A 59,366-nucleotide genomic window follows, 5' to 3' on the forward strand; every position below is an offset into this window, starting at 1 on the left:
TATTTTCACTTTTTTACTCCAAATCAGTTAAATAAAGATAAACTTCAATTTCCAAAATTAAGAAACAAAAACTATTTTTTTTCTTCAGATTTGACGATAAAAAATTTAATGGGTTAGGGCAGGGTGGGAGAGTAAAAAGCAAGAAAATACTCATATGTGTGTCTCCTTGTATTCCTTTTGGCTTTTGCTTTGGGCATTTCTTTTGAGGTGACAGTCACTATCTTCCTATTAATTCTCATTCTTCTTAGTGCTAAAGCCAAAAAGCTATGATATGGCCCTCCTACTTTCATTTATCCTAATTAGGAGCTACATTGAAAAGGGAAAATAAAGCTAAAATTATTATTACTATCACCCTCCATATCTTTTATTTATATTAGTAGTAGTTGGCAAAATTGTATAGATTCTTTTTTTTTACTACATTAATAAATGAGGATAAATTAATCGATAAACCTATATAATTTTTGAGAGAGATGAATTTAGAATTTTAAATATAAGTGATCAGAGCACGACTATGTTCACGACTTTTGCTATATATATAAATTTTAATTTATTTGTATACGTATGTCCATGATGCAAAGACAATGAAAAAGTTGAACATTCGAAGATATGTGTCAACGTGCAAGATAAAACCTAGTCCTTAATTTGGTGATTATAGTTTTTTTTTTCAGCTAAAGAGCTCATCACTAATTTAGTTTTAATGCAAATTAATTAAAAATAATCTCCCACCTTTGCAAAAGGGAAAAAGGGCACACGACAAAGGCTCTACTACTTTTTAAGAGAACCACAAAAGAGCGACCGCTCTCTTAAGTAATTATTTACGAACACTAAAAAATAATTATTTAATTAAATAGATTGAAATATTTTTATAAAAAGTTAATCTAGAAATGGACTCACGAGTCACATCTATCTTGCGTGTTGGGAGGGGTCTTTCAATTTAATATATATGTTAATCATAGTTAAAATGATTGTTTTTGAAGAGAGAAAAAAAAAACACTTTATTTTGATAAGAATTATTTGATATCAATTAATATCATTAACAAATAAGTAGGACAAATATTACTCATCCAACTATGTATTTGAGGAAATAGAGAAAGGAAATATTTCAGGGGAGCCAAACAATTTTTTGTCATTAAATAAAAAATAAATACAAAAAAATCAAAGAAAATTAATACTTACTATATGCATGACAAAATAATTGTAATTTTGTGAGGAATGAGGTTCAGATGAATTCCTTGCACCCCTAGATCCAACCATGGTCCAACAATATACTCTAAGAGGTCGTTTGGTTGAGAACAAGTTATCCAGAGATAAGATATTCCACTATATATGTATATGAGATAACTTGTTCTAAGGTAAAAATTGGTGGGATAAATAATCCAACAATTACAAAATACTTCCAACTAAACGCAGAATAAAACAATCCTACATTTTATCCTGATATTATTATACTTTATACCTCCTAAGAGAATATACTAGAGTTTCACATATAGAATTTTAAAAATGTAGGATATGATTTTTTCAAGTAACTTGACAAAAAATGTTAAGTTGTTCGGACTCTATAAAAAGTATTATCAAAATACACTATTTTTGAACGATCCAACATGCACCTAATAACATTTTCAAAGAGTCGGAGCAACGTAACAAAAAGTGGTAGCTTAGTGAACACTATTTCACAATAGAATAGTTGATCTGAAATTCAACTCTTTTACTACTAGCTTTATTAAAGGAGAGGGAGAAAAAGGTTGTTTCAAAAACAATGATAACATCCACTTTGTTTGCAACAACTTTGATTGGCAGATGGAATGCTACAGCATAACACTGATTACAAATATATTAATTGAAACATCTTAGCCATTATATACAAGTTTTGATCTAAGAAAAATTGTACCTTAGTATTCTTGTTGTTAATGGGGCTACACAAGAGTAATGAAGATCTCAAAACACAATTACCAGGAGGCACTGAACTTCATAACTCTGCTCATGAAGATCTAATTAAGGAAGTTGCTCTTCTGGAGCTGGAAATTATGTATTTGGAGAAGTATCTTCTATCAATGTATCGAAATACATTTGCTAAGCGCTTACAATCACTGGATGACACAACAATAACAAAAGAAATGAAGAAGCACAACAACATCATCACCGAGGAAAATAAAATAACTAATACGAGTCCTTGTATGCCACCAGTAGAAGGATTGGGAGATCCAAGTCTAGTTGACACTTCAATTCTGAGATGCCATTCATCACTCTCTCACACTGCTGTTGCTGCTTCTTTCAAGCCTTCACCTCTAGTTGGAGTTCTTGCTGATGCTCTAGATTCATACCATTCTTTGCCTTTATCCATGCTCGAGGTAAGTAATGCACTCTGTTTTTGACAATCCCCTCTCTTCATAAGCTAGCTTTTGGGGTAGAGTTAGACCCAGGTGACGTATCTATTTGTGATGCAACTAACAATGCCAAATTGGATGATGTGATTGCAACCAGCATGCTCAGGTATCAACTTCAAATTGGACAGCGCCGGATCATTCTGTTAATGGCACTTCAAATCACTTTCATCATGCCCCAAATCAGCTGTCTGAAGAAATGATTAAGTGTATTTCAGCCATATATTTTCAGATTGCTGATCCCCCTTTGTTCAGCTATGATTACCCATTCTCTCCAATCTCATTATCATCATCATCAGTTCAGCAAGGTCAGAATGATATGGGGATTTTACAATGTGAAGAAAGTTCATCTAATTCAACACTGAATAACCCTTTTCACATAAAAGAGCCAAGAGAATTTAATGGATCTTTTTTCACAATGACTGAAGTACAAGGGCTCTGTCGAGATAAACAGAGCTTAGATGGTGTGGATCGCATGTTACAACATTTTAGGTAAGCTACTAAGTACTACCCAAATTGTAGTCTGCATTTTCCTCTTCTCAAATAAAGAATTGGTACTAAAAACATGTTATGTCTGTAAAGTGATCTTGAAGATTAAGCTATTTTTTTTTTACATATACTGTGATATTTTCGGTACATCTACACGTCTAATGCTAATGATAATTGCTTGTAGAAACTGGATCTCCGTAATTTGAACATATGTAACGTATGGTGTTTCAGTAAGCCTGCTGAGTTTTGTAAGTGATGAAAGGTATTCAACTTGTCAATACAGGTATCTTGTCTCGAAGTTGAAGGAAGTTGATCCTAGAAAAATGAGGCATGACGAGAAGCTAGCTTTCTGGATTAATGTCCACAATGCACTAGTGATGCATGTAATAACATATCTGTAGCTATAAGTTCTATGAAGATCTTTTACTGCATATCAAAGTTACTAACGAGCATTTATATATTTCAGGCGTTCTTGGTTTATGGGATTCCACGAAGTACTCTCAAGAGAGTATCTCAACTTCTCAAGGTCATAACAGCCCGATATCTGTGAAAAAGTTGTGTTACTGAGGTGGTTATAACTTGGAAAATTATATGTTTCAGGCTGCTTATAACATTGGAGGGAATACAGTAAGTGTGGAGATGATTCAGAGTTCTATACTAGGATGTCGATTGCCCCGTCCTGGTCAGGTAAATCACATTCTTGTTTTTGTACTTGGATTTAGTCCCCTGATTTCCTCTGTTTCATGCATAATAGATTGTTCATTTGTTAGCTGACTCGTGAATCGTATCTTCAATAAGGAGTTTTAACTGTTCTAGTCACTGTGTATGTTCTCAATGATGCTTATTGAACTTAATTTTGCATGTAGTGGATTCAATCATTGTTCTTCCCAAAACAAAAATTTAAGGCTGGAGATGCAAGAAAAGGATATGCAATAGAGCATCCAGACCCTCGTCTACGCTTTGCTCTATGCTCAGGAAGCCATTCTGATGCCCTGGTACGCGCAGATTGGTTGAGCTAGCTATATTTTTATCTATCTTTCAGTGATTTGAACATAAGCATTGATATCATTTAGAATCTTGTTACATATAAGAGAAGAAATTATCTTTCTACATTGATACTTGTCTCGTTTTGTTTGGCTTCTCATTCAATGAAATATGTCCAGCTACGGTTGTACACGCCTAAGAGAGTATTCCAGGAGCTTGAAGTGGCTAAAGAAGAGTACCTTCAAACAAACACAAGTGTACGCAAGGAACAAAAACTAGTTCTCCCCAAGAATGTGGAATCTTATGTGAAGGAGGTTGATTTGTGCCCTTCTGGCTTGAAGGAAATGATAGAGCTCGCGTTGCCTGAACATTTTACAAGAAAATTTCAGGGGAAGTTATGGAAGAAAATTGAGTGGACTCCTCACAACTTCACTTTCCGTTACCTAATTTCACATGAATTGCTTGAGTCTGTCGTATCCTTCTGATCAAACTCAGTACTGTCGATGGATTTGAATGAAAGACGAATGAATTTAGAAGAAAAAGTTGATCAAAAGTATATAGTTCAAGACACAATTTCAGCTACCTAAGCTGAAACAGGTTTGAGAGCTGACGCGCAACAAGGTACAGTTTAGCAGATGTTTTTGAGCTGCTAATCTGAGAAGTGAAAAATAGCTTTAGCTAAGCCACAGCAGTATCCACAAGTGTGACATATACTTTGTGTCAACTTTCAATATACATTAAAACTGCATGTACCTGTACTGGATGTATAAATACACGCTTATCCAACACGTATCTGTACATAGTCAATCGAGTTCATGTAATATAATGTGTGATTCAACTGTCTATTTCTCATTGTAATGAATGAGTTTTGTGATATGCCAGATTAAAAACTGAAATGTTTCTGTTTGTTTTTTTTCCTTTCTGCACTTTGTCTTAGCACATGAAAAGAGCAAACACAGGTATATGATCAACTAGAGCTGCAATGGGATTTCTAGTTAGGTGTGATAATTTTAATTTTACTTTTTAGTTGGCTATGAAGACTAAGTTGAATATAGCATGGCATTAGTATATTTTTAGTTGTCATGACTTTGATGTTACAGTTTTGAAATATATTTTCTCCTCTTTACTAATTATAGTGTTAAAATCATGATGATCCGATTTTTGAGTAATTCTTATTCAACAAAATAATTAGGTCGAATATAATATGAAGTCGTATTGTTCTGTCATGATATACATATAACTATATGTTATATATAATCTATGAATATTCTCCAATTGGAAGCTATGAATTATTTTACTTTAATCTAGTCAGGAAGTGACAAATAATTTTGAGAATCATGTTTTACTACGCTAAGTTTACTAAGAATAGCAATAAATGTAACATTAGCCAGCGGTGTGTTTGATGTAATTCAAATAAGATAAAGATTCAGGGTCATAGTAATATATATAACAATCCGGTTGAGTTATCAAATCATACATTTCAATTTTCCTGTCGTTATTAGTTTATTGAGCGTTTTGCGAACAACCCTAATACTACTCAACTATTACTAAGTCTAAAACTAAATTTGTGATTTAATCGAAATGCCTGTTATTTAAATTCATTTTATTTCATATAAGAATATGTCTTTTGTCTCAAAGTAGTTTTATTTTTTGATGGTCTAGAGTTTATTTGACTTATTTTTTGAAGCTAAATTAAATTAGATTAGATTTATTTAGTATTTTTTAAATTAAAATTAAGATATTTAAAAATTACACAAAAAGTATATAAGATGCAATATTTTTCATATCAATATCGTAAAAAATATATATATTTTAAAAATAATAGTCAAAATTTATATAGTTTAATTTAACTTTTTTTTTAAAATATCACAAGTAATTTAGGATAGAAGAAGTGAATTGCACAAATTACGAACAAATTTACAAGTAATTTCCTTTTTAATAAAATAAAAATAGATTTAATTAAATGTAGACAAGTCAAATTGTCTTAATCAAGAGAAAGAGAGAGCAATACGAAGCTTCTTTCAACTTTCAAAGACGTGTGCTAATTTTGTTTGATTTTTAATTTTCTTGGCCACCAAGGCCTTACAAATTTGCTTGGTCGTTAAGTCTTAATTTTAAAATTCACTTTCTTCTCATCAGCTATCGTAGTTTAATGAAAAGGAGTCAGAATTTCAAATTTATAAATTTAAAATTTATCATCCAATTTATAGCTCATTTGAATTACTAATTTACAATTAAACATTTCCTTGTATTTAATAAAATTTTAATCAAATATAAAAATTATTAAATTTATCCGGACTCATACCTAATATTATAGTTCTGCTTATGATAGTATATACTCCCAATGTCTCAATATATGTGACACTTTTCGTTTTTTGAGAATCAAACAGTTTAAGTTTGACCGAGAATTTGAACATGAATTTTTAAAAAAAAAATTGAAATGAAATTTATATATTTGTAAACTATGTAAAAAGTACTATAAGTCACAATAATTTATAATTCAAAATGTTTAAAAGATCTATAAAAAACTTACTGTCAAAGATAAACTTGTCTGAATCGAAATTTGAAAAGTATCACATAAAATAAGACAGAGAAAGTATATACTATCTATATAAGTACTAATATTATTAGATATAAACACCACATAGAATTGTGTGCTAGTGAGTGTAAGATAAGGCCTTCAATATGGAGATACCATACAATTTTAAACTAGCAATATTTTCATTTGCAATTATCTTTGTATTAAGATGGGCATGGAGAATCTTGAATTATGTGTGGTTGAAACCAAAATATTTGGAGAAACAACTAAGACAACAAGGTTTCAAAGGGAATTCTTATAAGTTATTGTTTGGGGATATGAAAGAGATGAGCAAGATGGGTGAAGAAGCTTTGTCCAAGCCTGTTAATTTCTCCCATGACATGATTTGGCCAAGAGTCAACCCATTCATACACAAAATCATCACAAACTATAGTATGATTTCACAATTCTAATTCTTCTTTTTTTCTTTAAAGTAACTAGCTCTGCTTAGTATACACCTGGTGCAAATAAGTTTTTTTCTTATTCAGTATATAGAAAAGTTAAATTATGAGTTTAGTTTATATATACGGTTAGTATTAAAAAATTTTAAGCCATCAAATCACTTTATAACCTGTCTTAGTTTTAAGATTATAAACTTTACATTTTAGAAATGCTTACTATTAAAAAAAAAATCATAACTTGATGGTATAACATTATTTATATTTTAATGACATAGATGACTTTAAACTATCGAATTATCTGATATTAATATCATTAAATACTTTTTATCTGTAATCAAATTTGAACTCTTGATATTGGTGTCGCATATCCACATCCTGTGTTGTGTTTTTATCCACTAGATCAAAATCATTTACTTTGTAGGAACAAACTTACTCAATTATTTAATTTAAAATTATTATAAAAAATTATAATCAAATTTTGAACCTGCCTAAGCTAAGCATGGTGGTGGATTTAGGTATCTCATAAAAATGTGAAAATAATTGGAAAAATTGCATAACTAGACACACTTCACTATCTATATACTATTATTATCTATATATTTGAAATATTACGTACTTTACTACTAATTAAGAGTCTCTTACATATATTTAAAAAAAATACACTTACATACATGAATTTTTGCTACCAAATACAAACAAAAATAGAAAGAGATGTGAGCGAGCTTCGTATGTATCTCAGATACATGTATCTGGTGTGATCCCGGATACATGAAGAGTGGAGAGTGAGATGGGAGAAAGGCGAGCGAGATTTGTTATGTATCCATATATATGCGAATCCACATGGATACAATGTATCTAGAACAAAATTACACCTAATTTTGACTCCATGTATTTGAGATACATGTATCTGGACTTATTTGAAGACACCGGAATCTAATAAGATGTACATAACATGAAAATTTAAATTGTATCTAAGTAATTAGCTTCTAAACTAACACGGTATGATTTATGTATGTTCCCAAAATAATTTCACTTTGAATTTGTAGGTAAGAATAGTTTTGTGTGGTTTGGGCCAAGACCAGCAGTGGTCATCATGGATCCTGAAGTTATAAAGGAGGTGATGATGAAGAATTATGTATTTCAGAAGCCAAGTGGCAATCCACTCACTAAATTATTAGCAACTGGAGTTGCAGACTATGAGGCTGATAAATGGGCTGTACATAGAAGGCTTCTCAATCCTGCTTTTCACCTTGACAAGTTAAAGGTTTTACTACTATTCCCTCCGTTTTAAAAAGAATGATCCAGTTTAACTTAACACGAAATTTTAAAAAATATAGAAAATTTTTTAATCTTGTGGTCTTAAATTAAAGTTATGTCAAATGTACAAAATTGCCTTTTAATCTTGTGATTTTAAACATGTCACGTAGAAAACTGAAATTAAAATGTTACCAAAAAAAGAAAAAGGTCATTCTTTTTTAAATAGACTAAAAAAGAAAGGGGATCATTCTTTTTAAAAAGACAGAATATTAAACTTACTTTTTTTTTTAATTTTATAAAATTGCCATTTCCAAGGTTTGTCACCTGATGTCAGGGGTCTAGCTAGACCCACGTCTTTCCTATTCATTCAGGCAAAATACAAAGAGGGGGGAAAAGACATGACCTCAAGACTATTAAACTTGCTCAAATTCTATTTATTTTTTTAATAATATTCACTTTGTTTTAATTTACTTGACATTGTCTAACTTGACATATAATTTTAAAAAAAGATTTTTAAAGTTTGTAATTTAAAACAATTATTGATCATTTGTGTGACTATAAATCATGGAAAAATTATACAAAATATCCATTGAGAAAAAAATATTTGCACTATTTATACAAAATACTCTCTGTAAAAAAATATATTTGCACTATTATACAAAATGCAAAATACAATATCGATATATTACATGTACACAATATAACTATTTGTACATCATACATACATGTCTATACGCTATTTATATAATATCAATACACGTTTATACAATACTGATACATTACATATACACTACATAACTACTTATAAAATATTGATACATTACATATTCACTACATAACTATTTGTATATCATATAAACTTGTATTTAACACCATTTATACAATGTTGATAATATGAAAAGATTTTGAATTTTTTTTTTTTTTTTTTTAAAAAAAAACGCAGCAAAAAAAAAAACAAAAAAAAAATATATAAAAAAAATAATTAATGCTGAAAAAAAATAAAGAAGCAAAAATGGACTAATGACCTTGGGCCGAGCTTTGTAACCCCGGGACCCTTTTGACCTATTTTTTCTATAAAGAGAAAATGGACTACTTTTTTTGTAATCTTTTTAATTCTTTATATAACTTAAATTTCTCCATAAATCATTTCATTTAGGGTAAAGAGAAATCCTTGTTAAGTTGTTTATAATTATAAAAATATGACATTCTTTTTAGGATAGAATAAAAAAAATTGTCACATAAATTTAGACAAGATAGTACTATTTATTACTCCGTCATCTGTTTTAATTTGTTTGTTATTGTTTGACTAACACAAAGACAAAGGCAAAATACTGTAAGCTATAGAACATAATAATTTTGACTCAAATTATATGTATATATATATATATATATTTAGGGCTCAATTATTAGCATTTGAAGTTGTTTTTAAATTTCGAACCCATAACATTTAAATATTGAATTCACTTCTAACTCAACATGAAATTTTAGAGAAAAAAAATAAAGATTTTTAGTTACTGAAATCTTAAACATGTCATAACATTTATATGACTATAAACTTTTGAAATTTATGGCGTTAAATCTGCCATAATATTTGTGAGTCCACAAAAAAATTCAATAAAAGACATAAAAATGTGTTTTTTTTTTTTGTTGAGACTGACTAATTAAAAAAGAATATCAAAGAAAATGGGAGAATATTGAATTTCACCCTATAGACACTAATATTGTAAAAATAAAATAATCTACACTATCAATATGTATATACTTTAACATGTTGTAGCATATTATGCATGTTTGCCTTATTTGTAAGGTTACTAATCCAGTTTTAATCATGAACAATAATTTTTTAGACAATTTGATAGTGTAAAAATTTTCATATGGTCAACTTATAAAAGTTACATTCTTACTATTTAGAGTTTAGAGGTTTCTCACACACACTATCAAGTCGTTAAAATACTGATGACGTATACAAACTTAAACTCTATTATTATGTGTGGCAAACTTAAGTTTGGATTTTTATTATAAAATATGCAGCATATGCTACCTGCATTTAAATTGACTGCAAGTGAGATGTTGAGGAAATGGGAGAAAATAGTGTCTAGAGAAGGATCAGAGATAGATGTGTTGTCATATCTTCAAACTTTGACAAGTGATGCAATTTCAAGAACTGCTTTTGGTAGTAGCTATGAAGAAGGAATAAAGATTTTTGAACTTCAAAAAGAACAAATTCGACTAATTTTACAAGTGTCACGCACAGTATATATTCCAGGATGGAGGTAACATTATTTATTTCTTTATGTATTTTATACTCCATCCGTCCCATTTTATGTGAGGTAGTTTGATTTAGCATGAAATTTAAGAAAGAAATGAAGACTTTTAAAACTTGTAGTCTAAAATGAATGATATAAATTTGTGTGGCTATAAATCATTTCATTAAGGCTAAAATAGATATTTTAAAGTTAAATTGTTATTTAATATAAAAATATGTCATTCTTTTTTAAACTGACTAAAAAAGAAAGTAAGTCATATAAATTGGGACAGATGATTAATAAATATGCATGTTAGATAATCTTCTATAGTCTTTTGATTTTCCAAAGTGATTTATGAATCTTGAAAGTAATTTGAGATTCATTCTCAACATCATAATTAACAAATATATACATGAACTTATTTATTAACTTTATTTGATGATGTTTTAAGTTTAAAGTTTTGGTCTCTATTAATAGGGTATGTTTGTTTGGAAAATCTTTAATAACTTTTAATTGAAAATATTTCAAGTCTAAAGATACATGATCAAAAGGTGAAACATAAATTCAAGAACAGAAGAGTTATTGAATAATACATTGTGTAAATGCGATCATAACAATCCCAATGCATTAGAATTTATTATAACTCTGAAATTAAGTGTGCTTGGGTCAAAGTAGAATTAGAATATATAATAGCTCTCCCGAAAAGTCCTTGTTGCATCCCAACTTTGTACTAACTAAATTTCATGGAATTTTAGGTTTTTGCCAACTAAAAGGAACAAAAGAATGAAGCAAATCTTCAATGAAGTAAGAACACTGATATTAGAAATTATCAATAAAAGAATGAGGATGATTGAAGCTGGAGAATCACATGATGATTTATTGGGTATATTATTGTCATCCAATTTAAAAGAAATTCAACAACATGGGAATACGAAATTTGGTATGAGCATTGATGAGGTGATTGAAGAGTGTAAATTGTTCTATTTTGCTGGACAAGAGACTACTTCAACTTTACTTGTATGGACAATGATTTTACTAAGCCAACATCCTAATTGGCAAGATAGAGCTAGAGAAGAAGTTTTACAAGTGTTTGGGAGTAATGAAGTTGACTATGACAAATTGAATCAACTAAAAGTAGTAAGTATTGCCTACATGCTCAACTATTTTGAACTTTTTGTTATGCTAGTGTTTAGATTAGTTTGCACATATTTTACTGGAATTTTTTTATCTCCTGCTGATATCTGAACTCTGATCTCTCATAATTTTCACTTACTTCACTGATCGATGATTAAACCATACCTTTGGGTTAATTTTATAAATCGTCTATCAACTTTCATTTTATTTCACTAAAGTAAGTAAAGTACTCTTTGTAACGAAAGAGTAGCTCAACTTTACTCAAGTACCACAAAAGTCACTAAACTAATTTTTATAACAAAAATATCACTCAACTTCGCCTAAGTATCATAGAAAGCTAATAGAAAACAAAGAAGAGATGTTGTCATAGTATTTTTCCTATGATACTTCAGATTGAGTGACTTTTTTGTTATAAAAAATTCATTAATCACTTTCCGTAATACTTAAGAAAAGTGAGTGACTTATTTATTACAACAAATATACTTGGTGCAATAAAATAAAAATTGAGTGATTGTTCGTGAAACATACCTTTAATGCTTCAATTAATCAAATTCTGAATTTATTCTTTATAGGTGACTATGATCTTAAACGAGGTCTTAAGATTATATCCAGCAGGATACATGATGACTAGAATGGTACAAACAAAAACAAACTTAGGAAATTTGTGTTTACCAGGTGGTGTGCAACTTTTGTTACCAACAATATTGTTGCAACATGACACTGAAATATGGGGAGATGATGCAATGGAATTCAATCCAGAGAGGTTTAGTGATGGAATATTGAAGGCAACAAAAGGACAACTTGTGTTCTTTCCATTTGGTTGGGGTCCTAGAATATGCATTGGGCAAAATTTTGCTATGTTAGAGGCAAAAATGGCAATGGCTATGATACTTAAACACTATGCATTTGAACTCTCTTCATCTTATTCTCATGCTCCTCATCCATTAATGCTTCAACCTCAATATGGTGCTCCTTTAATTTTGCACAAGTTATAGACATGGTTATCATGTTTTATCTTTTGAGTTATGTTATATTTAGATAAATAAATGTTGTTTTTTCAATTATGGTAATTCATGTAACTAGGAGTTTAAGGATTGGCATAGTAGGTATTTATAACTGAGCTATATTATTTTGTAAGAGTGGAGTACTTTTTAATATATAAACATATCGGTGTACTAATGTTAATGATTTTCTTCTCCATTAATTTTGCGCCCTAGAATTGATTATCCTTTGAATTGGATTATTTTTAATAAAAGAAGAGAAAAGGGTCAAAATTATCTCTCAATTTTCGTTTAATAACAAGCTTGAACCTTCATCTATCCGGTCATCCACCCATACCCCTCAATTGGTTGAAAAATCCCAAATCAACCTCCAAATATTAGTCCTCGCCTCCCTCCATTACAATTAGGGGAGGATCTAGGGGGTGGAAGAGGGTTCACTCGAACCTTCTTGATAAAAGATTACACTGTACATATATATTAAATTTTTTGTCTTTATGTATATACTAGATAATGTTGTCCGTGCTATGCACTGGCCCAATAATATAAATGGTATGTTTTGGGGCTAATAACCGAGTTTTTGAAGCGATTGTTTGTGTGGATAAAGGAATAAGTTTTTTTATCACAAACTTGTACTTTCTTTGACGCTATTTAAGGCATAATAAGGCTACCCACATACAACATTTTTGAAATATTTTATGTTGTCAATTATCATGATTTATAGTATTTTTACGATAGATTCACTTCAAGAATCAGTGGGAGTTTTTATATTTTTTTCAAAACATATTTTATATTGTCAATTATCATGATTTATAGTATTTTTACGCAATTTTTAAATATAAAAAATAAATAAAAAATAAGACAAATAAATTAAAATGGACCCAATATATGTTATTTTTGTTGTCTCAATTTATGTGACACAAATGAAATTTGGAGAGTCATCCAAATTTTCATATTTTTTTTTAAAAATGTTTTAAGTTATTAATTATTGTGATTTATAATATTTTTATGTAACTTTCAAATAACGTACATTACTGGTCACTTTGTCCTAATTTATGTGATATGGATAAAATTATAAAATTAACCCTTTTAAAATGTCTTTCAAATATTTTAAGTTGTTAATTATTATTATTCATAATACTTTTTTGGTAATTTTTAAAATGATATGTGCTATTTTTTTTGTCCCAATATATGTGAGCCTGATAGAATTCTGAGAGTCAACGTATTTTATTATATAGCTTTTAAATATTTTAAATTGGTAATTATTGTAATTTTTAATGCTTTTTAAGTCATTTGTAAATGATATTTGTTGCTTCCTTGATTGGGACTTTCCATTTGTGACACATATATATAGATATTTGGTGCCCGTGCCAGCACGGGCCCAATAAATATTTTTTTTGGTTTTAATTTATGTGATATAAATGGAATTTGAAGATCAGTCGATTTTTTATATGTTTTCTTAAAAATATATTTGAAGTTGTTAAATTGTTGTGATTTATAGTATTTTTGCGTTAGTTTTGAATAATATAGGTTACTCATGTTTCAATTCACGTGAATAATTATAAATATTTTCAGTTGTTAATTTATTGTGAATTGTATAAATTTTGACGTTATTTTCAAATAGTCCATGTTACTTATTCTATTCCAATTAGTCAACCAAATTTCTTATATGATTTAAAAATATTTTTAATTGCTAATTATTGTGATTTATAGCATCTTTTATGTAACTTTTAATAATATATAATTTGTTCAAATTCATATGACAATGATAAGATTTCAAGAGTCAACGCAATAAAAATTTAATTTTTTTAAAAAGTTGTACCTCTAATATATTTTGTAGCTAAAATATACTCTGTCCGTCCACTTGTATTTGTCATGTTGCATTTTTTGAAAGTCCATTTGACTAATTTTCAAAGTTAAATCAGATTGTATTAATTTGATATTTTTAAAAAAATATTAAATATGCAAAATCTATACAAAAAGTACTATAAATTGTAATTTTTTGCCTATGAATATGATGAAAAAAACACAGTGTAAAATATTACTTAAAATTCTTATAGTTTGACTCTAAAAAGGAAATCATAACAATTAAAAGTGCATAGAGAGAGTAATAAATAGGTAATTAAATTTCAAGAAGTTTAAAATAAAAGGTTGAAAAAAAGAATTAGATAGACAACATATATTGAAAATTGAAAACATATAAATAATAAATGGGCTCAAATGAGGTCAAACTTTTTGGCTAATAAAGTAGTAGGTAATTAATGGTGTTAAATTGTCCAATAATATAACTTTTAAAGGTACAACCATAAAAGAAGAATGTACAACACTATCAAACACATATCATCCAACACTTGTCATGTGCTAAGTAGTAGTTATTCCCACTTATTATATACTAGTTCTACCTTCCCACTGGCAAGGGCTGTATCAGTAATCAGAACTACAAGATGCACCAGGTCTAACGAACCCGCCGTTAGCTACGGAATTCATCAAGGTCTACTCCCATTTATACTTTTCTTATAATCTGTAAAAGCATTTCAAAATCAAATAGAACATTTATATCTTATCAAATCAGAACATTTCAAAGTTTAACAATCACCTGTCAAAATATTATTTCTCAAATAAGTGTAAAACCTTTTCAATATCAATAATCATATCTTGTAAGAATGAGATCATCTCAAATAATCTTTTCAGTATCATGTCCAGTAAAAGACTTGTCCCACATGCAAGTTCAAAACAGTCTGTAACACATTTACTTTATAAACCATGTAAAAATCATGAAATTTGTGAAATACAAATTGTGGTAAGATTACTACTCACAGTACTTGTGTTGAGTTACCAAGCTTGCCACTCGATTACTCCGTACGAATTTCTTTGGTCAATCTATAATCACATTCATAACAATTTCGTGTTAACTCCTTCATTTAGGTAATTCATACTAAATTTTAAAAAACCCAGCCCTAGAGGTTTCATGGCTGATTCGAAATCTGCCCAATCACTTAATTAGTGCTTTAATCACACACATTAGTCTCTTCTTAGTCAATTCTCGCTGTAAAAAGATCAACCTAACCTTACTGCCCAATTACTCTTATTGCATATAAGCCCAATACCAAAGTTTACAGTTCAAATCATTGACTATATTCACTTGGTTCATAAGAATGAAATAAATTTCCTCTTTTTCTTCTAAACCCATGTTTCTCAACTTCCCAATTCCCAATCTTATAGTCATAGAAGATACAAATTCAACCTTTAGACTAAGTTAAGAAACTTACCTTCTTCTCGTTCTTCTTCTTCTTCCACCTCTCTTTAGTTTGAGAACTAAGACTTTCAATTTAAATTTATTTTTCTCCTTCGTTCGTTCGCTCACTCTAGAACAATAAGAGTCCCTTTTTTTTCTTTTGATCGCTGAAGTTGTAGCGTTGCTGCTGCTTCTGTTAGGGCTTTCAGCCCTTTTTTTAAAAAAAAAATTGATCCCCTTTTTTTTAAAATGAGAGGTAAATGACAAATATGCCCTTATTTTAATATAGGGTATTACACAAACATAACCAACAACATGTCTACTCTTCAATTGAATATCAACCTTTTTTCTTCTTCTTCTACATTATTCTTAGCAAGTAATGCAAGTCACAGTGACCCAAGAATTGTTCTTTTCAAGATTACTTGCTCCGCCACCCAGATAATTTTAACAATGTCATTTATCATGTGATGTAATCTTCTAAAAAATAAATAAAATCGATCTTGCAAATTGGTATTTTCTAAATCAGTAAATCTTCAAGTTCAGATGTAATGGTGAAGGAGTTGGAGGAAGGTGAAAAGAATGGGTGTACATACGTTGTGGTTCTATATTTATGAATTGAAGAGGGAAATAACTTATTTTTGGGCATTGACATGGAGAAGAAATTTCAAGCTTCATAGCTAGATCTAGTTGACTTTGCAATTCTATATTTATGAGTGAGGAAAATAACTTTGAACCTTGAATCTAATAGCGAAATTTTTTAGAGAAGACTAGAAATTCAAAATGTTCAAGATTTGAAATGGAAGTTACCATTGAAGTTTTGAAATGAAAGACAATGGTTCCCAAGCTTCAAGCTTTTTAAATGGCAGAAGAAAGGAAGAAGATGGAAGATTTGTGGGAGAAAAAAAGCTTAGAAATGCAAACATGTACTTTCTTTGACGCTATTTAAGGCATAATAAGACTACCCACATATAACATTTTTGAAATATTTTATGTTGTCAATTATCATGATTTATAGTATTTTTACGATAGATTCACTTCAAGAATCAGTGGAATTTTTTGTATTTTTTTCAAAATATATTTTATATTGTCAATTATCATGATTTATAGTATTTTTACGCAATTTTTAAATATAAAAAATAAGACAAATAAATTAAAATGGACCCAATATATGTTATTTTTGTTGTCTCAATTTATATGACAAATGAAATTTGGAGAGTCATCCAAATTTTCATATTTTTTAAAAGAATGTTTTAAATTATTAATTATTGTGATTTATAATATTTTTATGTAACTTTCAAATAACGTACATTACTAGTCACTTTGTCCTAATTTATGTGATATGGATAAAATTACAAAATTAACCCTTTTAAAATGTCTTTCAGATATTTTAAGTTGTTAATTATTATTATTTATAATACTTTTTTGGTAATTTTAAAATGATATGTGTTATTTTTTCTGTCCCAATATATGTGAGCCTGATAGAATTCTGAGAGTCAACGTATTTTATTATATAGCTTTTAAATATTTTAAATTGGTAATTATTGTAATTTTTAATGCTTTTTAAGTCATTTGTAAATGATATCTGTTGCTTCCTTGATTGGGACTTTCCATTTGTGACACATATATATAGATATTTGGTGCCCGTGCCAGCACGGGCCCAATAAATTATTTTTTTTTTGTTTTAATTTATGTGATATAAATGGAATTTGAAGATCAATCGATTTTTTATATGTTTTCTTAAAAATATATTTGAAGTTATTAAATTGTTGTGATTTATAGTATTTTTGCGTTAGTTTTGAATAATATAGGTTACTCATGTTTCAATTCACGTGAATAATCATAAATATTTTCAGTTGTTAATTTATTGTGAATTGTAGAAATTTTGACGTTATTTTCAAATAGTACATGTTACTTATTCTATTCCAATTAGTCAACCAAATTTCTTATATGATTTTAAAATATTTTTAATTGCTAATTATTGTGATTTATAGCATCTTTTATGTAACTTTTAATAATATATAATTTGTTCAAATTCATATGACAATGATAAGATTTCAAGAGTCAACACAATAAAATTTTAAATTTTTTAAAAAGTTGTACCTATAATATATTTTGTAGCTAAAATATACTCTGTCCGTCCACTTGTATTTGTCATGTTGCGTTTTGAAAGTCCATTTGACTAATTTTCAAAGTTAAATCAGATTGTATTAATTCGATATTTAAAAAAAATATATTTAAATATGCAAAATCTATACAAAAAGTACTATAAATTGTAATTTTTTGCCTATGAATATGATGAAAAAACACATTGTAAAACATTAGTTAAAATTCTTATAGTTTGACTCTAAAAAGGAAATCATAACAATTAAAAGTGCATAGAGAGAGTAATAAGTAGGTAATTAAATTTCAAGAAGTTTAAAATAAAAGATTGAAAAAAAGAATTAGATAGACAACATATATTGAAAATTGAAAACATATAAATAATAAATGGGCCCAAATGAGGTCAAACTTTTTGGCTAATAAAGTAGTAGGTAATTAATGGTGTTAAATTGTTCAATAATATAAATTTTAAAGGTACAGCCATAAAAGAAGAATGCACAACACTATCAAATACATATCATCCAACACTTGTCATGTGCTAAGTAATAGTTATTCCCACTTAGTATATATACGAATAGTAATATAAATTCTGAACCCTTGAACAAGAAATAAAGTGTAGTGCAATGGTAAGTGCCTTTCAAATTGACCACTTTGTTCAGGGTTTGAGCGTCATTGTGATCATTTTGTTTTTAGCTTCTTTTTTTTTTCATTTAATTTCGGGAACAATCACTAGCCTAGCTCAATCTTTCACTATTAATTACTCCCTCCGTCCACCTTTAATTGTCGAGCAACTTTCACATATAACAAACACAAAAATTATATTTGTATGTTATAGTTATAGTTTGCATAATTGTATTCCATAACAAATTTTATGTTTGCTACAATTCGCTAGATACATCCAATTTTATACAAATTGTTCAGTTTTGTATAAATTCATTTATACATTGTAATTTGTATAATTAGATCTGTATTTGTATAATTATAAGTGTATAGGACAAAAATATATGTATTTGTATTTGTATATACACTTTTCTCTCGCTTTATACAAACACAAACGCATTTTATATATTTGTATACCGAATGAGTAATTGTATACCAAAAATGACTAATTGTATACCGAACCAGATGGCAAAAAAATGGGATGTTTGCTGCGAATTACAAATAAAATAAACTATGACTATAACATTTAATTTGAATTAATAGTTTGCTATTTCATACAATTTTCCCTTAATTGTTATGTTGCGTTTTTCGAAACTCAATTTGACTAATTCTCAAAGTTAAATTAGATTACATTAATTCGATATTTTAAAGAAAAAAATTAGATATTCAAAAAATATACGAAAAGTATTATACATTATAATTTTTTGCATATCAACATGAAAAATATATCATAAAATGTTAGTCAATATTTTTATAGTTTGAATATAAAAAAAGAAATCATGACAAATAAAAGTGAATGGAGGGAATATTTATCTATATATATTTTAAAAAAAGTATTGAAATGATAGATTTAATCCCAAAAATATCAAACACCCTAAGTAAAATTCCTGAATTTGCCACTAATTACAATTTTCCTCAAGCTCAAAAAATAGAGTTTGGACAGAAGCTAATATATTCATCAGTAACACTTTTAAAAGGATCAAAACTACTCTAACTATATATTTAGGGGACTACTCTTTACCTACCCCTAACATATTGGACCGTTTTGTTATTTTCTTTTTATCACCAAACTTTTCCCGAACTGATCGAATATTTTGGAACAGAAGGTGTTCGACAAAATGCCTGAACGGAACTGCAATTTGGCTTATCAATGGCGATGCTTTCATCTCATACAAGACGCACTGTTCTCTCAATCCCATTAACAAAACACCCATTATCCACAATTTCTGCTTCTACTTCTTCTCCACCACAATCGGAAGATGAAACTTTAGTCTCAGCCGCCACAACAATCCTCAAACACCATCGCTCAAAATCACGATGGTCCGAGATTCTTTCTCTAGCTCCTCCAACTTCCGGCTTCACTCCTTCCCAAGTCTCTAAAATCATTCTTCAACTCCGCAACACACCTCACCTCGCTCTCCGTTTCTTCAATTTCACAGTCCACCGCTCCATATGCTGCCACTCTGTTTCTTCATATGCCACCATCATTCACATCCTCTCCCGTTCTCGCCTCAAATCCCAAGCCCTAGAGTTAATCAAATGCGCTATTCGTAAATTTCCTGACACCCATAAACCTGATTTGTTAAACCCACCTCGGATTTTCGAAATCTTGGTTAAAACTTACAGAAGTTGTGATTCAGCTCCTTTTGTGTTTGATTTGTTGATAAAAGCTTATTTGGATTCTAAGAAAATTGATGTTTCTGTTCAACTGGTCAGAATTTTGGCTTCCAAGAATATTTTTCCACATATTGTTATATGTAATTCTTTGATTGAGTTGATTGCGAAAAGTCGAGGTCCTTTTGCTGCTTATGATATGTATGTGGAAATCTTTAGGTGTGAAAAGGGGGAAGGGAGTGGTAGGGAGGTAAAGGGTGTGATGGCAAATGCTTATACTTTTAACGTTCTTATGGTTGCTTTACATAGAGAAGGAGTAGTGGAGAAGGTTGAGGAGGTTTGGAAGGAAATGATAGCAAAGAATTATTCTCCGAATGTGTATAGTTATAGCATTTTAATGGCTGCGTATTGTGAAGATGGAAAGATGGAGAATGCCATGAAAGTTTGGAAGGAGATGGGTGACAAGGATGTGAAGCATGATATTGTAGCTTATAATACCATAATTGAGGGGTTTTGCAAAGTCGGAAAGGTTGAGAGAGCTGAGGAGGTTTTCCGGGAGATGGTCTTCAATGGGGTAGAATGTACTTGTGTTACTCTTGAACATCTCATAAATGGACATTGTATGAGCGGGAATATTGATGCAGCTCTAGTTTTGTATAAGGATATGTGTCGAAAGGGCTTCAAGCCAGAGAGTTCAACAATAGATGTAGTGGCTAAGGTGCTCTGTGACAAAAGTGGAGTTTTTGATGCCTTGGAATTCGCGAGAGCTGTAATAAAGAAACACGATATTGTACCAAGGAAGACAACGTATGAACTTCTGATACAGAGCTTGTGTAAGGAGGGGTGGATGGAAGAAGCTCTGAAACTTCAGGTAGAGATGGTGGTGAAAGGATATGCACCAAATTTTGAAATATATAGTGCTTTCATTGATGGGTACATCAAGCAAGGGGATGAAGAAAAGGCTGAAACTTTGAGGAATGAAATGCTTAGGAATAAGATACCATGTAAAGACAGCTAGAAGTTTGTATGCCATGCAGAGTTTTGACCAAATTTTAAATCGTGACTTCTGGCTATGAGGTTAAGAAAAGACAAGGCGACTTTGCCAAAGTGCAAGTCTGTCAGTAAATAAAGGCAAGGTACTCTCTGGAGGGCGTCTTCATGATTTGGAGGAAATGAACACTACATTTTTGCTGAAACACTTCAATACCATACTGTATGGGATCTTATGATGATTTTTGCTACCCTTCTGAGGATGGTACTTCTCTTAAGGACATAGATAAAAAGTTTATGAATATGAGCACTGCCTAACTTCTTGAGGAGGTCCCCCTACAGGTCAAGCTCTTCAGACAATTCATCTTAGACTCTTTCCTGCAGTATTCCAGCATAATTGTTCTTTTATCACTTTCGTCGAATTTCAGATTAAAGTTACAACCTACAATGTGCTTTAGGTTTCACCACTTCAATTAAACTGAGGCTTTATTACCTGTTGTCCTCTTCCCAATTTGTGGAAAAGCTTAGAAAGTAACCTGCTTTTCTCAGGACCGGTTAGATACTTGGATACCATCATCTAAGTTGGATAGCCTAATATGTGTAATCTGACATCTATACTTATTTCATGGAAGTATCAATGCTACAAATCAGTTACATGAGCTGTCCTAATGTGAAAAATGAGTTTGAAAAACTTCACCTTTGATGATTAAGGGTAGAGAAGTATATCTAAGTACACCACTATTCTCTGAAGGAGGAACTAGAAGTTCGTTTTGTCTTTTATGGGGATGACCAGTACCATGAGAAGATTGACACTCTTAAGTGCAAAGCTTCACGAGCAAAACTTAAGTAAGCTTCAAAATTATCTCATGATTTTTTAGGGTGATTTTTGCTTTTGAAAATGTCAAGTTCAGTATGTCTCAATAACAAATTGTTTTACTGCTCCTTACAATAAGTTCCCCTCCAATACCTTTTGTGCTATTTATTCACAATGTAGATAGTTTTTTGAAAATTTTCAGCTGTTTCCTGAAGCTATACTATGGATATTGGAGAACATTTGATGCTGCTCGACTGAAAAGTAACCGAGAACATGATGAATCCATGGAGAATGCATGATAAGAAGGCCAATTCAGCATATATCTATGAGTAGGTCGAGGGTGATGACCAAAGTACCAAATCAAACGGCTGAATGTTATCAAGAAGCTTCCTGGCAGCTAAAATGAGATTGCGTGAAATGCAACACATCACTCATACGATAAGTCTCATAGTACGAAACTCTTAACTAATTCATACATTATGTAATCTTTCTGTCATCTCAATCTACTCATGAACATTGGCTTTACATAAATAAATTGCTTTATCAGTGATGCTTACTTTGATATATATTACCATTGCTACTGCTTAGTGTAATTAGTGAACGAGCATGTTAAGAACTAAACTAGAGATTACCTTTTCTATACGACATACATATCTATAGCTGAGTTTCCCAGTGTTGATTGTTAGGGGAGTTGTTTAGAAGTGCATTGGGTTTCAGAAGAAAAAACATAACCACAGACGAATTAGTGGCTATGTTTGTACTGGTATCAGTATAGATAGAACAACATTAAATAGCAACTTCTTAATTTCTCCTCCCTCATTCATGGGATCATCTATGCATTCAATAACATGAGAACAAGGTTCACTGGCAGAGATGAATAAGCCATCAAATTATTGATAGAAGTGAGATACTGAAAGAAACTTTCCACAACAAATTTTATCTCACATAATTAGGGTGACAAATTTCAGAATCATAGGGGCATACGAGAATGAAATATAGAGACAGAAATGAATTGGAGCAAGGGGTCAACAGATGCATAGACAACACTGGCTCCTTCCTTCCAAACATTCCTTCCTCTAGAGAGACTGCACAAGGCAAAGACAGATGAATGGCAGTATTAGAAACGTGTATATAAAGAAAGACAAACCTAGTCACCTACTAAATAGAACCACAAAATCCAGTGTCATGGTCAGGCAATAGAGACAATACTAGCTTCTCTTTGCATTTTCTAATAAAGAGCATAAGATTACTTTCACATTCTAGTAGATAACAAGCTCATAAAACCTATGGTCTATGCCTCAATCCTAAGTCCTAACATAATATTACCGTATGGAAAACTTCCAAGAATGAAGGACATTAATAACACTAGAAGGAAGCGCCCAAGCATGGGTCAACGGCAAAGCCGCCAAGGTAGTACAATAGAAGATGTGTAGTAGGCGCACATTGTGAGTTCAAATCTAGTCCTAGAATCGAATCTAGTATTTCAGTACAAAATGGTACAGTTGTTGGCTTTTATTCATCGAGTTTTAAGGCTAGACACATCTAATTTCAACAACACCATACCTATTGTAATCCAATAAGTGAAGTTTGAGGAGGGTAGGATCTACTCAGACCTTACTCAAAAGAAAAGTTTTTGAAGCAGGAGCCAAAAAATATGATAACAAAGAGCAAGATACAAAACAAATGAAGCAACAAATAAGTACTACACACTGAAGAATGGGAGAATATGCGACTACTAAATAATATTCCCTCTGTTCCAATTTATGTGGCACTTTTCGAATTTCAAGATTCAAACAAGTCTATCTTTGACTGTAAATTTTTTATATATATTTTAATTATTTTGAATTGCCAATTATTGTGACTTATAGTACTTTTTACGTAGTTTACAAATATATAAATTTTATTTCAAAAAAATTGAAGATTTCATGCGTAAATTTCCGGTCAAACATAAACTGTTTGACTCTCAAAAATGAAAAGTGCCACATAAATTGGGATAGAGGGAGTACTACTAGTACTGGGAAGAAAAAGTAGGAGGGGCTCACCCCCTACTCTCCCACATAAAGTGGGACAATACTCGGTTTCCTACTATCACTCAACCCTAATCCTCCAATACTATACCTGCCTATCTAGGGTCAGATCCTCGGTAAGTTAAAGTTGTGCCACTTGTCTAATCACCTCCCCCCCCCCCCCCCCCCCCAAACCCCAATTCATTTTTAGCCTACCTCTACCTCTCTGAATTCCGGCCAAAACCAATCTCTCACACCTCCTTATTGGCGCCTCCACACACCTCCTTTTCACATGACAGAACTATCTCAACCTTGCTTCCGTCATCTTGTCCTCCACGAGGGCCACTCTCACCTTACCTCGTATAACTTTGTTCCTAATGATATCTCTCCTAGTAATGCTCACACATCTATTTGAGCACCCTCATTTTCGCTACTTTTATCTTCTGAACGTGTGCATTCTTGACTAGCCAAGACTTTGCCCATAGAAGTACAACCAATGTTGGTCTAATCTGACCACCACTTTGTAGAACTTACTTTAAGCCTCGACAACACATACTTATCACATAGTACCCCAAAAGGGAGCTTCCATTTCACCTACCCCGCTCCAGTCCAATCCGATGTGCCCCATACAACAAGCACAAATCCTATGTCCCTTACCATATTACAGCTAAACACATAAACATAAGCAATTATAAAGATTATCAAGTTGACCCAATATGAAATTCCAAGTCTCTGTAGAACTGCGAAGAGTGAACTGAACAAGTTTGTAATCGTTCTATTGCAAGATCAAGGCACACTCGCAAATGTATCTAATTTCCGAATTCAGACATGATTATTTTAAAAGCACATCGTAGAATTGCAATGGAAATTAATTTATTAGCTTTCAGACTATTGATTTGCTTAAACGAGAAAAAAATTACCCGATTAGGAATCTAGAGCTCGAGCACAGGTTCTTCTTTTTTATCAGAAAAATAGTGAAGGATATAAGGGGTGATCCGAATTACGGCAACCCAAACTCCAAAGAGGGCCACATGAGTCCCCAGCTTCTTCAGAGCATCTGCTTTTTCAGGTTTACCCAACTTTGGAGGCATCGTTTCGTCGTTGCGGATTTCTCTTCTCACTGCTTAAACCCTAGCCTTGATTACTTCACCATTAATCAAACTTGTTTTTCAAATATATGGACTACTAGGCCGGGTTTGGCAAAAATACGGCCCGTTTAGTTTACAGTATCTTCCAGAATGTCGAAAATGATATTCAGTTAGGGGTGTCAAAATGAGCCCAAATATAAGTAATCTGCCCAGAATTTTATGGTCTGGACTCGAGATAATTTAATTAGGTTTAATCTCAACCCATTCAAGCCTTAACCATTTTAAAAGAACTTTCAATTGGGCCCAATTTAATATGCAATTGCAACCCCTTTTAAGACTCTTTATTTCCATTGATGTAATGTATGATCCTATATTCAATGTATGAATTACTATCTATTTTATATCGTCCTTGAACCTATGTTTTTAAATATCGTCCAGTGCACTGGATTCTCTTTGGTAAGATGAATTGCTAGCTTCCGATCAAGGAATTGGCTGCTCCAGCATCTAATTACTAGTAGATAGATGCAGATTTGCTATAATACATGCACATTTCTTGTCATGTTGTTATGAAAAATGTGCTACTTTGTTATAATTTCATATCCTTTTTGCCATCTTCTTCTTTCCCTTTTTTCATACTTCCCTTTTTAGGAGTGCCTGTAAGGTTATCAAATTGTTTTAAGATATCAAGAAAACATTTGACATTGTCACTAAATATGCTAAGAATAAAACAAGGAAAAGAAGTAGATTAACCATTTTACTTTACGTGATATCCTGAAGAGAGATTACCTGTTGTCGAGGGAAGTGATTTATCTGTATGAAGTCACCGTTGAATTGATGCAACGATGTATTTTTCTATACAAATATCTTATCGCCCAAGCAAAGTCTTTTGGGAATGCTGCTAAATTGCTCACCCAACATGAATCAACTAGCCAGTAGTCTTTTAGACGCCGTGTAAAACTTGAACTGGATTTATGAGGGCATGGAAGGGATCGGATTGGTACACAAGTCGATATTCTTGCATCCATCTTATTCTTTCATGATTTTTAGGGTGATTTTCGCTTTTGAAAATGTCAAATTCAGTACGTCTCAATAACAAATTGTTTTGCTGGTCCTTACAATAAATTCCCCTACAATAACTTTTGTGCTAATTATTCACAATGGAGATGGTTTTTTGAAAATTTTCAGCTGTTTCCTGAAGCTATACTATGGATATTGGAGAACATTTGATGTTGCTCGACAGAAAAGTAACCAAGAATGTGATGAACCCATGTAGTCCATGATAACAAGGCCAATCCAGCATATATCCATGAGTAGGTCTAGGGTGATGGCCCAAGTACCAAATCAACCGCCTGAATATTATCAAGAAGCTTCCTGGCAGCCAAAATGAGATCGCGTGAAATGCAACTCATCACTCATACGATGAGTCTCATGGTACGTAACTCTTAACTAATTCAGACATTATGTAATTATTCTGTCATCACCCTCGACCTACTCATGAACATTGGCTTTACATAAATAAATTGCTTTATCAGTGATACTTACTCTGATGTATATTACCATTGCTACTGTTAAATGTAATTAGTGAACGAGCATGTTAAGAACTAAACTAGAGATTACCTTTTCTATGCGACATACATATCTATAGCTGAGTTTCCCAGTGTTGATTGTTAGGGGAGTTGTTTAGAAGTGCATTGGGTTTCAGAAGAAAAAACATAACCACAGACAAATTAGTGGCTATGTTTGTTCTGGCATCAGTATAGATAGAACAACATTAAATAGCAGCTTCTTAATTTCTCCTCCCTCATTTATGGGATCATCTATGCATTCAGTAACATGAGAACAAGGTTTACTGGCAGAGATGTGAAAGCCATCAAATTCACACATAACTTAGGTGTCTACAGAACTGAAAAGCTTGTAGACTTTCCACAACAAATTTTATCTCACATAATTAGGGTGACAAATTTCAGAACCATAGGGGCAAACGAAAATGAAATATAGAGACAGAAATGAATTAGAGCAAGGGGTCAACAGATGCATAGACAACACTGGGCTCCTTCCTTCCAAACATTCCTTCCTCTACAGAAACTGCACAAGGCAAAGACAGATGAATCGCAATATTAGAAACATGTGTATAAAGGAAGACAAATCTTAAGTTGTATTAACATAAAAAAGGCCAAGATTTAACACTTATTACTTACCTTAGATTTTACCATCACATTCGTGCTTCATCACAAATATACAAATAATTTGCAAGGAGAATGTTTGTTCATCCTAGCCACTCAAACTCAAAAGCACTCTTACCTATCAACTACTTCTCACTAGGCTAAAGTTCGCAAATTTTTGAACACTCTAGAGCCGAAGAGAATTCAAAATGCCTTGCAGCCACTTACACTCTGTTTGGATCATTGTTATCCATTGTTTCATAATGTGTTGTATTGTATTGTACTGTATTGTATTGTATGGTAGATACAATGTTTGGTTAGATTGTATTGTTTGTTGTTGTTTAATAACATTTTTATTGTTTGGTTTGATTGTATCATACTGTTGTAATTTATAAATTTACTAAAATGTCCTTAATTATTCCAGGTTAGGAGGTTTGATTCGGATTAAATAATATAGGTAAAGGGTAAAATAGTATTATGAAATATTAATTAAGTATATAATTAGAAAAGAAATTAAGTAACAATGAGAACACACCAAATCGGTTGTTCCATAAAATGGAGGTTTTCATTGTTACGTAACAATGAAATTTAACAATACAATACAATACATTTTAAGTAACAATCAAAATAAACATTGAATGTATGGTAACAATAAAATACAATACAATGGGTAACAATGATCCAAACAGAGTGTTAAGGGGATGCCAACACATAAGATACTATAACAAGAAAACCAGGATAAGCTAGACCTTTATTGACACAATACTACAACACTAGTAACAACAATAGCTATGGTCTATGCCTCAATCCCAAGTCCTAACACAATATTGCAGTATGGAATTTTTCTAAGAATGAAGGACATTGATTACACTAGAAGGAAGTGCCCAAGCTTGGGTCAATGGCAAAGCCGCCAAGGTAGTACAACAAGAAGATGTGTAGTAGGCGCACATCGTGAGTTTGAATCTATCCGTGGAATCAAATCTAGTAGTTCAGTACAAAATGGTACAATTGTTGGCTTTTATTCATCGAGTTTCAAGGCTAGACACATCTCATTTCAAAAACACCATACCTCTATTGTAATCCCATAAGTGAAGTCTGAGAGGGTAGGATCTACGTAGACCTTACTCAAAAGAAAAGTTTTTGAAGCAGGGGCCAAAAAATATGATAGCAAATAGCAAGATACAAAACAAATGAAACAACAGATAAATACTACACACTAAAAAATGAGAAATATATATCTACTAAATAATACTACTAGAACTGAGAAGAGAAAAGTAGGAGGGGCTCACCCCTTACTCTCTCGCATAAAGTGGGACAATACTTGGTTTTCTACTATCACTCAACCCTAATCTTCCATCACCGTACCTACCTATCTAGGGTCTTGGTAAATCGAACTTGTGTCACTTGTCTAATCACCTCCACCCCCCCCCCCCCCCCCCCGGGGTTCATTTTTAGCCTACCTCTACCTCTCCAAACTCCTGCCAAAATCAATCTCTCACACCTCCTCATTGGCGCCTTTACACACCTCCTTTTTCACATGACAAAACCATATCGGCCTTGCTTCCATCATCTTGTCCTCCACGAGGGCCACTCTCATCTTACCTTGTATAACTTTGTTAATAATGATCTCTCCTAGTATGCGCACACATCTATTTGAGCACCCTCAATTTCGCTACTTTTATCTTATGAAGGTGTGCATTCTTGACTGGCCAAGACTTTGCCTCATACAAGTACAACTAATGTTGGTCTAATCTGACCACCACTCTGTAGAGCTTACTTTAAGCCTCGAAAACACATACTTATCACTTAGTACCCCAAAAGTGAGCTCCCATTTCACCTACCCCGCTCCAGTCCAATCCGATGTGCCCCATACAACAAGCACAAATCCTATGTCCCATACCATATTATAGCTAAACACAAAAACATAATCAATTAAAAATATTATCAAGTTGACCCAATAAGAAATTCCAAGTCTCTGTATAATTGCAGAGAGCGAATTGAACAAGTTTGTAATCGTTCTATTCCAAGATCAAGGTACACTAGCAAATTTATCTAATTTTCCAATTCAGACATGATTATTTTAAAAGCACATCATGGAATTGCAATGGAAATTAATTTATTAGCTTTCATATTATTAATTTGCTTAAACGGAAAAATAATTACCCGATTAGGAATCTAGAGCTCGAGCACGGGTTCTTCTTTCTGATCAGAAAAATAGTGAAGGATATAAGGGGTGATCCGAATTAAGGCAACCCAAACTCCAAAGAGGGCCACATGAGTCCCTAGCTTCTTCAGAGCATCTGCTTTTTCAGGTTTACCCAACTTTGGAGGCATCTTTTCGTCTTTGCGGATTTCTCTTCTCACAACTTAAACCCTAACTTAGCCTTGATTACTTCACCATCAATCAAACTTCTTGTTCAAATATATGGACTACTAGACCGGGTTTGGCATAAATCCTGCCCATTTAGTTTACAGTATCTTCCAAAATGCTGAAAATGATATTCAGTTAGGGGTGTCAAAATGAGCCCAAATATAGGTAATCCGTCCCGAATTTTATGGGCTGGGCTCAAGATAATTTGAATTGGGTTAAATCTCAACTCATTGAAGCCTTAACCCATTTTAAAAGAACCTTCAATTGAGCCCCATTTAATATGCAATTTCAACTGGTTTTAAGACTCTTTATTTCCATTGATGTAATGTCTGAATTATAATCTATTTATATCTTCTAAGATTTATCTATCCATTTATAACTTTCTTTAAAAAAAATCTTAAGTTGAAATTCAAATTGTGGTTATAAAAGTTAAATAACAATATGTTTAAGTTATTGAGATTAAGCAGGTCAAATTGTACTGGTCATAACCCAACATGATTTTTAGCCCATTTGAACCCAACTCATTTGAGCCCAAAGTAAACTTGGGCGGGTCATGACCCAACCCAATTTCTATTTCAACTCATTTCAATATCTCGAATTTCAACTTAACCTACCCATTCGACACCCTTACATTCAGTAGTATAAGATAACTTCAAACAAAATGGTATATTTCTTCTTCTTTTTATTCTTAATTATTGTGTAACACTATTTTTTAAAATTTTATAGCAATCAAAATATAATATTTTGATTAAATGGGTATTAAATTTTAAATATAAAAAAAGAGCTTACATCAAACTGGTCTTATAAATATGGACAAATATTTACTATTATGTCAAGACTCTGGTCCGTTGTGAGTGACAGCCACACTAACCTTCTGGTGGGAGTAGTATCAACTATCAACCCAAACCTAACACACCAAACCATTTTAAAATCAAGTCATGATATACAATACTAAGAAAAGAGTCTTAAAACAATTAAAAGTTTGAGTTCCCATAAACTCAACCCGTCAATTAAATCAATTGCGGAATAAACTCCCTAGAACCTAAAAGCCATAGTAATAAAAAATCTAATAGTCTAGGATAGGGGATGCAACCCAAAAAATAAAGAATAAAAACATAAGTCTAGAAGGTCTGAGTCCGAACAATGGACTAAGAAGGAAAGAGGAATCCATAACAACCCGGGGGAAGTGACTCACCCTTGGAATCAGATAGTAGAGGTTTCACAGTGGAGGTCTAGAAACAATCATCATAATATGTCTTGTACTTAACAAAGAAAAAACAAGTGCAGTATTAGTAAACAATAATCGAGTACTGGTACGATCATTGGCAAGTTCCAATTATATAAAATATGAAAAAGCAACCCCAACTTAGTAAAATAGATAACATACGATTGAATCACAATCATAACATAGCTCGGAATCTCAGTCCTCACCCTGTGTTGATATGCATAACAAACATGAACAACCACAAGCCAACATGGTTCTCTCACGGAAACCACACAAAAACTGTTAGTTTATCAGTATGGTACTCGAGCCAACCATTTATGGATATCTCTGTACCACGGTGGTATCCGAACCAACCGTTAGTATATATCATGCGTGATATCCGATCCGACTATAGGGATATCATGTACCATGGTACTCGAGTCAACCATCAAACACACATAACAATCACAACCACAATGAATAACAATCACACTTGTACACCCAAGTAAACACATTCATTGCATGTGATTGCCAACATTTAACGTTTCGATTCATACTCTTTCCCCCCTAATCATATATCATACATATAATACTAATTAAGTTGTTGACAAGCATATATAACATAAACGAGAAAACAAACAATCATCACCTACCTCGAATCAAGCCTTGGAAGCTCTTTTGAGCTTGAACCTAAGACTTGTGATGAATTCTAGTTTGTTCTTGGTCTAAAACAATACAAAATACACAATCAATAAATAAGGGCCTAAAAATACCCGAATTATAATAAAATCCTAACACTCATGTCATTTCCATGATAAACCCTACCCAAAGGTCTTTCCACCATTAATTCAAGTCAAACTTTGCCCTAAGGTCACCCAATAAGGATCTTAAGGCCTCAGAATCACAATACCAAAGTAGGGAAAGTAATTAACTTACCTTTATCGATGAAATTGATGGAAATAGGTTGAAATTCGCTCCAAGGCCCAAAACGAGTTTGGGTACCTTTAGCGATGGCTTCTTCGCAAATGCAAATGTCAACAAGGGTTGATCCTTGGCAAAAGCGACCCAAGGCTCACTGAAGTGAGTCTTGCCAAAGCGAGTCATCTCTCGCAAAAGCGGAGCGCACCAGAACCTAGACATCAGAAAATCAATCAACACTCTAAACCCCGAAAGGACCCTCGAGATTTGTTCGAAACCTCATACACACAAACCAAATAAGAAAATCAATTATACTTGATGTTCCGGACTCAATGGAACCGTCAAAACACAAATCTGAGGTCTCCTTGACCCAACCTCCGCAAAAACACAAGAAACTAGCTCACGCCTAAAAAGACAAACAAACTCGGGACCTCTCAAAAATCAACCAAGACCTCAGCTAGGCCTAATATCATCCCCAAATCCAACGGAACTCTCGTAATTCCGATATGAGCATCCAAACCCCAAATGTTGACCAAAGTCAACCCAAAGGCTAAAATTCTGCAATTTCAACACTTGGGACCTCAAATCCTCAAAAAGACTCAGAATCTGAAATCGACAACTCTCACTAATAAGATTTCACATTTCGAGACTGATGAAATCAACTGAATTCTATTCCGACACTTGAAACTCCAAAAGACACCAAAAATCACTTTCGTAACAACTTAGCCTTTCGAACTAAAAAATATGCATGTTTAATGACGTGGCACTAACATAATGATGGCTTGGAGGCAAGCGTAAAACACCTCCCATCATGTGAATGGCTATATAGGATTTAGGTTGTGTTAAAGATATGTTTATTACACTTTAAAATAATTTAGAGAGTAATAGAACATATGTATAATCAAGGTGTGTTTCTGAAATTTTGCATATATTGAGGTGGTACTTGTGCCTTTTTCTAAAAAAAATAATTTTAAAAGGACAAAGGCCTAAAAAACCTTCGACCAATTAGGCAACCAATTCTGTCCAGAAACTCATTTAAAACCCAAAAATACCAATCAATCAGCCCATGAATAACCCAAAAATGTCCCTCACACCTTCAAACTCTAATTTGAAACTCTCTAATCTAGTAGCGCCGCTCCATTCTATCTCTTCTTTTTACTCATTTGAGTAAGCTCCAAACACTCTCTTTTGAGAGATTTGGTGGCCTCCGTTTTGGTTCAAGCTTTGTCCCCAAAGTTTCTTAAGGGATCAAGCTTCACAGAGATAGTACAAATTCGAATTCAAAGCTCTTTTTTACCATCCAAAACATAGCACAAAGTTAGACAAAAATAATTCTTAAAAGAAATCCTTTCAGTTAAATGCAAGTATATGTACATGAAGTTATTCAAAGTAGCTTATGAAATACTAGTACAATTTTCTCAACTTAAAATAAAGAAAAGAGAAGAAAAAAACAGAGTAATGTGTTACATTAGTTGTTCATGGGCTAACACAATCGACAATCATAGAGACAGATGCCTCGGAATAATTGAGCAACTTATTGAGTGACAATCCACCATATATTTGAAACAAAGAGAAGGGTTCACTGTTTGCTTTTCTTGTGAAAATAGGATGTGCATCTACAACTTGATTTTGACCTTTCTTTTTTTGCAACTTAGCAATCTCATTTGTCCACATATCTACTAGCCCAGACATTCTTCTTGTGAAAAAAAAGAGCTTGTTTTGATAGATGATTGGAAATTTGTTTGTGCTTTGAAGTATCACTATAAGTCTCTCTTTATATATAAGGGTGTAGAAGCAATGCAAGAAAAAAAGAAGATAGAATAGAAAATGTGATTCTCGTTGGCGGCCCACATATTTCCATTTTGCTGATGGATTCACAAGCAAATGTTTCGCTAAGATACAAAGGAGAGTTGAGGTTGGTTGGGTCCAAAAAACTGTGGGAAATTGGGAAACCATGTGCTCTGTTTTATCCTTTTTTGGCCCACAGTTGTATAGTGCTTTCTGATGTGCTTGTTTATTACTCTCTTTCCTTCGTCCACTTTTATGTGTTATGTTTCATTTTTTGAAAGTTAATTTAATTAATTTTTAAAATTAAATTATATTACATTAATTTGATATTTTAAATAAAAAAATTTAAATATTTAAAAACTATACAAAAAGTACTATAAATTGCAATTCTTATGCATATCAATATAATGAAAAAATACATCATGAAATGTTGGTCAAAATTCTTATAGTTTGACTCTAAAAAAGAAAACAATGACAATTAAAATTGGACGGAGGGTGTAATGGATAAATCATAAATGACACCCGTATATAGTGTTTTGAAAATATGGAGCCCTTCAAATTACTACAAAATTATTGTAGATATTCGAATTATAATTTGTTTCAATTAAACACATAATGAAGTATTTATATTAATTTTTTTAGAAAGATATGTTCTTAACTATTCATTATGTAGATAAACTAACCATTTAAAATATTTTATCTCTTTTAGTTATGCATATCATATACTCAATTATAATATGTATGAGGTTTTATGGCTTATTGAGACAAATTCAGATAATTAAGTAAATGATATATCTTAAATGGTTATTTATATAATGAGTATTGTGAACAAGCACAACTTTTTTTATATTGAATTGATAATATCTAATAGAACATTTTAAGAGTACAAATGTTTGGATATTATTTTAAATTCAAATTTGTAAATATTTTATTTAAATAAATTATAATTAATTGTTATAGATTTAAGATCAAAAGTTAATACTCCCTCTGTTTCAAAAATAATGGTCTGGTTTTCTTTTTAGTTTGTTTCATAAAGAATGACCTCTTTCCTTTTTTTGGGAACACTTTAACTTTAACTTTTTACGTGACATGTGTAAGGCTCCAAGATTAAAGGGCATTTTGGTACATTTGACATAACTTTAATTTAGAATTATAAGATTAAAAAGTTTTCTTTCCTTAAACTCCGTTTCAAGTCAAATTATGTCATTCTTTTTTAAACAGAGGGAGTAATTTATTTTGTAAATATTTCATTATGTATTCAGTTAATTGTAGCTTTTAATCTTATAATATAGTACACTAGTGTACTTGGTCGCGCTTCACGCGCTTATGAAAAGAACTAAAATAAAGTTGTCTATTAATATTATGTCATCAAAAAAAAGTTGCCTATTAATATTATTAAGCACTTTAATAAAAGGGGATTGATTTTTCCTAATCACACAAATTTCATAGAAGAAAAGCTATGAAAAATATTTAAATCAAATATGAAACATATAGAAGAAATCAATTTATGTGAACTTGCAAAACGTATTAAAAATAAATTTAGTGGGAAAAAAAGACGGTAATGTTAAAATTAGTGGAATGTAAACTTGAGATATAATCATTTTTTCCTTTTTTTTTGTTGAGATCCTTTTCTAAATATTAATATTTAGAATGATTTCTCTACATTTATGTAAATTTGCTATGATCACTATTTTTCCTTTTTACAAGATCCGCTTCTTATGATTTCTTAACACTTCGGCTTCATAAGATTCACATTTTTTCATATTTTTAAATAAAATTAGATTTAAAAGACTAAAAGAGGGAACTAAGAAAAATAGAATAAAAAAGAAAAAGATCCAATATATATATATATATATATATATATATCTTGCATTCCTTCACTATTTAAATAATAGGCCTATATAATATAACAAAATATGATAATATTATGCAAAATAAGCATTACAATTGTTTTTTAAGTTGCATACAAACTGTATAGTTGGTGTCAGAGCTTAGGAACTTTCATGGTATATATATAATTGATGTGAAGAATTTCGGCATAGATATATTCTCTCTTTTATGGATGAAGAAGATGTTAAAAGTACTCGGTTAGAAGAGGTAGATATATCTCAAAACCTTGATTTGTTAAACAAATGGACTATTTCGAAAGTGAATATAAAAACTATTTATGATTATGGTTGGTTTGATAAAATCTCAAATAAACAGTTGATTAAAACAACAGAGCAATCTTAAGCGTTAAACTCGTCTGAACAAACTATTCGTTTATTAAATAAGCGAGATATTAATTTATATAGATCTCAATATAAGTTTTTGCATATTGACATGGTTCAAATTGCTTTTAAACTTTTAACTTTTAAAGGGTTACCTGAGACTTTTTTAGCGGCTTTACGAGATGCGATAAATTTAAATTTTCGACAATCTTTGATGGGTTCGATAGAATCTACAGTGGCCTATGGTCCAGTCTATTTTAATGTTCAACCTAATTTGCAGTTATCTTTGACTGATTCTAATATTTTAGATGGTTTAACTTTGAATGTTAAAACGCATGGTTATAACTATGCAACTGGTTCTGAATTAATCTGCTTGTCTTATAGAATCTATTTTAAATTACTTGCTACTTTGAATCCTAGATGTAAGTTATATGATACATCTGATCAAACTATTTTGGTAGAAACTAATTTTGTCAGATCTAAGGTCACTACTAGAAGACCTATAAAATGAGAAGAAATTAATTTTCCTACAACTTGGACTCTAGATTCTGCTATACCCCCTGAACAACTGACAGATGCTATCACCAATTCTGAATATTCTCATATTAGTTAAAATTTCGATGGAAAAATTTGTTTACATTTTGATGAAAAAAGTGTTCCTTATAGTAGACATTCTTTTGCTTCTGATAGAAGACTGACTATTGAACATATTTCTGCGACAGAACCTTGTTATAATCCAGCCAAAAATCGCGTTGCTTCATTACATACTTTATCAACAATTATATCTGCAGAAAAACAAAAAAATAAAATTGATCCTCAGTTAAACATTGTTCAAACGAATGATAAATCATCTGATGTTTTTGATAAGGATATTCCTTCTGTATTCGAAATGGATTTTAATCTTAATAATACTTAATGATGAGTGAACATCAAATTGATTTTAGTCCAGATTTACTGACAAGAAAATATATTCAAAACGAATTTTAAATGAAAAATGGAATCGGTTTAAAACTTGGTTTTTTGACACTTATAGTAAAGAAGATTTAAATAATATTTCTCAAGAGTTCTATGAAACTTGTGCATTACATAATCATATTATGTTCTTTGTGCCTTGATTTATAACCACTTATTTGCCTTTATTCATCAACGTTCTTGAACGATCTTACAAAGATGAATCAGGTAATATTATTCAATCAATTTATCCTCCTCAAACTCCGTTTATTTTACCAAATAATACTGGTATTTCTTTTACTGCTTTTCATAAATTTATTGATAATGAAGTCGTCGCAATAAGTATAAATGAAATTAATCGTCTTATTTCTGAAAATAATTATTTGGGTCTATATGTTAAAGTTATTGGTGAACATATTTGTTCTCTAGACAAAAAAATAGATAGCTTGTTTAATCTGATTGTTCAAATTGATAATAAGCTAAAATCTGTGAAACAAGTTTCGGATCAGGCTTCTTCGTCAAAACAGCCTGATGTTTATATTCAAAAGAGAAGTTAGTTATTCGGCATAAATACAAATTTTTAGTCAGACATAGTCACAGCTTCCAGATCGGAGATATTAAAAGATTTAAAAATAAAATAAGAGAACTAAATTACCTTTTAACAATGGCCAACAGGGCCGATGAGAAATATCAACAACTTTATTTACATCCGGCGAACCTCCGGCAAAATCGAGAGCTTTACAAATTAAGAGAAACAACTTTAAAAAAAACTTTTATGAAGAGAGAGTGTTTTTTGACGCCCTCCTTCAAACTACAAAAGACCTTATTTATAGAAGAAAAAGGGATCTATCTACAGTGATCTACAGTGACCATGGGTCCCTTATCAATGGGTCCTGGTTTAACATTGTATCTACTGTTAATCAATAATGGTCATCTTGTCTTTTTTTTTCAACTTCCTAAGTAAACCTTCTGCTTTAGACAACATATCTTCTGTCATGGGTTTCGCCGATTCACATGGCTGGGCCTCTTGAGCATCATCTGCGATATCATCACTTGTTTCACTTCTCATTGAAGTGTCTGATTTTTCATAGTGAGTGATATTGAGGAGTAGATTCCTCCTAATTTCATCCAAATACTCTTTTATCATTTCTTCTTTATTTCCATCTTGAATGAAAATTCTTCTGGCAATATGTTTGACGGAGTTGTCAGCAATTATTCCTTTGTGAGGTATAGTACCATAATCTTGGATTCTTTGAGAAATTGAGTCCAATAATTCTTGGTCATATAATGATTTAGTCATGAGATCATTCTTCATTAATTTATCCAGAAATTATTATAATAAATCCGATATAAACATGAAATTTGTTCTTCAGTAAAACCTACTTCCGAGGTTCATTTATGGATCCATGGAATCGAGAATTCTATGAAGAAATAAATTTGTTCAATTTGTTCTATATAACAAACATGATCTGAGTGGTATAAATCATTAAGGTCTGGTGAAACCTTAACCCAGTTTTTGTATAACTTTAAAAAGGGATCAGGTAAAATCTTTACCGTTGGTCCGTGGTATGACCACCAGTTTAAGAATCAGTTAGGAATTGGATCAACAAATATCTTTGCACACACCTTGATAAACCAAGTATGTTTATGTTTTTCATTGTTATAATAAAGGATTTTGCTGAAAGCGTTAATATAATTCCAATAAGTGAAATTAGTAGGGATTTTATTGAGGCTGATCTGCCTTTCTTTCATCGAGGATATACCCCAATCTTCAATTGATATAATCTGTTTTATGATCATTTTAGAGAAGTTATAAACGTTTTCACTGGTGTTATAACCTGAGAAGTGCTGAAATTCAACACTACTTGTATTCGTTAAAATGGTCTCGTAATACAAACGGGTTTTGTATGACTCTCTTGGGAAGCATAATCCATTAAGTAAATATCGCTGGAATATCTTCCAGGGTTCTTCTTTTCTCTGTATCTCAGAGTTTTCAATAAGAAATATCGTTTCTTTCTTTACTACCCTTTCATAAGATCTAATATTATCAACCTCTGCTTTCGCCACCGATGCAAAAGTATCACTTTGCTTTTGAGATAAATATGCTCTCAGTTGGGCATATAATTGATTATTTTCTGGAATGTCATCCAGATGTATTGAAGAAGTAGCTTCTTTTGAAGAGCTTGTTAGTTTTACCAAGCTCATTCATCCCCTTTGTATAATTGGAGAGCTGGATGAGGATCCGTATGACGATTTTGATATTTTTGAGGAGGTATATCTTTCCCTTTCGCGAGTATAACTATCCCTTCATCTAGCCTTGGTTACCCAAGGAGGATCCATCCTGCAAACATAATATTTAGTTTTAATCATCTAAAATGTCATAAACTTCAGAACAATAAAATCTTTCATATAACTCTTGTTCAATCATGTAATTAGCGACGATATCCATCACCATTCCGTCTATAATTCTCCATAAAATACGTTCCTGTAAATCTCTATTAAGAGGAACTACCTTCAAAATTGTAACCAAAGTAATATCAGTAAAGAAGTCAAGAAAGCCCATTAAGAAGAAAGATATTCTCTAAATAAGAAGTTTGGGAGGGAATTATCACTTCCCTTTTTATAATGAATTTCGAAATCAAAATGGGCTAATTGAGCCTGCCACCTAGCAACTATTAATTTGGATGCATCATGTTTAAAATCTTTATCAAACATATATTTGACTGATTGAGCATCTGTTTTTATTACAAATTTCTGATTGTAAAGATCATTCTGAAATTTTAAAACACATTTAACGATAGTTTACATTTCATGAGCTATCGTTGCATATTTTTTCTGAGCATCGCTCCATTTTCCTGAATGAAACCGAATAAGGTATTATTTTTATCATGCGGGTTAATTTGTTTTAATATTCCACCATAACCCATATTGGACGCATCTGTCTCAACGATCTTTGGCCAAGCAGGATTAGCAAGGGTTAAACAAGGCAAAGACTTAACTCTTTCTTTAACAGTCTTTACAAGATCTGTGAGACTATTAGTCCAAGGCTTCTTATGATCTTTTTTTAGCCTGTCGCAGAGCTAAATCTCGAGACAAATTTTTGTAGAAGGGGGTAATGTAATTTAAACTTCCCAGAAACCGCTGCAATTGCGTCCTATCTGTAATAATATCACGAAATTTTGATGCAAATTCAGTAGATCGCTGAATAGGAGTCATTTTTCCTCGACAAATCAAATGACCCAAAAATCTAACTTATGTTTGAAAAAGACTCATTTTAAGTTTAGATATGACCAAACCATTTTGAATAACTATTTTCTAAAAAATGTCTAGATGCTTAATATGCATTTCAAGAGTCTTTGAGTATACCAAAATATCATCAATATAAACTATGATGAAATCCAAATAAGGATTAAAAATATCATTCATGATCTTTTGAAATTCTGAGGGAGCATTTTTTAAACCAAAGGGCATTACATTCCATTCGTATTGTTCAAACGGAACATTAAATGTCGTTCTATAAGAATGGTCTTTAAATATTTGGATTTGCCAATATCCAGATTTTAAATCAAATTTTGAAAAGATATTAGCATCATATAGTCTTGATAATAAATCTCTTTTGTTTGGAATAGGATACCTAATCCATTTTAAAAATTTATTTAAAGGTTTATAATTAATTACTAACCTGGGAACACCTCGTTCTTTTTCTGCTGCGTTATTAACATAAAATGCAGTACAAGACCAGGGTGACTTGGAAGGTTTTATTAAACTCTTTTGCAATAAATTATCAATTTTCTTTTTGCAGAATTCGACCAATTCAGTATTCATCTGGCAAGGACGAGATTTGGTAGACATATTTTTCTCAGAGAAATTATCTTCATATGGAAGAGTTACAATATGTTTTTTCTGATTCCAAAAAACACTAGGATGATCAACACAAATATCAATGGCCATTTGTTCAGAAAAGAGTTTAATCTTTTTCTGTATTTTAGTAGATTTCAAAGTATCGAATATATTCATACTACATATCTCAAGTTGTAAATAATCAACATGCTTTTGTTTCATTTCAATTAAAACATTAATATCTCAAGAAATAGGTTCAATGATAAAATTATAACTAATATTTTGATTTTTATAAGTAGCCGAAAATCCTTTAGCGTTTATATTTAGTAAAAGGATAGATTGCATTTATAAACGGAGTTCCAAGAATAATGGGAGGATATAACTGATTTTTTACCAAGAAAAAGAAGTGGGGAATACAAATTTTATTCTAGCAAATACGAGTATTAGATAATTTATACTTTATATCTAAAGCATGACCAAATACAGATTTAATCATATGAGTAGTTTTTTCAAAATATTTAGTAGGTACTAAACCTTCTTGAATGCAACTCACATCAGCGCCACTATCAATCATAGCAATGTTAGTTATAGAAAAAGTATTATCAATTAATATTAGTACATTTAACATATCATTTATGAGCTGTAACAATTTGCATCATTCCTAAAAACATATTTTGTTTCGGATCAATATTCAAAGTGTTGGCAAGTGTATTTTCTTCAGCAGTAGATTCATCAACCTTATTTTTTCCTTTGTTATTAGCAGACTCAATCTGAGTAAGACGGTGATCATAAATAATATGATTTTGTTTAAGAAATTTAATTTCTTCCTTCAAATGTTCAATTTCTCCTTTTAAATCATCAAAAGAGGTATTACGAATAATCATGGTTTGTTTAGAAGAGAGTCTATTATCAACTTCAGACAAGGAGTAAGGAGCAGAATAATTAAACTCATCTTTAACCTTTTTATTACTGGGAATACTAGTTGAAGAGCTAGTTTTACTAGCAGCCAATTGTGATAGTGAACATATTCATGTCTTCGAACTGAGATTGCAGCTTGTAAAATTCATCATGTTCGCAGTGACAAATATCACTACGACATTTGCAAGCATTATTCGAATCTTGATGAACCTTAGAAGGCTCAGGTTGCTCATCCTCTGTTCAGAATCATTATAATCTGATTCGAAACCAGAAGTATATAGAAAACTATAAATCTTCTCTTGAATATCATCAAGTTCTAGAGTCTTAAGCTTTTCCAGCTTACAATTTGGAGCTATATGCCCAAATTTTCCACATTTATAACACTTAATCCTATCAAGATTTCGCCTGGACCTATTCTTGGTAAATCTATGAGATTTACGATGAGCCCTACGCTCATCTCTTTCTTCTCTAGTCCTTCTTCTAGATCTTCTTTTCTTATGATGAGATTCCGATTTAGAAGTTTCTCGGTTGGTGCTTTTTGAATCATCCGATAAACCTAATTGAGTACAAAAATCTCCTAATTGAGACTTTTCTCTGAGCTTATCCATCTTAAGTAGTCTTGAGAGTTTTAACTCATTGCACAAATTTATGTCTTCTTGCATACAAGCCTCAATAAGCTTTTCATAAGTAAAATCACTATAGGGAATAATTCCTAGTGGATTTCTAAGAGTATTTTTTACTCTTTCTGCAAATAAAGAAGGTAAGCCATCAAGAAATTTGGCTTTCCAGAATTCTAAACCATTTTCGAGAAGTTCCATTACCCGTCTCAAATAAGTGTCTTTATACCATCTAAACTCACCTAAATGTCTACATCTAAGACCATTTAGTAGAGATCTAATGGTTTCATATTGATTGGTAAATCTATCACTAAAATGTTCAAGAATAGTCAAAATAAGTGTATACACAGCGTCTTCTCTATTTTGAACAAGGGCAAAGCCTAAATTATCAACTCCTTCATTTACTACCTTAACATTAATTAATGTTGCTCTCGCTTCAGAGGGCATATAATTATCTCACCATCCTCTTAGTTGACCGGTAAATCCTGCAATAATCATCTTGCAAATGGTCTTGTCAGTGTTACTAACACTTTTGCAGATAGTAGCATACATAAGCATCCTATGAACCATAATTGTCAACTGCATATCAGTTAGCCCATCGAGATTCCATTCATAAATCTCACTTCCACTATAAGAAGTGTTAGTTTGATTCCAATCTATTTCCTCTATTAAAACATCTTAAGGAGTATGCCTGAGATAGTAATATGTTTGCGTGCTAGGTTTTCTAGCATAAGAAGTATTACCACTATTCTTCTTTGGATACCCATGAAGTTTATTAACTTCCATTTCCATTTGAGTTTTGAAATCAAAAGTGGCTTCCATCTCATTTACAAAATCTTCAGCGAGACTTATTGGTTTCGCACTTGCACCAAATTGAGAAAACTTTTTATCAAGAAGATTTTCAAGGTCGTGCAAAGGTCTAAGAATAAAATCATGAATCTCATGAGGCCTTTGAATATGAACATCAGGCTGTTTTGACGAAGAAGTCTGATCTGAAACTTGTTTCACAGATTTTAGCTTATTATCAATTTGAACAATCATATTAGCCAGGTTATCTAATTTTTTGTCTAGAGAACAAATATGTTCACCAATAACTTTAACATATAGACCCAAATAAGTATTTTGAGAAATAAGACTATTAATTTCATTTATACTTACTGCGGCGACTTCATTATCAATAAATTTATGAAAAGTAGTAAAAGTAATACCAGCATTATTTGGTAAAATAAACGGAGCTTGAAGAGGATAAATGGATTGAATAATATTACATGATTCATCTTTGTAAGATCGTTCAAGAACATTGATAAATAAAGGCAAATAAGTGGTTATAAACCAAGACACAAAGAACATAATATGATTATGTAATGCACAAGTTTCATAAAACTCTTGAGAAATATTATTTAAATCTTCTTTACTATAAGTATCAAAAACCCAAGTTTTAAACCGATTTCATTTTTCATTTAAAAATTCGTTTTGAATATATTTTCTTGCTAGTGAACCTGGACTAAAATTAATTTGATGTTCACTCATCATTAAGATTAAAATCCATCTTGGATACAGAAGAAATATCCTTATCAGAAACATCAAATGATTTATCATTCGTTTGAACAATGTTTAACCGAGGATCAATTTTTATTTTTATTTTTCTGCAGATATAATTGTTGATAAAGTATGTAATGAAGCAGCACGATTTCTGGCTGGACTATAACAAGGTTCTATCGGAGAAATATGTTGAATAGTCAGTCTTCTATCATAAGCAAAAGAATGTCTACTATAAGGAACACTTTTTTCATCAAACTGTATACAAATTTTTCCATCGAAATTTTGACTAATATGAGAATATTCAGAATTGGTGACAGCATCTGTCAGTTGTTCAGGGGGTATAACAGAATCTAGAATTCAAGTTGTAGGAAAATTAATTTCTTCCCATTTTATAGGTCTTCTAGTAGTGACCTTAGATCTGACAAAATAACAAGTAATTTAAAATAGGTCTTCTAGTAGTGACCTTGAGCAGATGTATCATATAACTTACCTCAGGATTCAAAGTAGCAAGTAATTTAAAATAGATTCTATAAGACAAGCAGATTAATTCAGAACCAGCTGCATAGTTATAACCATGCGTTTTAACATTTAAAGTTAAAACATCTAAAATATTAGAATCAGTCAAAGATAACTGTAAATTAGGTTGAACATTAAAATAGACTGGACCATAGGCCACTGTAGATTCTATCGAACCCATCAAAGATTGTCGAAAATTTAAATTTCTCGCATCTCGTAAAGCCGCTAAAAAAGTCTCAGGTAACCCTTTAAAAGTTAAAAGTTTAAAAGCAATTTGAACCATGTCAATATGCAAAAACTTATATTGAGATATATATAAATTAATATCTCGCTTATTTAATAAACGAATAGTTTGTTCAAACGAGTTTAACGCCAAAGATTGCTCTGTTGTTTTAATCAACTGTTTATTTGAGATTTTATCAAATCAACCATAATCACAAATAGTTTTTATATTCACTTTCGGAATAGTCCATTTGTTTAACAAATCAAGGTTTTGAGGTATATCTACCTCTTCTAACCGAGTACTTTTAACATCTTCTTCATCCATAAAAGAGAGAATATATCTATGCCGAAATTCTTCACATCAATTATATATATATACCATGAAAGTTCCTAGGCTCTGATACCAACGATATCAGAGCCTAGGAACTTTCATATATTGCATTCCTTCACCATTTAAATAATAGACCTTATATAATATAACAAAACATGATAATATTATGCAAAATAAGCATTACAATTTTTTTAAAAGTTGCATACATATCATTTTCTATAATGAGATATCAATAAATTATGTTTTATGATAATATTAAGAGAAAATGGTCTAACCCCCTATGTATACTTGAAATCTCAACTTCAGGATGTTTTATCACCCTCTAAACATTTTATTTCTCTATATACTATACACTTGAATGTTGACCTGTCATAGGAGGTGAGAACACCTCCTCTAGGCGTGTTAGAAGAGGCAATCTGACAAAACTAATGACGAAAAAATGCTACCTTTCCAACGGTCGTCTTCGCCAACTTAAATAAACCCTTGTTCCTTCTTTCCCATCATTAACCCTTGTTTTTTCTTTAAAATTCACGATTTTCTTTCAAAAATAGGTATGTTTTAGTTGTTTATGTTCATTTCTACTTTTAATCTTGAAGTTAGGGTTTGTAATCTACTCTAATCTCTTATTTAGTGTCTCTAATTTGAATTTTAATTTTTTTTCGAAATTTGTTAAAAATGACAAATGAAAATTTGAATAAACTTTGTATGGATGAATCAGACACAATACTCAACGTTGTAGTGAGATGCAAACATAGGATTCTGTTGAATTTGTACTTGGTCGAAATTAAATCTGCGTAGAAGCTTTTGATCTTGCCCATGCTATGGTGTTGTATGTGTTTTTCCTTGTTTTCTTGCTTCACTTTATATTCAATTGATGCTAATGTACTATTTTTCTTTATTTTCAATCTAAAAATTACAAAAAAAAAATTATGGAGGGACGAGGAAGAAGTGGATTCAAGATCAAATTTTAACCTTCCAAGATTGGTGAACAAAATCAATGAGTTGGAGCAAGAATTATGGATTGGATAGGTTCATATTGACAACTTGAGTAACTCTACTTTGATATTGGAGAGGAGTTCAATGGAAGGTGGAAATGACGTTGGTTCAATAAGAAGATATTTTTGTGTATTTTGAGTTGTGTTATTGCTATGTTCATCAGCAACCAATCTATTCCAAAATAGTTTTTGATTTGTATTGTTGCTATGTTCATCAGAATTGTCAATGTATGCGACAAATTGCTTACACTTCATCTGTAAACTGTAATAGCCAACACTGTTAAACACAACACCATCTATTAACACAGCAATCTAGCCAACAAAATAGAATAGTCAATTAAATAACAAACACAACACCATATGTAAACACAACTGAATAACCAACACAATTGAATAGACAACACAACATCACCATTCATTTGTACTTTAACATCATTATTCAATACGAGAATAAAGTCACATTCATAAGGCCTTACATAAGGCATAATTTACCAATAAATATTGTTAAACACAACACTATCTATAAACACAACAGCTTAGCCAACAAATAGAATACTAAATTGAATAACCAACACAATAGAATAAACAACACAATACCATTTCTAAACATATTTGAACACAACATCACCATTCATTCTTACTTCAACATCACTATTCAATACCAAAATAAAGTCAGTAAGTCACATTCATAAAGCCTCACATAATACATAATTTGACAACAAATAATATTAAAAAATAGTAGGCCCTTAATGAAATAGTTTGCATATCTACTGGACTAACTTAAAAATTGCTTAAATACATCAACATTACTACAATTTTCATGGCATCTTTGACTGTGAAGAAGTGCTATTTTGGCTTAGATTATTTGAACTACTTTCCATTGTCTTCTTTTTTTGCTTCTCTCTAAGTTCTTAAAGTTTTCTTGTTGAGATTGTTGCTTTGTCATTTCATTTCAGCTTACTTGTAGTACTTGGTGTATAACCAATGTCACTAGTTACATCAGTTGATCTTGTCACTTTTGCTTGACCAGTAGAGTAGATCTTACTACTTGGCATGTCAAGCTACAATAAAATTATGAATATAATTCAATGTTTAAATTGTCTAAATTAACAAAATAGTTTAAGATAAAGCAAAGACTCGCATTCATGACTTTGAAGTTATTTGCAGCTTCGAACACACCCATTCTCATGACTCTTGGCCTTTTGTCAAGAGATGTGTTTTCCCTACTTTTTCCTCTTTTTGTAGTACCAGCTACTGAAGATGATGCATGATAATTAGGAGGAGAAGAAGAAGATTCATGAAGATCAGTAGGTGCAGTAGAGGAGATGCACTAGGTGCCACTGATGTTTTTTCGTCTTTCTATTCATTTAAAACAAGTTCAAATATTACATTCGGAAAAGGGTCAAAAATACCCTTAAACTATCCGAAATAGCTCATATTTATCTTTAAACTATATTTTGGCTCAAAACTACCATTTCCGTCAAACTATTGGGTCAAAAGTGTCCTTATTAATGGAAGTTGTTAAATGCCATGTGGATGCCACATGGTATACCAATAAGTTCCACTGCCACATAGACTAAAAGGAAAATGGTCAAAAATACCCTTAAACTATCCTAAATAGCTCATATTTACCCTTAAACTATATTTCGGCTCAAAACTACCCTTTCCGTCAAAATATTGGGTCAAAAGTGCCTTTCTTATTAACGGAAGTTGTTAAATGTCATGTAGATGCCACATTGCACCCCAATAGGGTTCCACTGCCACATAGACTAAATCCCTAAATCTTAATTACTCTTTTTCCCCTTATTTCATTATTTTCCAGAAACGATTTCACCCCTTCTCCCTCATTTCGCGGCTAGGGTTTCACAGTTTTCTTTGTCACTGGGTTTCAAAGTGGATATTTGTGGTTGTAGGTTAGTAAATCTATTTTCTTATTTTATTATGTTTACAACCATGAAAATCCACTTTGAAACCCAGCCCCGAAGAAAGCTATGAAACCCTAGCCGCGAAATGAGGGGAAAGTTGTGAAATCCTAACTATCATGCTTTGAAATCGTAAACATAATAAAATAAGAACAAAGATTTACTAACCTACAACTACGAATATCCACTTTGAAAACTGTGAAACCCTTGCCGCGAAATGAGGGAGAAGGGGTGAAATCGTTTCTGAAAAATAATGAAATGAGGATGGAGGGGGGAAAGAGTAATTAGGATTTAGAAATTTAGTCTATGTGGCAGTGGAACCCTATTGGTATGCAATGTGGCATCCACATGGCATTTAACAACTTCCGTTAATAAGAAGGGTACTTTTGACCCAATAGTTTGACGGAAAGGGTAGTTTTGAGCAGAAATATAGTTTAAGGGTAAATATGAGCTATTTCGGATAGTTTAAGGCTATTTTTGACCCTTTTCCGTTTAGTCTATGTGAAAGTGGAACCCTATTGACGTGCAATGTGACATCCATGTGGCATTTAACAACTTTCGTTAATAAGAAAGGCACTTTTGACCCAATAGTTTGATGGGGAGGGTAGTTTTGAGCCAAAATATAGTTTAAGGGTAAATATGAGTTATTTCGGATAGTTTAAGGGTATTTTTGACTCTTTTCCATATTACATTTGGTTTGCCTCTTTCGTTGCGTGAACCTGTTGGCCATTTTGGCCTTACTGATACACTAGGTGTTGTGTGGGTGCGCTAAGAGTTTGTGATGGTGTACTATGTGTTGCTGATGGTGCACTATGTCATGTTGATGACTCAACATCTTCTCTTTGAGGATACCCTCTCTTGTTATGGCCTCGACATGGCATATTCTACATATTATTGCAAGTCCAATCCTAAGAAGCTTTCCAGATTTCTTAGTTTCTCCAACTACTTTTCTTCTATCCTTAGATGGCCTACCATGCATGTTTGTGATTTCTAGTGGTGAAACAATAGGGTTTGTAAAAACTGGCCACATTTCCATGTTTATGAGTGATTCAAGAACATTGTCATAAGTCCTCAAGTAAGTTTTCTTATTGTAGCAGTTGTCTATATAGTCATAAAGAGAAATATTCTTAAAGCATAATGCAGCCACAACATATAGACATGATATGCCCCTTAACGGCCACACCCTATAGCTACAAGTCCTCCTGGCAATATCTACTTTGTGTTGACAAAGCCCTTATGTCACTTCAAATCTAGCAACTCCATTAAACTCAATGGTACAGTCCATACCTACTAATGTTCTCCTCTAAGACCTTCAAATCCATTGGAGAGAAATTACACTTTCAAGTACTTCGGAACTCCCTTAAATTGGCTATTTTTGTCATCATCTTCACTATTTTTTTTCAAGCATAGTAATGATGGTCTTGTGTCTAGTAGTCAAGATCCATGCATTAAAATACTCAGACACATTGTTGTCTACAGAATCACACTTCACTTCAGTGTTGAAGTAAATTTCGCATCAGTAATTAATGTTGTAGAACATTAAGTCACCCATCATTTTTTCTGAACCTAACAACTTTGTCTTATTTATATTTTTTCTTTATTGAGACTCAAATATACTCTTAGCTATCTTCCAAAATTATTGTCTTCTTTGAAGACCCCTTCAATCCATATCCTAGTTACCTAACATGTGTCTAACACATTTTCTATGTTCACAATAAGGTAATACCTCTTCAATTGCTGCAGATGATAATTAGGTTATAATTACATATAGAAAGTGAAAATTACAAAATAAATACATACAAATACATATGCAGAAGTTCACATATTTTATGCATATCTGTAATTAAGGCGAGACCTTCACCATCTCCAAGTCCTAGGTCATCCTTTAAGCACTTGAGATATAATCATTTCTAAACATATCTGAATAGCCAACAAAATAAAATAAACAACACAACACCATTTCTAAACATATCTTAACACAACATCACCATTCATTCTTACTTCAACATCACTATTCAATACCAGAATATAGTCAGTAAGTCACATTCATAAAGCCTCACATAATACATAATTTACCAACAAATAATATTAAAAATAGTAGGCCCTTAATGAAATAATTTGTATATCTACTGGACTAACTTAAAAATTACTTAAATACATCAACATCACTACAATTTTCATGACATCTTTGACTGTGAAAAAGTGCTATTTTGACTTGGATTATTTGAACTACTTTCCATTGTCTTCTTTCTTTGCTTCTCTCTAAGCTCTTGAAGTTTTCTTGTTGAGATTGCTGCTTTGTCATTTCATTTCAGCTTACTTGTAGTACTTGGTGTATAACCAATGTCACTAGTTACATCAGATGATCTTGTCACTTTTGCTTGACCAGTAGAGTAGATCTTACTACTTGGTATGTCAAGCTACAATAAAATTATGAATATAATTCAATGTTTAAACTATCTAAATTAACAAAATAGTTTAAGATATAGCAAAGACTTGCATTCATGACTTTGAAGCTATTTGCAGCTTGGAACACACCCATACTCAGGACTCTTGGCCTTTTGTCAGGAGATGTGTTTTCCCTACCTCTTCCTTTTTTTTGTAGTACCATCTTTTGAAGATGATGCATGATAATTAGGAGGAGAAGAAGAGGATGCAGGAAGATCAATAGGTGCAGTAGAGGAGATGCACTAGGTGTCATTGATGATGTTTTTTTCGTCTTCCTTTTCATTTAAAAAAAGTTCAAATATTACATTTAGTTTGCCTCTTTCGTTGCGTGAACCTGTTGGTTCTACCCTTCTGATGCACTAGGTGTTGTGTTGGTGCACTAAGTGTTTGTGATGGTGTACTATGTGCCGCAGATAGTGCACTATGTCATGTTGATGACTCAACACCTTCTCTTTGAGGATACCCTCTCTTGTTATGGCCTCGGCATGGAATATACTACATATTATTGCAAGTCCAGTCCTAGGCCGCTTTCCAGATTTCTTAGTTTCTCCGACTACTTTTCTTCTAGCCTTAGATGGCCTACCATGCATGTTTGTGATTTCTGGTGGTGAAACAATAGGGTTTGTAGAAACTAGTCACATCTCCATGTTTGTGAGTGGTTCAAGTACATTGCCATAAGTCCTCAAGAAAGTTTTCTTATTGTAGCAATTGTCTATATAGTCATAAAGAGAAAAATTCTTAAAGCATAATGCAGCCACAACATGTGGACATGATATGCCCCTTAACGGTCACACCCTATAACTACAAGTCCTCCTGACAATATCTACTTTGTGTTGGCAAAGCCCTTATTTCACTTCAAATCTAGCAACTCCATTAAACTCAATGGTACATTCCATATACCTACTAATGTTCTCCTCTAAGACCTTCAAATCCATTGGAGAGAAATTACACTTTCAAGTACTTCGGAACTCCCTTAAATTGGCTTATTTTGTCATCATCTGCACTCTTATTTTTTCAAGCATAGTAATGATGGTCTTGTGTCCAGCAGCCAAGACCTATGTATTAAAATACTCAAACACGTTGTTGTCTACAGAATCACACTTCACTTCAGTGTTGAAGTAAATTTTGCACCAGTAATTAATGTTGTAGTACATTAAGTCACCTATCATTTTTTTTTAACCTAACAACTTCGTCTTCTTTATATTGTTTCTTAATTGAGACTCAAATGTACTCTTAGCTATCTTCCAAAATTATGTTCTTCTTTGAAGACCCCTTCAATCCATATCCTAGTTACCTAACATGTGCCTAACACATTTTCTATGTTCACAATAAGGTAATACTTCTTCAATTGCTGCATATGATAATTAGGTCATAATTACATATAGAAAGTGAAAATTACAAAATAAATACATACAAATACATATGCAAAAGTTCACATACCTTATGCATATCTGTAATCAAGATGAGATCTTCACCATCTCCAAATCCTAGGTCATCCTTTATGTACTTGACAAACATGGTCCATGAGTTTCTGTTCTCCTTTTCAAACACTACCCAAGCAAGTAGCATTATTTGATTGTTACCATTATTGGTCACATCAACTAACAACTAACTTTTACAAATAACTTTTGAGAAAACAATCATCTAAGCTTATGCACTTTCTAGGATGTGCCCATGCCCTCCTTAGAGTATCAAAACAAATGTAAAAACTCTGAAATACTGATTTGCCAAGTGCATCAGGTTCACCAAGTTTTACAACATAACTAGTCCTTAGATTGATCCTCAACATTTCATCCTTGTAGTCAAGAATTCTTCCAAATTTCACAATATGATCACCCATTATATCTTTCAACACTTGAGCTCTTGCTCTTCTCACAATAGTCTTGCCAACATAAAGTTTAAATTTCTTAATCATCTCCTACAATTTGAACACTCTTACGTTAGGTTGCTCAGTTATCTTTCTCTGTAGGCTTCAGATAAAAATTTGCATTGCACACGTAATTTTTGATTGTCTTGTTGCAAGTATGCTTTTGACTTGTAAGTTTTTATCATGAAATTATTTGTTGTTTTGTCAAGATGTGCATACAAAAGTCATGGACAGTCATCCTTGCATCTAACTCTAACTTTCTTTGGCTCATTCATCCACTTCTCCACCTGAACCCTCTTTCTTACGGCATCTAACTCTAACTCTAATTTAGCCATTAGTCTCTTTTCATTAGTCCATTATTAAACTCAATAAATAAGATATGATTAGAATTTTTTATTTCAAAATTTGAGAATAAGCCAAAAAAGGGAGAAAAAAGATAAATGTGAATGGTGGTCATAGAAAGGTGTTACATTACCGTGCCTACATCTAGCTTTATTATATATATAGATTGAACGTTGATATTTCAATGATTTTTGTACTTATATGAATTTTATAGTCTTTTTGAAGATTCATATTCAATTAATGTTTTCAAGTTTTAGCCTGTCACAAAGATAAATAAAATATATGTGATCTCTTTAACTTGAAAGAACCAATCAAAATAAAACCAAAAAATTTAACTTTATATTGATTTATAATTTTAATAAATCGACATAATTATTTTAAGTTATTTTTTAATGCAAAAAAAAAAACAAACCAAACCAATTCTACCGGTGTAGACCTTTACTTTCCGTCCTTTTGATTATTCCCAAATTGTTTTTCACTATTGTCATTTTGATTATTCCCAAAAAAAAATTCATTATTGTCCTTTTGATTATTCCCAAATTATTTTTCATTATTGTCCTTTTGATTATTCTCAAAAAAAAAATTTATTATTTTCCTTTTGATTATACCCAAATTATTCTCCTAAAAATTGTAAAGTAGTCAAAAATCTTTTTTTTTAAAAAAAGAATAAATATATCAAAAAATCCAATAATTTTCTTAAATTTTTAAAATTATTTATTTTAAACTATAAAATAAATTTTCAATAATTCATGACATATGTAGTTCTTTTGTTTATTTTGATTTGTGTATTATTTTTCAAATGATTTTTTTTATTGTTATTTTTTAATATAACAAGAAAAAACAATATTTTTTTCAGTTTTTACTCTTGATGTCAACTACTTATTCTTCATTCTTCAAATTATTTTTTCAAGATTTTATACTAAAAAATACTCATATCATTTAACATGTAAATTTTTTTGAAGTGAAGCAAGTAAAAACAAAGAGAGGGGAGGGGTATTTCTTATGCAGAAAACTAAACAAGTAGGATTTTCGAAAGAAACTGCATTATTGTAGAATTTGAATTTAAGTGCAAGTATTTGTACACAAAGTTATTGGGAACCTATTACAACATCATTGTGAGTAAAGGAAGCACTATTAGAGAGAAATGTGTTGTTCATGGGCTAACACAATCGACAATCATTGAGACGGAAGCTTCAGAGTAACTTATTGAATTTACCCAATAAGGAGACACATTTTTCATAATTTTGACGAACCAATTCACTGCTTCCTTTTCTTGTTTCAATTGGTACTTGAGCTTCATCCTTACCTTTCTTGTTTCGAACCTCATTAGTCCACATATCTACTAGTCCAGACATTCATCTTATTTTTCAAATATCTATCAACTTTTTTTTTTTGTATATGCTTGAGAATATAGTTGTTGTGATTTGAAGTATACAAATCTCTGTTTATTTATATGCTTGAGAATGTTGCAATAAACAGGATAAGGATAACAAGTATGTTGTTTTGTATGGCGCCCACATATTTAATTTTCATGTGCGGCGTTATGGTTTGTAGCTGATGGATTTATGTGCTTTTATATTAAGGAATTTCGATAGACATAGCGGTGGGTCCAATTATATATTGAGTTTTGAGTTAATTTGAAGTTTAAAAAATTTATATAAAACAATATTTTAATTTCAAAATTTTAAACATATCAAGTTATCAAAAAATGGAAAAAGGAAAGATAATAGGAGTATTTATATACTCTTTTACTTGCTCTTCGAATCCATGTTTCATCCAAGGATACTTTAAATTAAATCGAAAATACATCAAATAATATGGTCGTATGATCTTTAAAAAGAAATTTAATTTAATGTCCAACTGGGAATCGGATCGGATTGTACTGATACCGTTCATGTTCGTTCTGATCGATCCATTCCAGTTCTATTCTGGTATATAGTGAGATGGGATGGAACCAAATTTTCATCCCGATAATTCCGATCCGGTTTATCCTGATACCGATCAATAACCCAGTCAAACTATCTCGATCCCATCCGACACCGATTCTTGTCGATTCGATGGTCCCATTTTGATTCGGTGCCTAGTCTTAAATTTTAGGCTTAAGTCATAGACATCCTCTTAAAGTTGTCCGCATAATTCACTTAGACACCTCAACTAGGACTTGTACCTATTGAACACTTAAATTGTTCAAAACATATACCTATTAAACACAAAGTGCTTACGTGGCAAAATAAGTGTACCTCACTCTATTGAGCGCGTGAATAGATTCCTATTTCATTTTTTAATTTTTTTAAAGATAATTTATTACTTTTTTCACGCTTGCATACATTAACTAAATAACTATAAAAAAGAAGAAGCTCTTAATCAAGAAAAAGAAACAACCCCACCCCACACCCCTTTACCTGTCATCTTCTTCACTCCATCTCAAAAATCTCTTGCACTTCATTTTAGTTCTATTTTATTTTTCGTTTTTGGTTAAAACGAAAAACTGAATCTGCTAAACTTAATTTGCTAGTTAAATTATTGGTTGTGTCATCCCCAATTAAACTTTTCAATGTCATATTATTTTTAAAAAATTCCGGCCAAATATTTTTGCCATGATCCCGCCACACCCCTTTACCATACACTCCTTGATTATTATTTTTACTAGCGGCATTCCACACTTACTAATATTATCAAAAACTAAAATGAAATGCGTCAAAAATAATTTCGGCGAAATTTCATTTTTTCCTGCAAGACTAATACGAATCTGAAATTATTTTCTTTCAAATTGTTAAAAAATTCAAATCCTAAAGAACTCACAACATAGAAGAAGAAGAAGAAAAATATGAGAATCTGAATTGATATGAGTGGTAAAAAGAATACGTTGAGACAAAAAAAGGTGGAACGAAGATGATTATCGTTAATTTTAGTCGCAGCGGCTCTGTGCGTGTTCCGGTAAAGAAAGCAGAAGGATGGACGCAGGGTGGATGGGTGGGTTGGGTGGGGTGTTCTGGCAAAGAAGAAATGAGGGGAAAAAAGTTTTTCTTTTTGTTAAAAACATAGTTTTTCTATTATTTTTTACTTATTATTATGGACGAAATGCCACATGTCTTTGTCTTATTTGTTACTATGTCACATCATTCGCAAGTGTATGACACACACTCTCTATTTTTAGTTGATTGTCACGCAGTGTTCAATATGTATTTTTCTTTTTAACTAATGAAGGTGTTCAATTGGAACAAGCGCAAGATAAAGTATCTAAGTGAATTATGCGGATAATTTTAAGAGGCCGTGTATGACTTAAGCCTAAATTTTAACTAAAAGATATTCCTCTGTCACAAAGAATGATTAGAACCGAACAAGTATGAACATATGTGCTACCATATTTATTGTTTTTTACCCAACTCTAAAGAACAGGCTAAATAATTAACAGTATATTGGTAGTAGGATATATATACATTTCAAGCCCTTTTTTGGAGAATTACTTTGGACATATAATATAATCTGTCCCGTCTAATTAAAAAATAAATGACTTGTAATGTGAAATTTCAAGTCAATACTATTAAAATAAATGAAATTGAAAATATAACATAAGTCCTAAATTCAAAACAAAAAATTTAATATAATATTCTTATTTCAAATATCAATATAACATACATAAATATGATTTCAAAGAAAAGAAAATAAACAATGACTTCTATCTTAATTAAAAAATTAGAATACTAACAAAAATATTTTAATGAAAAAAATAAACATAGAATTACAACAATAGATAATACGAAAAAATGGCATGAAATCACATAAAGTAAAGGTTGAGAATGCGAAAGAAATGAAATGTAAATAATATAAAAAAATTAAAAATTAAAAATATTAGAATAATAAAAAGGAATTTAAAATAAATAAAAAATATAGTAGTAATAGAAAAAAGAAATGAAAAACTAAACAATTTATAATTACACCACATAATTATGAGCAATTCACAATTTTCATGAGAATTAGAAAATATAACTACCCCTATCAAGTACAATTAATTACCTGCTAATTAAATAATTACATAACCAATTAAATGTGTTATATATTATAATTAGGTTCAATTACACTAAAACAAATTATCATAGTAACTTTCCAAATAGACATTTAATATTTTCTTCATTAGAAAGAAAGGAGTATTAAAGTTGAAAAGTTGAATACTATGTGGGTCTAAGAAAAGACAAAACAATTCACAACATAAGCCAGCCTGGTAATCAATCCGTACACGTCGTAGGGGTCAACAATACCGAGTTGACTTAACTTTGCTCTATCCATTTTATTGACTCACAGCTACCCTCTCTGTTTTAATATTTTTTTAAAAATAATATATTTTATTATTAATTTTTCATATGAAGTGAACATCAAATGACAAATTAAAATGAAGAAAGTATCATTTATTTTCATTGGTGCTGAATTTACAAGTGTTAAAAAGTTCTTTGAATAGATTAGATGAATCATATTTCCATGAGTAAACTTTATCACTCTTACATATCTCTTATGTTACTTGAAAATACATAAATTCATTCATAACTAATTCTTACATTATTAATATTTGAGTAACTCTATCCGGCTTTTAAAAAAGTGCATGTGAAATTCTATGCCTTGTAAAAATTTCAAGTAATTCAAGTCATCCAAATCCTAAATACTAGTGAAATTGATAAATTAGTATAATAAAGTAAGGTCTGAATGGCAGAGGATAAGCTTGTTACTTCTCGAACATTGTTTGTCAATACATCAAATTATATACATACTCCCAATATTTAACTTTTCCTTTATTAATTAAAAATGTATGTATATATATTCGTTGAAGTTGGTAGGCAAGCTGCCATCAGGTGATTTCTCCCTCAGGTTTCTCAGGGCCCACATGTAATATTGTGTGCCTAAGTATTTATGATACAATCTTGATTGAAAAACAAATTTAATTTGATAGTATCAAAACTAAATGGGGATGCAATATGCGTAAAATAGGAAATGATCAGAAGCTATGAGCAATATAGGCATTAGCAGAATCAGATGATTCTCTATTAAAGTAATGTTGAATTTCATTGTCTGAATTCATCAATTCATCCCAGAACTGTTCTTCTTCTGTGTTCATTCCCTGTTGTAACTGCGAGGGCGGTGATTGTTGTTGCACTTGCAGGGGTGTAGTAGTAGTATTATTACTGTGTTGTTGAATTGATGTGTAATCTGAAAATGAGAAATTAAGCTTAGCTCTTGGACCTCTAAATTCAATAGCTGCTCTGTCATAAGCTCTAGCTGCATCCTCTGCTGTAGTAAATGTTCCAAGCCATACTCTGGCTGCCCTTCTTGGATCTCTAATTTCCGCAGCCCATTTTCCCCATGGTCTCTGTCTCACTCCTCTGTAATTCTTCTTTTTCTTCTTCGCAACAATCTTTAAAGCCTTGTTGTTGTTACCAGCTGATGAGGTTGCAAAATAATTGCAACCTAAACAACCATTTATTTTGCAGAATTGACAACGCTCTTGTTCTGCTGGTACATGAAACAGAGGCGGCTCAATAGAATAGGACATGCTCGTACAAGGTAATGAAATTGCGGCACTGGCACTGACATCCATGACAGGAGAAGTATGGGTAGTAGTACCTGTAATCACATTGGTTAAAGCATTAACCATGATTGAAAACTCTTGTTCATCAGTGAGTTTAGTTGACCTCTGCATATTTGAAAATTTTGGTCTTTGCTGTTCAGATGGTTGCTTTTTTCTTAATAAGTAAGTTATATAGTTGAGAAATGAAGATGAGTACACTTATCAAACACGGGGTTTGATTTTAGCTTAGCTGGCATCTTCAAATTAAATTAATTGATTTTATATGCACGTGGGATTTTGATTTTGTGGGTCGGGTTTTTGGGTAATAGTTGATGACGTGGCATAAAATGGAGCGTTCACACGGACGGTGATAATAAGAGGAATGACGTAATGTCTTACATTACACAAGGAGTAATTTTGGAATTTAAGGGACAGTTTGGCAGTCAAATAGATCATCCTGTCGCTTCGAGGCAAAAACCACCAAAACTATATAGACAAGTATAACTTCCTTTTATCAACTTTTTTTCATTCATATACCTACTTGTCAAATTTTATTATTCCCTCCTCGTGTTCTATTTATGCATAACATAAATTTCATTAAATATTCTAAAGTCTATTAAATAATAAAATATTTTGTATTAAGTAAAAATAGTAGGTTCATAAAAAATATAAGATGTCATTATATATTTATACAGACATATAATTGATTTTATAGAGAAAACATTTGGTTAGTACTTAGTAGTTAGATGACTTCCAACAAAGTCATAAATTACTCTTTTGAACCAAAAAAAAGTATAATTAAATTTACAATAATAAATTTTTTATATAAAATAAAAAATAAAGAGAACTAAAAAAATGCAACATTTTTTTTAACCCTGCTTACAATTCCAATCATTAAAATTAAAAAGAAAAAATATGAAATCAATACACAATATTTCGAACTCTTGTCGACATCCATATTCACAAGCCGATCACTATTCAATAGCTTTCATTTTATTCTTCGAGTCAAATTAAAGAATGAATAATTTAAGTATTGGAAACATAACAATTAAAAAGGCTAATGTGATCATTTGTCCAAAGTCTTACAATGTTTTTATTTGTAGAACTATAATATGAATAACAAATAATGTCAAGAATATGACTAAATTATTTAGAGATTATGATAATAAAATCATGGAAGTTATGAAAATAACGATCATTAAATTTTATATTAAAGAATATAAATGAATAGTTAATTGACATATTTATTATTCTACAATAAAAATAGAGAAATTGTAAAAAAAAAAAAAAAAAAAAAAATTCTTAGACAAGATTATACTCCCTCCATTTTAAATTAATTGAATTATTGAGGTGTTTCACACCCTTTAAGAAAATAAGATTAAGACATAAATTAGGTATAACTTTCCATTTTCACCCTTATTAATTATTATCAAATTTATGATTAAAATAACTAAACATTAATTAATAACTAATTTCAATACTAACTAGTGAAGGGTAAAATTGAAAGAATATTTTTAAATTAGTCTTGAAATCATAAAGAAATCAAATTCAAATCATCCTAGTTCGAGAGATACGCCACTAATGGCCCTCGAATCATGAAATCATGGATAAATCTTATGAGAGAAGAATCAAGGGAAGAACAAGTACGCACTATTGATTTATCAATAAAA

General features: G+C 31.4%; 4 protein-coding genes and 1 long non-coding RNA gene across 7 annotated transcripts; 3 read left to right on the plus strand and 2 right to left on the minus strand.

The window, feature by feature from the left end:
* Positions 1-1,658: 1,658 nt before the first annotated feature.
* On the plus strand, positions 1,659-4,728 carry LOC125823807 (uncharacterized). Of its 2 annotated transcripts, XM_049503194.1 has the most exons (7): positions 1,659-2,348; positions 2,482-2,873; positions 3,154-3,253; positions 3,337-3,396; positions 3,471-3,557; positions 3,737-3,865; positions 4,034-4,728. In XM_049503194.1, exons 1-7 carry the CDS (start codon positions 1,908-1,910, stop codon positions 4,337-4,339), a joined length of 1,515 nt encoding a protein of 504 aa, XP_049359151.1. In that variant the 5' UTR covers positions 1,659-1,907; the 3' UTR covers positions 4,340-4,728. The 2 variants fall into 2 exon arrangements, with proteins under 2 accessions (XP_049359151.1, XP_049359152.1); XM_049503195.1 differs by lacking the exon at positions 3,737-3,865 and having other exon boundaries at positions 4,034-4,346.
* Positions 4,729-6,477: 1,749 nt separating this feature from the next.
* On the plus strand, positions 6,478-12,505 carry LOC125823799 (cytochrome P450 CYP72A219-like). The gene is made up of 5 exons (XM_049503178.1): positions 6,478-6,825; positions 7,880-8,097; positions 10,122-10,363; positions 11,092-11,473; positions 12,043-12,505. The coding sequence occupies exons 1-5, from the start codon at positions 6,540-6,542 to the stop codon at positions 12,463-12,465; spliced, it is 1,551 nt and encodes a 516-aa protein (XP_049359135.1). The 5' UTR covers positions 6,478-6,539; the 3' UTR covers positions 12,466-12,505.
* A 7,092-nt stretch (positions 12,506-19,597) lies between these two features.
* LOC125823810 (pentatricopeptide repeat-containing protein At2g15980) lies at positions 19,598-21,272 on the plus strand. The gene has a single exon (XM_049503197.1). The coding sequence runs from the start codon at positions 19,614-19,616 to the stop codon at positions 21,093-21,095; it is 1,482 nt and encodes a 493-aa protein (XP_049359154.1). The 5' UTR covers positions 19,598-19,613; the 3' UTR covers positions 21,096-21,272.
* Positions 21,273-22,741: 1,469 nt separating this feature from the next.
* On the minus strand, positions 22,742-29,416 carry LOC125823803 (uncharacterized). 2 transcript variants are annotated; one of them, XR_007442730.1, is made up of 2 exons: positions 29,301-29,416; positions 22,742-22,966 (listed from the first exon to the last, which is right to left on the minus strand). It is a non-coding gene; the product is annotated as an uncharacterized LOC125823803 (long non-coding RNA). The 2 variants fall into 2 exon arrangements; XR_007442729.1 differs by lacking the exon at positions 29,301-29,416 and adding an exon at positions 24,808-25,019.
* Positions 29,417-57,117: 27,701 nt separating this feature from the next.
* LOC125823805 (ethylene-responsive transcription factor ERF109-like) lies at positions 57,118-57,828 on the minus strand. Its single transcript, XM_049503193.1, has one exon. It carries the CDS (start codon positions 57,826-57,828, stop codon positions 57,127-57,129), a length of 702 nt encoding a protein of 233 aa, XP_049359150.1. The 3' UTR covers positions 57,118-57,126.
* Positions 57,829-59,366: the final 1,538 nt, after the last annotated feature.

The sequence above is a fragment of the Solanum verrucosum genome, unplaced genomic scaffold (genome assembly GCF_900185275.1).
Source record: "Solanum verrucosum unplaced genomic scaffold, falcon-dt-bn FXZP01000237.1, whole genome shotgun sequence".
NCBI lineage: Eukaryota > Viridiplantae > Streptophyta > Magnoliopsida > Solanales > Solanaceae > Solanum > Solanum verrucosum.

Coding starts and splice junctions, on each gene's coding strand:
- LOC125823810 (XM_049503197.1), top strand. CDS start 19,614: ATGGCGATGCTTTCATCTCATACAAGACGCACTGTTCTCTCAATCCCA.
- LOC125823807 (XM_049503194.1), top strand. CDS start 1,908: ATGGGGCTACACAAGAGTAATGAAGATCTCAAAACACAATTACCAGGA. Junction 2,874..3,153: donor CGCATGTTACAACATTTTAG/GTAAGCTACTAA, acceptor TTGTCAATACAG/GTATCTTGTCTCGAAGTTGA. Junction 3,254..3,336: donor ACAATGCACTAGTGATGCAT/GTAATAACATAT, acceptor TATATATTTCAG/GCGTTCTTGGTTTATGGGAT.
- LOC125823799 (XM_049503178.1), top strand. CDS start 6,540: ATGGAGATACCATACAATTTTAAACTAGCAATATTTTCATTTGCAATT. Junction 10,364..11,091: donor GTATATATTCCAGGATGGAG/GTAACATTATTT, acceptor ATGGAATTTTAG/GTTTTTGCCAACTAAAAGGA. Junction 11,474..12,042: donor AATTGAATCAACTAAAAGTA/GTAAGTATTGCC, acceptor TATTCTTTATAG/GTGACTATGATCTTAAACGA.
- LOC125823805 (XM_049503193.1), bottom strand. CDS start 57,828: ATGCAGAGGTCAACTAAACTCACTGATGAACAAGAGTTTTCAATCATG.